The sequence below is a fragment of the Acomys russatus genome, chromosome 4, assembly GCF_903995435.1.
Source record: "Acomys russatus chromosome 4, mAcoRus1.1, whole genome shotgun sequence".
Taxonomy (NCBI): Eukaryota; Metazoa; Chordata; class Mammalia; order Rodentia; family Muridae; genus Acomys; species Acomys russatus.
In genome coordinates, this window is record NC_067140.1 from 79,655,906 (window position 1) to 79,726,690 (window position 70,785).

At 45.9% G+C, this 70,785-nt stretch overlaps 2 protein-coding genes across 2 annotated transcripts; both read left to right on the top strand.

Annotated features, from left to right (window-relative positions):
- The first annotated feature begins 7,011 nt into the window (after window positions 1–7,011).
- On the top strand, window positions 7,012–15,707 carry LOC127188653 (protein PET117 homolog, mitochondrial). Its single transcript, XM_051145069.1, has 2 exons — window positions 7,012–7,179; window positions 15,493–15,707. The coding sequence occupies exons 1-2, from the start codon at window positions 7,084–7,086 to the stop codon at window positions 15,637–15,639; spliced, it is 243 nt and encodes an 80-aa protein (XP_051001026.1). The 5' UTR covers window positions 7,012–7,083; the 3' UTR covers window positions 15,640–15,707.
- Window positions 15,708–15,767: 60 nt separating this feature from the next.
- On the top strand, window positions 15,768–53,475 carry Kat14 (lysine acetyltransferase 14). Its single transcript, XM_051144769.1, has 10 exons — window positions 15,768–16,168; window positions 18,693–18,811; window positions 22,083–22,204; window positions 35,450–35,631; window positions 39,705–40,121; window positions 40,214–40,779; window positions 46,860–46,996; window positions 48,958–49,133; window positions 50,493–50,683; window positions 53,059–53,475. Exons 1-10 carry the CDS (start codon window positions 15,910–15,912, stop codon window positions 53,230–53,232), a joined length of 2,343 nt encoding a protein of 780 aa, XP_051000726.1. The 5' UTR covers window positions 15,768–15,909; the 3' UTR covers window positions 53,233–53,475.
- The last annotated feature ends 17,310 nt before the right edge of the window (window positions 53,476–70,785 follow it).

Here is a 70,785-nt window from a genome sequence, read left to right on the forward strand (position 1 = left end):
AACGGATCTAAAAGGCAAGTCTTTTTGAAGTCCACTTTAAATTGATGTGCATGGGCTGTTCATGGTGCTGGCGTTGGACAGAAAATGTCTGTAAAGTGTGCCATGTCCTTTGGCCATATACGCCTTCCTTTGTCTGTTTGTAAGTTTTATTCTTTTGGTTCAATTGCTATCTGGGAAGCTCTGGGCCTCTCATTCCCTTTTTCCCCCAATCTCTTTTTTGTTAAAAAAAAAAAATATTTATTATGCGTACAGTGTTCCGCCTGCATGTACACCTGCACACCAGAAGAATGCACTGATCTCATTATAGTTGTGAGCCACCATGTGATTGCTGGGAATTGAAGGCAGGACCTTTAGAAGAGCAGACAGTGCTCTTATCCTCTGAGCCATCTCTTCAGTCCCCAGTCTTTTTAATTTATTTATTTTCATTTTATGTGCATTGTATGTCTACAGATGTCAGATTTTGGAGTTACAGACAGTTGTGAGCTGCCATGTGGGTGCTGGGAATTGAACCCAGGTCCTCTGGAAGAACAGTCAGTGCTCCCAACCGCTGAGCCATCTCTCCAGCCCCCAGTCTCCTTTCTTTAGTGCCATATATTTTGTTCAGTATTATAGCCTCAAACCCTATCAGTTGGGCTGGAGAGATGGCTCAGTGGTTAAGAGCACCATCTGCTCTTCCAGAGGTTCTGAGTTCAATTCCCAGCAACCACATGGTGGCTCACAACCATCTATAATGAGATCTGGTGCCCTCTTCTGGCCGGCAGACGCATATGCAGGCCCATCACTGTATGTAATAAATAAATCAATCTTTAAAAAATATCTCTCTCTCTCTCTCTCTCTCTCTCTCTCTCTCTCTCTCTCTCTCTCTCTCTCTCTCTCTCTCTCTCTCTCTCTCTGTGTGTGTGTGTGTGTGTGTGTAAAAAGCCATATTTATTTTTGGCACATATTGTGGGGACAAGGCTGTGGTTCATTTGGGAGTGTGCTTGGGTGTCATGCAGGAAGCCTTGACTTTGATCCCCATCAAGCGGGGCATACATTGGGCCTGCTACGACACCTCCTGTATTTCCAGTATTACGACGGTGGAAGCAGGAGAATATATACATATATCTGTATATTCCATTTTCTTTTTTACTTTCTTTTTTGTACTGTTTTTGTTTTTTGAGACTACATTTCCCTATGTAACCCTGACTGTCCTGGAACTTCTCTGTAGACCAGGATGGCCTTGAACTCACAGATCTGCTTGTCTATGCCTCCCTGAGTGCTGAGAGATTACAGGCTGTTACCATATTTCTAAATCCTTAGTCTTTTTTAAAAATGCATTTATTTGTGGCCAGGTGGTGGTGGCGCATGCCTTTAATCCCAGCACTTGGGAGGCAAAGGCAGTCAGATCTCTGTGAGTTCGAGGCCAGCCTGGTCTATAAAAAGAGTCCAGGACAGCCAGGGGTCTGTTACATAGAGAAACCCTGTCTTGAAAAAAACAAAAAAAAAAAAAAAAAAAAAAATCATTTGGTTTTTTTAAGGTACATTGGTGTTTGGCTGCATCTATGCCTGTGTGAGGGTGTTGGATCCCCTGGAACAGGAGTTACAGCTAGTTGTGAGTTGCCATGTGGGTGCTGGGAATTGAACCCCAGTCTTCTGGAAGAGGATCAAGAGCTCTTAACCACTGAGCCGCATTGCTCCCCCACCCATTCTTAAGTCTTATTCCTTGCATTCCGTTCCTGGAGCCCTTTTTGAAAGTCTTTGCCAATGCCTCTATCTTTCCTCCTGTTTCACTGTTTGGAAGTTTCATGTAATGCACTCTGATCACATTCATGTTACTGTTTCAGTTATTAGCCATCCTCAGCCAAACCGATACAATTTACTGTAGCACATTCACTTCCCAGTCTTCCTACCCCTACCTTTACCCTCCCCTAAGAAAAGAAGAAAGTTAACAAAGAAAAGTACCCACCAAATCCAATTAAAAAAAAAAAAAGATTTATTTATTATGTATACAGTGCTTCTGCTTGCATGTATACCTGCAGGCCAGAAGAGGGCATCAGATCACATTGTCGATTGTTCTGAGCCACCATGTGGTTGCTGGGAATTGAACTATGACCTCTGGAAGAGCAGTCAGTGGCCTTAACCTCTGAGCCATCTTTCCAGCCCTCAAAGTCCAATTTGTATTGCCCATATACTCACAGAAGCATTGTTAAACTCCTAGCAGACAGCTCCTTAAAGAAAATTGAGGGTACTGGGCCTAGTGGCACATGCCTTAGTTAGAGGCCATCATGGTCTACAAAAAGTCCAGGACAGGCAGGGCTTTGTGTAACAGAGAAACCATGTCTTGAGAAATGAAAGAAAGAAAGAAAGAAAGAAAGAAAGAAAGAAAGAAAGAAAGAAAGAAAGAAAGAAAGAAAAACCTGAAGGCTGGAGAGATGGCTCAGTGGTTAAGAGTACCCAGCTACTCTTCCAGAAGTCCTGAGTTCAATTCCCAGGAACCTTATGGTGGCTCACACCCATCTATAATGAAATCTGATGCTCTCTTCTGACATGCAGGTGTACATGCAAATATAGCATTCTCTTTTTTTCCCCTGAAGACAAGGTTTCTCTGTGTAGCCTTGGTTGTCCTACACTCACTCTGTAGACCAGGCTGGTCTTGAACTCACAGAGATCTGCCTGCCTCTGCCTCCCAAGTGCTGGGATTAAAGACGTGCACCACCATGCCTGGCTAGATATTGTAGGCTCAATTTTCTTATCAATTACATTTTATTATGAACTTATTAAATGAGCCTTCCTCCCTTACAACCAACTAGCCTATATAATAGGAAAAGGAGAGTAAAGAGCACAATAATGATGCCTTAAGGAGATCAGTTCTGAGAAATGATTCTCCTGGCGTAGTCAGCAGGATCTCAGCAGACCAGCAATTCCACCCAAGTTGCTGCTGGAACTTGGAGCAATTGGAACCTGAAGCCTCAACTAAACTCCAAAGCCTTGAAGCTTTCACTGGAGCAGTTCTCTCTAAGAGCAGCTCGAAGTGCAGGGTTGAACAGCCAAAATCCAAGTCCCAGCAAAAAACTCTGCCTCGTGGGTTTGGGCTCATATATATATATATATATCCTCTCGCTCTGTTCAAGGATGTTTTTCAGCTGGCAACAACCAAGTCTCCCACATAGTGGTTCCACTTCTAAGTGGAAAAACATCCTGCTCTGTCACATCTAAGCCTTGGCTGTCCTAGACTCGCTTTGTAGAACAGGCTGGCCTTGAACTCACAGTGATCCACCTGCCTCTGTCTCCCGAGTGCTGGGATTAAAGGTGTGTGCCACCACAGCTGGCTGAGAGCCCTGATGATGTTTGGGTAGTCTTGTCCTTCTTCCTGTTGACTACAGTTGGTAAAAAGAAAGCTCACTCAACTGTTGCCTGTAGCTTTCCCTCCTCTGAGGGATGTGGTCCCTGTGGTGGTATGTTATGGGGAGCTTACTAGAGATGACCACTCAGACACAATGTATAGGCAATTTAAAGTCTTTATTCCACGCTAGGTGTGGTGGCACACCCCTTTAATCCCAGCACTAGGGAGGCAGAGGGGGGCCGATCTCTGTGAGTTCGAGGCCAGCCTGGCTTACAAAGCGAGTCCAGAACAGCCAAGGCTCCAGAGAGAAACTCTGTCTCAAAAAACCAAATAAAAGTTTGGAAAGATGGCTCAGAGGTTAAGAGCAATGACTGCTCTTCCAGAAGCCCTGAGTTCAATTCCCAGCAACCACATGGTGACTCACAACCATCTATAATGTGATGTGGTGCCCTCTTCTGGCTTCCAGATGTACATGCAGGCAGAGCACTGTATACATAATAATTAATGAATACATCTTTTAAAGGTTTATTTATTTATTATTATTATGTATACAGTGCTCTGCCTGCACACCTGCAGGCTAGAAGAGGGCATCAGATCACATTATAGATGGTTGTGAGCTACCATGTGGTTGCTGGAACTTGAACTCAGGACCTCTAGAAGCGCAGTCAGTGATCTTAACCTCTGAGCCATCTCTCCAGCCCATAAATAAATCTTAAAAAAGAAAGAAAGAAAGGAAGGAAGGAAGGAAGGAAGGAAGGAAGAAAGTCTTTATTCTAGCCAGCTGGAACCGTATTTAGGGTACTTGGGACCCAATTTAGGGTAAGGGGTTTTTAAAGGCACAAATCACATTCTGGGGGGCTGGAGAGGTGGCTCAGAGGTTGAGAGTGCTGACTGCTCTTCCAGAGGACCTGGGTTCAATTCCCAGCACCCACATGACAGCTCACAACTGTCTGTGATTCCAAGATCTGACACCTTCAGACATATATGCAGGCAAAACACCAATGCACATAAAATAAAAATAAATAAATTATATTAAAAAAAAACAAATCACATTCTGATATCTGCAGGGGGAGGTTTTGTGCAAGCAAGCAGTTTAATAGAAGGTAAAAAAGTTAGTTGGGGCATCTTGACCCCAGGATCCTAGATTAAACTTGGGTAACTTTTACATAGGATTCTCCACTAAGGAGATCCAAATTTAGTTAACCTTAAACGGCCTCAGCAAGAATACAAGATGGCGGAGCCTCTGCACTGTCTTGCCCTGTCTCAAGCCCTCCTAGCACTTCCGATGTTCCTCAAACAGGAGGTAAATGAACATGGTAAATAATATGTGTTCATTGGTGATGTTTTCTCTGAAAGATATTGGTGTAAAAGAGAGAAAACAAGACAAATTATTTAGCAGAAGCTTCAAATATCCCAGTAAACTATTTTCTTCAATCACAATGCCCGACCACCCCCATCCCCCCACCCCACCTTTTTTTTTTTCTGAGACAAGGTTTCTCTGGTTGTTCTAGAACTTGCTCTGTAGACCAGGCTGGCCTCCAACTTATAGATAACTGCCTGCCTCTTCATCCCAAGTGCTGGAATGAACGGTGTGTTCCAAGCCGGCTGGTGCTGGCCCATGCCTATGATCCCAGCACTCGGGAGGCAGAGGCAGGTAGATCACTGTGAGTTCTAGGCCAGCCTGGTCTACAATGTGAGTCCAGGACAGCCAAGGCTACACAGAAAAACCATCTCAAAAAAACCATAAGAAAAAAGAAAAAAGAAAAGTGTTCTACTACCTAGGGGCTACAGTGCCAACTCCTAAAAGCACATTTAAACTATATGTTTTTTTGTTTTGTTTTTTTCCAGACAGGATTTCTCTGTATAGTCCTGGCTGTCCTGGAGCTCACTCTGTAGACCAGGCTGGCTTAGAATTCACAAAGATCCAACTATCTCTGCCTCCGGAGTGCTGGGATTAAAGGCATGCGTCACTACCACCCGGCTTAACCTAGATGTTTTAGCAACTATTTTAAAGTAAATACGTTGATTTCAGGGTCTAATGGCATGCAGTCACTCATCTACTAAGTTAAGTAATCATTATACAGAACATCTTGCTTTGGTTTCTCAGCCTCTTGAGTGCTAGCATTAAAGGCATGCATGCTGGTGGTGGTGGCACACACCTTTAATCCCAGCACTTGGGAGGCAGAGGCAGGCGGAGTTCGAGGCCAGCCTGGTCTAAAAGGGGAGTCCAGGACAGCCAAGGCTACACAGAGAGACCCTGTCTCGAAAAAACAAAACAAAACAAAACAAAACAAAAAATAAAGGCATGCAACAGTACTGCTTGACATAAAATATTTTAAAAAACAGAATACAGCTGGGCATTGGTGGCACATGCCTTTAATCCCAGTACTTGGGAGGCAGAGTCAGGCAAATCTCTCTGAGTTCTAGGTCAGCCTGGTCTATAGAGTTCCAGGACAGCCAGCTACACAAAGAAACCTTGTCTTGAAAAAGAAAGAAAGAAAGATCGATCTGGGGTAGCCAAATAAAAAAGTATTATAGTTTACTTTCATTTCTTTAGAGAAATATGCAAAACATCCTGAATTTCTTTTCATTTTAAAGTCACTAGGCCCAAAACTCTATTTTCACACCCAAAGATAAACCTTTGTAGGATGCTAAAATGCTGTGGTCAGTCAGATTGACATTTGCAAAAAGGTATCTTTCATATATTTTATTATGGCTCATGAAAGTAGCATTTTCTTCATGCCACAGAGGTGCACTTAACCCGAAGCTAATGGAGACGCCCTAGGAAAAGTTGGTCAAGGACCGTGTTAGCCCCGTCAACGTTGTCTGCTGCACTTTTCTTTCTTTCTTTCCTTCTTTCTTTCTTTCTTTTTTTCAAGACAGGGTTTCTCTGTATAACAGCCCTGGTTGTCCTAAATTCACTTCGTAGTCCAGGGTGGCCTTCAACACAACAATCTACCTGCCTCTGCCTCCGGAGTGCTGGGATTAAAGGGGTGCACTACCATGCCCAGCTTGTTGTTTTCATCACAAGCTTAGAGTGTGTATTTTCATGGGTACGAGTGATTTAGTGACATATTAGTCTTCATTGGTAGCTCAGTAGAATACTTAATCTGGGAAGCCAAGTCTCTTTTTCGTTTAAGGGGTAAGTGTAAATGACATCTTCCGTAGCCTCTTGTAAACTACTGTATTCTCTCGTTTTCCTGGTTAGCATATGACATAAGAATCTTGCATTCCTGGCGGGCTCCAAAGTCATCTCTTAACGATTATACGGGCTGCACACTTCCGGAGCCTTGCCTGACCCAGCCCATTTCCCAGCCGGAGTAGTGAGAGGGCAACATGGCATAGCTGAGGCTGAGGCAGAAGGATTGCGAGTTTGAGGCCAGTGTGAGCAGCATAGCAAGACCTTGTCAAAAACCCAGCTTTTAGATGCTAAGGAAATCTAGAGTCTGATCAGTGTGGTGTCCACCGTACCTACACACATACATCACAAGTATTCCCCAGCACGATCCCCTGCACCTCCAAAGCCGCCCACAAAGCGACTTCCTGGTGGAGGCGGTCCCCAAACGGGGAACCCCGCTACCCGGGGGACCTCCAGCCCCAATGCGAAGCCGGGCAGGGGCTATGCTCGGCGCTCGATTGCTCGAGCCTGGCGACGGTAGCACTTGAAGCTGCTCTGCGCTCGAGGGGTCGAGCCTGGCCCGTTGCGGGCGGCCGAGGCGGCGGGGGCGTGCGCGGGAGCGAGTCTGCGGCCCGGAGCGGGAATGTCGAGGAGTTCGAAGGCGGTGCTGGGCCTCTCGGTGCTGCTGACGGCGGCCACGGTGGCCGGCGTGCATCTGAAGCAGCGGCAGGACCGGCAGGTCGGTGTCACGTGACGGCGTCTTCCGGAGCGCGGAGCCCGCTGCGGTCCTGGCGCGCGTGGCGGGCCGGGCCGGCTTCTAGGGCGCGTACAAGTTTCCGAGTCCTCTCTCCCTAGCCTCGAGGCCTAAAGCTGGGGCGGGAGCCTCCGGGCAGGCGTGTAGCCCCGAGTTTGAGCGCTGGTAGGGTGAGCAGGAGGCCCTGGGGTCACCACAGTTCAGGACGCTACACCCAGTAGTGCTTAAGTCCCGAGATAACCTAGCTCACACCCAGCACACCCCTAGTGCCTTTGGCCAGGGTAACTTGAGATTTTTGTAATTTTTTTTGTGTGTGTAAGTGAAAAGCCCGTGCTATGGGACGTAGGTTCTGGAAACCTTAAAAGGTAGCGCCCTCCACGTTTTCTTTTTGGGGACTATCTGGCTCATCAATCAGCGACCGACCGGCTCTTAATGGTCTCTTTCGAGTCTGCAATGGTTAGCGCGCTAGGCATGTTGAGAACGCATAGTTAATAGTAACCTCTCCACAGTGTTCTTTCTACGACCGTGCCACATTCTGCAGGCCAGTTGCCTGATGTGCAGGCCAGTTGGCCTTCCAGGCAACACCGTTACAGGAATTTGGCTTGAACCCGATTTGCCAAGAGCAGAAGTAATGAAAAGTAACCGAAAGCGACAAGAGTAAACTGCTCCATTGGCCCTGATCTTCACAATCTAGAAGCCGGAGATGAGTCTTGCACTGTCATAGGAGTTTTGAGGAGCAGGGTGGGATAAACAGTGATTTAGAGCTACACAAGCGATTAGAGACTTGGGATTAAACTATGGTTCCATAGGGATATCTTTCGGAGTAGAAGCAAGAAACGTCCTACTTAGGAGGAAAAGAAAGAGAAGTTGGTTCTGTTTTATATTGGAAGGTGGGGTAGATGTCTGTATTGACCTGATGTGTTTTGGAGAGAGAAGCATGGATAGAGAATGGAAGTGTGGAAGAACACAAAGATCTAGTTATTTCCTGGAAGTTAGTGCTAAAAGAAATATTGACCAAAATAACCTGTCCTGTAGATTTTTTTTTTCCCCCGAGACGGTTGCTCTCTGTAGCCTTGACTGCCCTGGACTCGCTTTGTAGACTAGAGTGGTCTCGAACTCACAGAGATTCCCCCTGCCTCTGCTTCTGCCTCCTGAGTGCTGGGATTAAAGGCATGCGCCACCACTGGGCTTGTCCTGTAGATCTTAATTAGTCACTCATTGTAACATTGATGAGGGCAGGATTGGAACAGAGGGTGTGTTGAAAATTTCAAGGCAGCTTTGTTTTCTGTCCCACATGAGGGTGGTGTTTTTTCACTTTCTTTTTTTTTTTTTTTTTTTTTTTTAATATTTTACTTAATTTTAATTTATGTGCATTGGTGTGCCAGTGTCAGATCTTGGAGTTACAGACAGTTGTGAGCTGCCATGTGGTTGCTGGCAATTGAACCCCGGGTCCTTGGGAAGAGCAGGCAGAGCTCTTAACCACTGAGCCATGTCTCCAGCTGTTTTCTCACTGTCTATACATGATCTTTAACTCTCAGTAGAAGCCAAGGTCCCTAACTTATAAATGGTTCTGCTTGGTTTTGACTGTGATGATAAGAAAGCCATATGGAATTTTTGGGGGGCTGTTTTGGTCTTTTCCCTGGCTGAGGATCAGTGGTAGGAGCCTTTGGAGATATGCTGTGCCCCTGAACAAGGCACAGACCCTAGCGAGCCCAGGACGTTGCCGTCTGTGCTCTAGTGCGTTGCTGAGCCCTGGCATTCACCAGTTTAGGCGGACTTGGAACACCTTTGTTGCTTTCAGGTTTTTATGAGTTTTTCAGATTATTGTCATATGGTAAGTTGAGGAGTGTTGATGATTCCACAGGAATCACAGCTCTAGATGTTAGAATTAGTAACGAGCTGCGTTAATTAGGGTCTCTATTACTGTGACAAAACACCATGACCGAAAGCAACTTGGGGACGATAGGGTTTACTTCAGCTTACAGTCCATATTACAGTTCATTGTAGGGAGAAGTTGAGGCAGGAGCCTGGATGTGGGGACTGGTGTGGGAGGCATGAAGGAAGCTGCACGCTGGCTGTTTGCCCCTGGCTGACATCAGGGCCGCGCACTGGACCACCTGCCCAGAAGTGGTGCCGCTCACAGGCCTTGCTATAGCAATCATTAATCAAGACACTACCTCATTCATTTACCCCTAGGCCAGTCTTGGGCATTTTCTTGGTTAAGATTTCCTCTTTCAGGGGCTGGAGAGGCGGCTTAGCAGTGAGGAGCACTTGCTGTTCTCCAAGGACCTAGAAAGCACCTATGTCTAGTGACTTACAACTTTCTGTAATTCCAGCTCCAGGGCATTCACTGCCCTCTTCTGGCTTTTGAATGAGAGAGGGGTGTGGGAGAGAGGAGGGGAGAGAAATAAGAGGTAAACTAAATTCTTTTTTTTTAAAAAAGCTTTTATTTATTATTAAGTATACAGTGCTCTGTCTGCATGTATGACTGCATGCCAGAAAAGGGCATTGGATCCTGATGTTCATGGTTGTGAGCTACCATGTGGCTGCTGGGATTTTAACTCAGGACCTCTGGAAGAGCAGATAGTACTCTTTAACTGATGAGCCATCTCTCCAGCCCCCTAAAATAAATCTTTAAAAAATTCTTTCCAGATATGCCTAGGTTTGTGTCAAGTTGATAAAACCAATCAGCACAACTGACCCCTTGTTACTTGACACAAACAGATCACTGAGTAAGTTATGATCTTTCCTTTTTGTTCATCCCCAAGGTCTCCTATTAGTATCAATATCACAATATAAAACATATTCCTAATTTTATTTGTTTTTCGAGACAGGGTTTCTCTGTGTATCCTTGGCTATCCTGGTCTCACTCTGTAGACCAGGCTGGCCTGGAACTTATAGCGATTCGCCTGCCTCTGCCTCATAAGAGCTAGGATTAAAGACGTGCCACCACGCCCAGCAAAAGTCCCAGTCTTTAAGAGTTCAGCTGCACTCTCCTGTCTTTTGTAAGACAACGTCTCTAAATCAGTGCTTCTCAGCCTTCCTAATGCTGTCACCCTTTAACACAGTTCCTCATGCTGTAGTGACCCCCAACCAAAAAACTTTTTGTTGTGAGGCAGCGGCAGGCTGATCGGTGTGAGTTCGAGGTCAGTCTGGTCTACAAAGCGAGTCCAGGATAGTCAAGGCTACACAGAGAAACTCTGTCTTGAAAAAAACAAAAACAAAAACAAAACAAACAAAAACCCCTATTTTTGTTGCTATTTTCATAACTAGTTTTGCTGCTGTTGCAAGTCATAATGTAAATATCTGTGCTTTCTGATGGTCTTAAGCCACCCCTGTGAAATGGTCATTTCACCCCCAAGGGGGTTCCGACCCATGGGTTGAGAACCACTCCTCCTGGTCTTTGCTGTCCTGGAATTCATTTTGTAGACTAGGCTGGCTGTACAAACTCACAGAGACCTGCCTGACTCTGCCTTCTGAGTGCTGGGATTAAAATCATGTGCCATCATTTCTGGCCTAGGCTCAGACTCTTTAAAACTTAAAAGATCTCCTTCAGAGTTCAAACCCTCTCTAAAATAGCCAAAGTATCTTAATTGTGGGCTCCTGTAAAATAAAAAATAAGTCTTTTCTTACTCCAGTAGGGAAGAACCAGGACACAATACATTTTTTTTTTTTTTTTTTTAAGACAGTGTTTCTCTGTGTAGCTTTGGCAGTCCTGGACTCACAGTTACATTTTGAACAAAGCAAAAACCAGAAACAGAGGGTAAAAAGTTGAGTGTTTGACAAAGAGGACCCAGTCACTGTTCTCTGGGCTCCAAGGGGCCTTGGAGTGGCATGTCTCCAGCTCTGCCGTCCATAGCACATGAAACTTTCCTGCACTCAGTCTCTCTCCAGTCCTTAGCAGCTGCTGTTCCTGGTGGCCGTCCCATGGTTCTGGCATCTTCAGAATATTGGAGTCCTCATTGCAAATGGGCTAGATTTATTTATTTATTATTACGTATACAGTGCTCTGCCTGCATGTACATCTGCAGGCCAGAGGAGGAAATCAGATCACGTTATATAGATGGTTGTGAGCCACCATGTGGTTGCTGGGAATTGAACTCCTAGCCTCTGGAAGAGCAGCCAGTGCTGTTAACTACTGAGCCATCTCTCCAGCCCAACTGGGCTGTTCCTTTACCAATAGCCTCTTCTGGGCTCTTGTTAGGGACAGTGAACCTGCCATGTGGTGTCCAGCATCAGCTTCTCTCCATGATCCCTGGAGCTTCTGTTTCAACTAAGGCGGCACCAGTGGCCCTCTCACAGTGCCAAGCCTCGGCTGTTCTCCACGGCCCTGCCATGTCTTCAGAACCAGTACCACCTGGAGACTTACACGTCACCACGTTTGGCTATCAGCACAAGGCACACAGTCTTGGCCTCTGGGCTACAGCTTCTGTGTGATGACCCTGAGGAAATGACATTCCAGAAGATCTCATCTGATGCTGGTCTTTTAGCTGATGTCTCTGCTCTCTTCAACCACTGTCTGTTGTGTCAGTGTAGGTCTTACCCAAGGGGTGCTGGTCTCTTCTTAATCACAGCTGATGCTTAAACCCTAGCTGACTAGAGGCGTATGTTCTCAATTCAAAATATCATATGAACAGCCCTCATAGAATCTTTAAAGGACTCTCAAAACTTTTCTTTTTAGCTGGGTATGGTGGCACACACCTTTAATCCCAGCACTAGGAGGCAGAGGCAGGTGGATCTCTGTGAGTTTGAGGCCAGCCTGGTCTACAGAGCCAGCTCCAGGACAGCCAGCGCTACACAGAGAAACCCTGTCTCAAAAAGACAAAAAGGAAAAGGATGAAATTATGATGCTAGCTACAAAACTGATAGAATTTGAAAAGCCGAAAAGGAAGAACAACAGCAGCAAACCCTAATCTAGTTTCACCAGCTGCCTCCGCTGTTTGCATTTCTCTCAGCCTCTTCCTAGATTTGGAGAACAGCCCACTGCAGTCTGGGCTCGCCGCGGTGGTTACAGCCCTGTCCCGTGCAGCAGTGTCCTGTGATACAACACTGTGACCAAAAGCAACATGGGGAGAAAAAAGTTGACTTCAGTTTCCAGTTCTGTCTCACAGTTGATCACTTGAAGTCAGGGCAAGGACTCAGGAGCCTGGGGGTGGGAGCTGACAGGAAGCTGGTGGGGGATGGGGGGGCGTGCTGCTCACTAGCTTCCTCTGGCCTTCTTGAGTTTGCTGTCTTACACACCCAGGGCCACCTGCCTAAGGCTGACACCACCCGCAGTGGGCTGGGCCCTCCTACATCAGCCACTTGGTGTGTGGGCATTTTTAAAATTGAGGTTCCCTCTTTCCAGATAACACTTGCTTGCGTCAGGCAGACGTACATCTGATCTTGACAAGAGGTCTTAGGTTAGTGTGGCAGGTGGAAGCCGGGTGTGTGAAGAGGTAGAAAAGGGAGGAGATGAAGATCTAAGCACTTGCTGCTGTTCTACAAGAGGGCTGGAGCTGGCCAAGCTCCTTGTGTGATAAGGGAACACTGACAAGAAGACCTGGGATACCAGGGCAGTGGGTTTAAGACAGTTGAACCAGTGCTTGGGGCGCCTAGGGCAGGAGGCTCTTGACTTCATGGCTAGCCTGCGGCTGCATTACAAGAACCTGTCACAAACAAAACAAGACTTGAATTTCAGTTAAGTTGCTATCTAGGTCCTTTTTTAGGTTTTATTTTATTTTGAGACAAATTCTTCCTGTGTAGCTTTGACTGGTATGAGCTCAGAGATCATCCGCCTGGTGCTGGAACCAAAGGTGTGAGCCACTGTGCTGTACCTGAGCCCCTCTATCTTTTTTGGGTGGGTGGGGGTTTGAGACAGGGTTTCTCTGTGTAACAGCTCTAGCTGTCTAGCTGCCCTGGAACTCGCTCTGTAGACCAGGCTGGCCTTGAACTCACAGTGATCCACCTGCCTCTGCCTCCCAAGCGCTGGGATTAAAGGTGTGCGCCACCACTGCCCAGCTGAGCCCGTCACTCTTGAATTTTCCAACTCCACTGGGTGGTGGTGGCCTTTAATCCCAGCACATAGGAGACAGAGGCAGGCAGATCACTGTGAGTTCGAGGTCGGCCTGGTCTACGAAGCTAGTCCAGGACCACCAAGGCTACACAGAGAAACCCTGTCTCGGAAAAATAAAAATTTCCAAACTCCCTTGGTATAGCAAATGGAGCTGTAGGCCTGGAAGAGATTCAGTAAGTATTAGTCAATTCTCTTTTTTTATTTTTTAAATTAACTTTACTTCAAAAGTAACGACACCACCACCAACAACAAAAAACCCTTTGCAAATAAATAAAAACATCACACACCAAATGAGACTCAAAGACTATACAACTCAGTGGACTTCTATACAGTTAGCTTTTACATTTTCTTTAATAGTTTATTTTATTGTTTTATACTTATGAGGGTTTGCATGTATGTATGGGCACTACATCATGCCTGGTGCCCGTGAAGGTCAGAGGAGGGCATTGAAGCCCTTTAGACTGGACTTGCAGACACTTACCAGCTGCCATAGGAGTTGAATCCAGGTCATTGCAAAAGCAAGAGCACTTCGCCCCTGCACCATCGCCCTGCCTTCTATATGGTTGGAGTAGGTATTCAGAACAGAAGCCTAACCATCAGTACCGAACCATCACCAAACCCAAAAATTCCATGACAGAGTCAGGCTGGAAAAACAATTAGCTTTTGTTCTCTTCCAGAACTTGTGTCCATTCTCCTTCAGTCCTTCCTCATCCCCTGATGTAGCCTTTCCGGTCTCTGTCCCTCCTGTTACACTGCACCTACATGTGCGTTTGTTTGTATATATACAAATATTCTGCATTTGTGAGAGAACATGGGGTACCTTTCATTCTCAGGTTGTATGACCTTGCTCAGTATTATACATTCTAAGCCTAGTCATTTTCCTATATTTTTTTAACTTTATTTTTTCTTTAGGGCGGCTTAGTATTCTATCATATATATGAGATATATATCATATATATATATAAATGTGTGTTTGTTTATTTGTTTATGTGTGTCCATTCACCTGTTGGTGGACAATTAGGTTGATTCCAATTCTTTGTTAGGCCAGTTTTCAAAAGTAGAGATAGGTGGGAGGCTGAGGCAGGCGGGTCTCTGTAAGCTTGAGACTAGCCTGCTTTACATAGGGAGTCCCAGTATAGTCAGGACTACGTAGAAAGACACTGTCTTAAAAAAAAAAAAAAAAAAAAAAAAAAAATATATATATATATATATATATATATATATATATATAAATATAAAATAGTGACTGGAGAGAGGATCAGTTGTTATGAGCACTAGTTGCTCTTGTAGAGGAACTGGGTTCAGCTGGCTGATCGGTAACTCCAGCTCCAGGGTCTCGGTAGTCCTCTTCTGACCTCTCCAGGCCCTGTATACACATGACTTGTAGATAGAACACCCATACACATAAAATAGAGTTACAGATTTTAAGGTGAGCTGGATGGTGGTGGTGCACACCTTTAATCCCAGCACTGGGGAGGCAGAAGCAGGCGGATCTCTATGAATTTGAGGCCAGCCTAGTCTACAAAGCGTTTCTAGGACAGCCAGGGCTACAGAGAGAAACCCTGTCTCGATAAAACAACCAAACAAAAACAAAACAAAATATTTAAAGTGAAAAAATAAAAATAGCCCCGCGAAGTGGAGCCACACCTTTAATCCCAGCACTTGGGGAGGCAGAGGCAGGCAGATCTCTATGAATTTGAGGCCAGCCTGGTCTACAAAGCGAGTCCAGGGCAGCCAAGGCTATACAGAGAAACCCTGTCTTGAAGCTCTCCCAAAATGTACTCTGGGGGGTAGGGCTCAAGATGGGGTTTCTGGCCACTGCCCGCCCGGCTAGCCCTGGCCATCTTAAACTGGTTCTGCTTGTTTTATTGTCTTGATGTTTGTTGTTTGTCTTAGGCAGCCACCACTTAGAGTTCACAGTTTTGCTAATTCATCATGTTTTAAAGGTACCATTTATCAATTAAATTTATAAAATTCAACATAGTGCTGGTTTTGAATTTTTTATTCTTTAAGTTTTCTGTGTTCAGGGATTTCTAAAATGTGGTAAGAAGTTAATATAACACATCACCAGATTTACTTGGTGGTTTCTTTATTTACATTGTACAGAAGTTAAAATAGTAATTGGGTATTTAGAATTGGAACATTTTGAGTGTATTTTGGTGGCGCTGTTATTTAGATTTGAAGGCACAGGAAGGGAGCCACCTGTTCAGGGGTAACTAAAAATCTGCTTCTTATGTTTTTAGAGGCTTCGTGATGGAGTGATCAGAGACATTGAGAGGCAGAATCAGAAAAAAGAAAACATTCGTCTTTTGGGAGAACAGATTATTTTGACCAAGCAACTTGAAGCAGAAAGAAAGAAGATGTTGGAGAAAGGATCTCAAAACACTTGACTTGAAAAATGGATGGCAGTGCTGAGTTCCTGTATATAAACGTGGACATAGTGTGTGACAGAACAGCTAGTGAGGCCTGCCCCTCCCCTTAAAGCCACTGTCCATCTAAACTTCCTAAGAGAAGGGCAGTGGACCCTGCCTTCTACACTGCTTCTTTTAAGAATCTGTTCTGTCTGGATAGGGTACTTGTTGGCACGTGCTCTCCTGAAGTTCTGTCTGCAGGGTTCCTGCAGCCGCCTGTCAGCCTGGGAGTGCCTGGGAGCAGGAGACATGGATAGCAGCGTCCACCTGAGTGGTCTGCTGAGTCGGCACGATGACGAAGCCACACGGACGTCCACTTCGGAGGGGCTGGAGGAAGGTGAGGTGGAGGGAGAGACTCTCCTGATTGTGGAGTCAGAGGACCAGGCATCAGTGGACTTATCTCACGACCAGAGCGGCGATTCCCTCAACAGTGATGAAGGAGATGTGTCGTGGATGGAGGACCAGCTGTCTTACTTCTGTGACAAGTGCCAAAAATGGATCCCAGCTAGTAAGGAGCTTCTCGATTCCTTTGATTGGTTGATCCTCGTGTGATGGTTTCTTTTCCAGTCTGTGGAAAACACTAATAAAGTAGACTTGAATAAAAATAAAATTATTATATTATTATTAATCTAGTTTACCAAATATAAATTTATATAAAAACACTTTTTTTTTAAGGGTTTTTTTGTTTTGTTTTAGTTTTTGGTTTTTGTTTTTCCAGACAGGGTTTCTCTGTGTAGCCTTGGCTATCCTGGACCCCCTTTGTAGACCAGGCTGGTCTGGAACTTACAGAGATCTGCCTGTCTCTGCCTCCGCCTCCCTAGTGCTGGGATTAAAGGCATGTGCCCCCACGCCCGGCTGTTTCTAGTTTTTAAACCATTTATTTTATATGTATGTGTGTATGTACATGCATTAGCTGCAGAGGTCAGAAGAGACATCAGATCCCTTGGAACTGGAGTTGCATGTGCTTGTGAGCCCTGTGGGTGCTGGGAACTGAACCCACACTCTCTGCAAGGGCAGTAAGTGCTCCTAATTGCTGAGCTATCTCTCCAGTCCCACAAAACACATTTGTATTAATAAAAAATGTCAGCCACTGTTCCATTGTTAAATTAACATTCTAGGAGGTAGCTCAAGAAAAGTTAGGAATCCTGTTGATTTACGGATTAACATTCTGGATGGTAGCCATATTTGTCTAGCAGATCATGCTGTGGGTTGTGGGGGATACATTCTATTGCCAGGATCGAGTTCAAGTTCTTGAATTATTTGATGTTGTGGAACACTGCTGTTGTCTCCTGAAGGGAGATTAGAATTGGGAATCCAATGGTGCCAGGTTCCTGCCTATAGGCTGCCTATAGGCTGGGCTTATTTTCCACTGAGGAACTCTTCCCTCCCCCCTCACAGTGATTCGCCTGCTTCTGCTTCCAGAGTGCTGGGATTAAAGGCATGCGCCACTATGCCCAGCCCTTGTTTTTTTGTTTTGTTTTGTTTTTTTTGCCATCATTGATTCTTACCCAAACAGCATTTTCCATTCGGCAAGAGACTAGAAAAGGCAAGTATACTTCAGAAACTCTTTGTGTAAGAGTTCAAAGCTAGTGAAATGGAGCTGTAACACACTTAGTGGAGTTAGTCGTTTTCTGGGATGTAGAAGCTCTTGTTAAAACAAAGACAAAGCTGACCATGGTGGCGCACGCCTTTAATTCCAGCACGAGGGAGGCAGAGGCAGTTGAATCGCTATGAGTTTGAGGCCAGCCTGGTCTACAAAGCGAGTCCAGGACAGCCAAGGCTACACAGAGAAACCTTGTCTCGAAAAAAACAAAGTTGAAAGCCAGGCATGGTGGCACACGCCATTAATTCCACCACTCGGGAGGCAGAGGCAGGTGTACCGCTGTGAGTTCAAGGCCAGCCAGGTCTACAAAATAGTCTAGGACAGCCAAGGCTACACAGAGAAACCCTGTCTCGGAAAAACCAAAAAAATTAAATAAAAAGTCAATTGTTCAAGTTAACAGCTACTATAAATAGGTTGGTAGTAACAGTTCTTAGAAAACTAACCTAAGAATTGACTGTTTAGCTGGTGTTTGCTTCTAAGCTGTCTAGCAAAATCTCTGGCTCTCCCATTGTCCTCGCAGGGTAGATTTGAAGGCAACCTTCATGGTTTGGCCCTGGCAACGTCTCTAGGGAGGTAGGGTGAGCTTTTCATTCTGTCTAGATAGTTCTCTGAGTCCTAGGACCTTGGACGTTTTGCTTTGTTTCTGGACTGTGCACCTGGACGGCTTCCCTGCCCTCCTTTCCCACAGGGAGCCCATTTTCAGCTACTTGCCCTTCTCCCTGGGCCCAGAAGCCCTCATTCCCTCCCTAAAGGGTTGGCTATCCCTTTGCTATGTCCTTGCACTGCCACATGGTGCACATTACATTGTGTTCTGGAAGTTTTCATGTTGCACAGTGCATCACCATCACTTTAGTGCAGAGCCGAGGCCAGATTGCGGTGAGGGAAGCATTTCATTTGGGGGCAGACATGGCCGTGGTAAAGAAATAAAGCCCAGCCCCCGGGGTGGCTCTGCTGCTCCAGAGACCCAGAACCAGTGCAGCTGTGTTTGCCTGGGTGAGAGCAGCTGCAGGTCATATCTGCCTTAGACATTGCATATCCAGTTCCTAGCCCGGTGCCTGGCTGGCGGTGCAAGCTCAGGTATTCCCTGAAAGAATGTCAGAACTGAGTCCTGCCTGGAGCAGTGTGGAATGTGACTTCTGGGAAATCCAGTCAGAGCAACCATACCTGCTTTTCCAGGACCTCTCTTAAAAGCTAAGGAGCCGCAGGTTCTAGGCGGGACACGCACCTGGCATTAGAAGGAGAAACAGCATTCTCTCTCTCTCTCTCTCTCTCTCTCTCTCTCTCTCTCTCTCTCTCTCTCTCACTCTCTCTCGCTCTCTCTCCTGCTGTTCTGAGCTGGCTGCAGAAATCTAAACTGCTGATTGACCAGGTGTGATGTTGCCACTGCGGGAGATAAACCGGTGATGTGACTATGTGTTTCTTCTCACAGGCCAGCTGCGGGAACAGCTCAGTTACCTTAAGGGAGATAACTTTTTCAGGTTTACTTGTTCCGATTGCTCTGTGGATGGCAAGGAGCAGTCCGAGAGGCTGAAGCTGACATGGCAGCAGGTGAGCACCGAACTTTTCTCCAGACACCTCAGACTGTGCTCTGAGCCCTTGGAGTGACTATCCAGAGTGAGGACTGGAGTGGTTTGGGGGTGGGGCGCTTTACATTTCACAGTGAAAATGCGCTCCGGATGTGTGGAAAGAGTACTTCTGGCTTAAAAAAAATACTGCTAATTTAGTGAGTTCTTGAGAGTCTTTTGTTTGTTTCATGACAGGGTTTCTCTGTGTAGCCTTGCCTGTCCTGGACTCACTTTGTAGACTTGGTTGGCCTGGAACTCAGAGATCCACCTGTCTCTGCCTCCATGAGTGCTGGAATCGCAGGTGTGCACCACCACGCTCAGCTCAAAATCTTGAGAATCTTAATTTCATTTATGTCATACCAAGTTTAGATTTAACTGAAAACCAGGCCCACATTTTTCTGGCAGTCATTTCTAGCTTAGTAAAACCAGAGGTGGCTACACTGGAAGTAAATTTGGCAGAAACAATTTGACTTGGTAACAAAGACAATGTAACCAATTTGTTCAGCCTTCCTGCATCTAAATTTGGAGACACGTCTTTGTTGATGGATTACTTTTAGCTGTCTCAAATACCAGCCTCTAGAGAGTAACATTTTACTGATCTTTAGGTTATAGTAAATTGTTTGGTTTTTGGTGTTTTGAGACAGGGTTTTTCTGTGTAGCCTTGGCTGTCCTGGACTCACTATGTAGACCAGGCTAGCCTCGAACTCACAGCAATCTGCCTGCCTCTGCCTCTGCCTCCCAAGTGCTGGGATCACCACCACGCCTGGCTGTAAATTGTTTGGTTTTAATATGCAGATGTCTAACAAGATGACAAGATATATCCAATCCTTTAGTTAAAAATACAGACTTTTAGTTCATCACTGTTTTTGTTGATGTTTGTAACGTTAGGGCCTGGCTTCCTCCATTAAGCGCTGGCCTGTGAGCTGTGCACCAGCCCCTCCCTGGGGCCTCGCTGCTTACTTGACGCTCACTTGAGAACACTGAACCCGGCTGAGTCCAGGAGACTGCTGTGCTGGATGAGCCAACTGAGGTCTCCACCCCTAGGCCTTGGGGGCTATTGACATTCCACACACAGATCAGCGTGATAATTGCCCTAGCAATTGAAGAAAATAAATAGTAAGGGGAAGATTTTAGATGTGTTGTGTTGTCTCTTGAGGTGTTTCTTGTAAATTGTAGTTGCCATAATGTGAAAGGTTGTGTTTGTCATCACTGCTTTCTTAGGTCACCCAGCGGACCTGTCTATTAACTTGGGAGGCTGCTTTGATCTGCCAAAATACTTAGGTAGAAAATGAAGGCGGTCTGAATTGAGTGTATAGTCTCGTGGGGGGTCACAGCTGTGGCCCCCGTAGATGGCATCCGATGTGTAGGCCAAGGGTGTTACTATGAAGACAATTGCAAGTGCAAAGCTGGACCTGTAGTTAGCCCACAAGTAGCCGCATAAAAACCATAAAATGAAGGAAAGCAAATAAAAGTGGTCATTTTCAAGTGTTAGTTTTCTATAGAGATATCTTCTGTAAATGTTTTTTAAAAGAAAAGTTAGTTCTTGGTTATATTCCTTAGAATATGTACTATTGGCTGTTTAAATACTTAATCAAGTTGCACTGACTGAGAATACTTTACTTCTAAAAGATACATTGGTTGTGGATAATACCTAGCAAGGAAGAACTGATAACTAAATCTTACACCTTAGATATATATGCAAGTTACATGTATATTCTCATAAGCTACTAACCAGTTTCTGGCAGCAACTGGAAAAGTCTGTCTTTTACCAGAAACCTAAAAGAACCAGCTGGTTGGTCCTCAGTGACTTAAGTATTGTAATTTGTGTTTTCAGCTTTTTTATTTTTTTGGTTTGGCTTTTAGAGACAGGGCTTTTCTCTGTAACAGTTGTCCTGAACTCACTTTTTGACCAGACTGGCCTTGAACTCATAGAGATCTGCCTGCCTCTGCCACCTGGGATTAGTGTCTTCAGCTTTTGAAATCTCAAACTTTGTTGACTTAAGTAAGAAGAGGTGCTTGTAACACAGCATTTTCTTTGCATTACAAAATGCTATGGAGCCAGGTAGTGGTGGCACACGCCTTTAATCTCAGCACCCAGGAGGCAGAGGCAGGCGGATCGTTGTGAGTTCGATGCCAGCCTGGTCTACAAAGGGAGTCCAGGACAGCCAAGGCTACACAGAGAAACCCTGTCTTGAAAAACCAAAACCAAACCAAAAAAACAAAATGCTATGGTAAAGATCTGCTCTCTGGACCAAAGACCCCTTCCCTCCGCTGTCCTCTGTGTCTTCTCTCCTTCCTGGTGACTCTTGACTTGCAGCGGAGGAGACGCTTTGCGAAATCCCTTGTGGGTATTCTTGGCCTGGAGCTTCATTCTTCTGACTGTGGTGAAGCATTCCTTTTCCTAGGTCCTGCAGCAGGCAGCGGCTGAGTGTCTGTTCAGCAGCCCTGGGGACAGTGTGGTCCAGAAGACCAGCTTCCTTATGGTGTGGTGTTGTGAGGAGAAAACTGATCTGATCACATTCTGGAAGAGGAGGAACAATAAATGGGTCCTTTCAGATTAGTATATAGTGTGTTCATCAAGTACCAACTGATAACAGAAGAGCCATCTTCAAGTAAATAACTTGTAACATGAAGTATCTTAGCATACTGGAAATGAACAGCAGGCAGGCATCGATGCTTGAGGTTGGCAGTAAATACATGTTTCTGAGGAGGAGTCTGAGAATGGAAAAGCTTATTCCACAACTGAGGTGTCTGTTGAATAAGTTCTCTTTCTGTGTGGTGAGAGACAGAGAATGTAAGATGTGCCCTCTTCACTCTTCACATGTAGCCGTCCCCAAAGCTTATCTTCTGAAACGGAAATGTCATGTCCGTTAAGTGACTCTCCAGCAGCTTTTTGTTTGTGGTTTTTTCTTTTCTTTTCTTTTTTTTTTTTTTTTTTTTTTTTTTGGTTTTTCAAGACAGGGTTTCTCTGTGTAGCCTTGGCTGTCCTAGACTCGCTTTGTAGACCAGGCTAGCCTCGAACTCACAGTGATCCACCTTCCTCTGCCTCCCCAGTGCTGGAATTAAAGGTGTGCGCCATCACGCTGGGGACTGTTTAAAGGAGAAACCCAGTCTCTAAAAAAACAAAACAACAACAACAACAACAAAAAAAAAAAGAATTCTTTTCCAGACTCTGTTCTCTTTTCAGTTTTGTTTATTCAGTATAAGTTACGATGTTTTTGGTTTTTTTTTTCCCTTTTCCATTTGTGTTTCAGGTGGTGATGCTGGCAATGTACAACTTGTCTCTGGAAGGAAGTGGACGTCAAGGCTATTTCCGGTGGAAAGAAGATATCTGTGCTTTTATTGAGAAACATTGGACCTTTTTACTAGGAAACAGGTAACATGAGTTTTAAAACATCTTATCCTTGCAGAAAGATGTAAAAAAGCTACACATAAGCTGAGAACCTAGTGTAGCCCTGACAGGGATTCACAGTGTAGCTCAGACAGGAACTGCACACCAGAAACTGAGGGCTAACATTGTTTTCTTATTCTGCTTCCAGAGGAGAGCGTAGGTTAACTGAACAGGATGCATATGCAGAGAGTCTTAGGGTCTTAAAAATGAGTTTCAGAAACTAGAGGAAAGAGGGCTGTGGTGTCCTTTTCGAGTGGGGCTGTTAGAGGTCAGCAGAGAAACAAAGGGGAGGGATATCCGCACCCACTCAGGCTGCTCTTAACTGCGTCCTATAGTATTGTCCCTTGTTAACTCCAGAGAGTCACCGCACTCCTCACCCACAGTGCTTAGCGAAGTTTGCCATATGAACAGGCACATGCTCGTTTGCTAAGTGCTCTTTCTGTAAACTGTGGTTGAGTGTTGCTGGTGCCTTCATGCTGGCTGCCTGCCTTGCTGGAGTTCGGGCTAAGCCTCAGGGTGAGGCTGCACAGCCACACTCTAGCGGAAGGCCAGGTCAGTCTACAGAGCTGTGAGACTGCGGAGGAGGGTGCTGCACTGTGAACTTTAGAATCACGGTTCCTGTTTGCCCTGAGGCCCTCAGTGCGATGCATAAACACTGTGAACTGGGTCAGTGTGGAGATGGCAGCTGTGCTGGGTGACTGCAGCCAGCATCGCTGGAGCACGTCCTAGGCTCTGGCAGCCTGTTCCCTCTGGGCTGAGGAGTCAGCTTTGCTCCGGTTTCCTCTACGCCTGAAACTGCTGAGGGCGGGGGTACTCCACTCAGCAGCTACAAAGGGCTGTTGTAGTTCTTGAGTTGTTTTGGTACTACTGAGAAAAGAATGGACACTGTGACCAGTGCTTCTCATAAGAAAAGGAAGTCTGCTGTTTGGATCTCATGTCCCAGCACTTTTTTTTTTTCGAGACAGGGTTTCTCTGTGTACTCTTGGCTGTCCTTGACTCACTTGTAGGCCAGGCTGGCCTTGAACTCACAAAGATCCTCCTGCCTCTGCCTCCCAATGCTGGGATTAAAGACATGTGCCACCACGCCTGGCTGCCCCAGCACTATTTATGGAATGTAATATGCCCTGTTTATAAAGGACAGGAAATAGGGGAAATGGTAAAATTAGATCTTGGAATGTTTCCTATCTCTGGGTGCTCTCTGTTCAGTGAATTATCTTCTGGAAGAAAGGGAATATAAGTGACCTGTTTTTAAGACATTGCTTATGTGAATAGGAGTTGCTTGTGCTTACGTGAGTAGGAGTTGCTTATGCTCATGTGAGTAAGAGTTGCTTGTGGTGTTCCGGAGCACTGCTCTGAGAGGAACTGGTTTTGACAGGCCAGGGAGAAACACTTGTTGGTTACTCTGCAGTTCCTGTGTAGTTCAGCCATTACACCAGTAGTTTGGGTCTATTATTGGCATAGCACCTGAATTATTTACTTAATCTTCCTACTTAATAAAGCTGTTTTTAAAAGAACATCACAATGTCAGTGGAAAGCATGTATGATTTGCCATAAATACTGTTAACTCTGAAATCAGTACATATAAAGATAGCCCATCAGGATGAGACTGTGGCTAGATCTTGTGCTGTAAGGCCTTTTGGTTTTGGGCAGAAAAGCCCCAAGTATAGTGAGAGTTCACAGCTGTGACCTTTCTGCAGTCTAGCCAGACGATCGGCGGACAATTAGACATCACTTGAGTCCATTTCCAAGTCTCTAGCCAGCCACATTGCTGTCCCTACCTGGGCACCTGCTTTAAACAGCAGTGACTGGAGAAGTCCCCAGAAACTGCTCTTCCCAAGTGGTTACCAAAAGCCCACATGGCTCTCTGAGCTGACAGGACATTGTGCAAAATAGTGTTAAATTGTTTTCACAGTGTTAGAAACCTATATGCTTTTAAAATTCTTTTGGTTTTTTGAGACAGGGCTTCTCTCTGTAATCCTGGCTGTCCTGGAACTCACTCTGTAGATCAGGCTGGCCTCAAACTCACAGAGATCTGCCTGCCTCTGCCTCCTAAGTGCTGGGATTAGAGGCGTGTGCCACCACGCCCGGCTCTATATGCATTTTTGTTTTGTTTGGGGTTTATTTGTTTGTTTGTTTTTTTGAGACAGGGTTTCTCTGTTATCTTGGCTGTCCTGGACTCGCTTTGTAGACCAGGCTGGCCTCGAACTCACAGTGATATGCCTGCCTCTGCCTTCCGAGTGCTGGGATTAAAGGCATGTGCCACCATGCCTGGCTCTCTGTATGCATTTTTAAATTAAGTTTTTTGAGAATTATTTTAATTCTGTTCTCTACAGGACAGTCATTTTATTTTTATTTTTGAGATAAGGTCTCATGTAGCCCAAGCATGCCTCAAACTGAAGATTGCTTAGACTTCTGCCTCTGCCTGTGGAGTTCTGAGATCACAGGCTCATACCACCATGTCCTGTTTTATGTGGTGATGGGTGTAAAACTTAGATTCTCTTGTATGTTAAGTAAATATTTTACCAAATGACCTACATTCCAGATCCAGTCCCTAAAATTGTAAATATGATCTGTCCTTCTCGTTTGTCACAGAATCTAAGAGAACAATACATTATCGAATGAACTTTTAAATTTAAGTCATCACTGATGTTCGTTTTATGCCTTTAGTGTTTTATAGCTTAAACACATGAAAGTTTATTTAAGAATAACCTAAATTTTTAATGTACCATTATAGAAACAAGTTAAAGAACATGTGAAAAATTAATTGCTACAGATTTTTTGGTTTGGTTTTTGTTGTTTTTGAGACAGGGTCTCAACTGTGTAGTCCTGGCTGTCCTAGAGCTCAGTCTGTAGATCTGCACATGCACTGCAGGTCCTGCCTCTGCCTCCCAAGTGCTGAGATTAAAGGCATGCAGCTTAGTCATGCCCGGCTTAGTCATTGGTTTTTAAAACAGAAAGTTTTAAAGAATTTCACTTTCTGAAAGTTGGGTATATCTTATAATTAATAGTATGTCATGGTTTGTGTGTGTGTGTGTGTGTGTGTGAGAGAGAGAGAGAGAGAGACAAACAGACAGACAGACAGAGACAAAGACAGTCAGAAGCTGTAGCTCAGTGGTTAAGAATGCTTCTTGCAGCCGGATGGTGCTTCTTGCTTTTCCAGAGGACTTGAGTTTGGTGCTCAACCTGAGGTGGCTCACAGCTGTCTATAACCCCAGCTTCAGCACGCGCTCGCATGGGGCATATACTACACACACACATACACGTACAAGTAAAAAGATTTTTTTTTCAAAATAGGCTTTTCTGTGTAGCCCTGGCTGTCAGGGAACATGCTTTGTTGACCAGGCAGGCCTGGAAATCACAGAGATCCGCCTGCTTCTGCCTCCTGAGTGCTGGGATTAAAGGCGTGTGCCACCACCCAGCTCTTTAAAAAATATTTTTCAGTGGGGCGTGGTGGTGCATGCCTGTTATCCCAGCACTCACGGAGGCAGAGACAGGTAGATCTCTGAGTTCTAGGATAGCCAAGGCTTCACAGAGAAACCCTATCTCAAAAGAACCTCCCAATTAAAAAAAAATTAACGATATATTTATTTATATTTCCAAGTGTGTGAGTATGAATTTAGGTATACTATATGCCTTCAGGTACCCACACAGGCTGGAGGGTGTTGGTCATTTGGAACTGGAGTAACAGATGGTTGTGAGCCACCTGATACGGGTGTTGGAAACTGAACCTGTGTCCACTGCAAGAGCAGTAAGTGCTTTTAACTACTGATCCATCTCTGCAGTCCCAATAAAATAGTGTATCATTTTATTTGACAATTTGTTACAGTTTATTGGTAGCTAGCTTATTCTTCTCTTTAGTTGCACATAAATGTTATATCTTAGTGGGTTTTAGAGTTGATGGAGCATGATAAAACATAGTTGTAGTAGTTACATTTTAAAAAACTATTTGAAAACTAAGTGTAGCGGCCTGCCACTTTAATCCCAGCACTTAACTGGCGGAATCAGGAGGATATGTGTCAGTTTGCGGCTACCCCATTCTACATTAGCAAATTCCAGGCCAGTCAAGATCACCAGAGATAAACCATCTCTCAAAAACAAAACAAAGAGCCGGGTGGTGGTGGCCCATACCTTTAATCCCACCACTCAGGAGGCAGAGGCTGATCTCAATGAGTTCAAGGCCAGCCTGGTCTACAGACCAAGTTCCAGCACAGCCATGCCTATACAAGAAACACTGTCTCCAAAACAAAACAAGAAACTCTACTATTTAAAGTTGATCTGGCTAATACTGTTCCACCTATTACAGTTTTGCTTATAGAAGTAGTTTAAGAAAACTGTTGGAATGCCGGAGTTTAATAAAGGCTTGTATCTTCTAGGAAATGGGTAGTAGATTGTGGTCAATTTCAGCTCTTAGCACCACAGCAGGTTACCAGTACTCATCACCTACCTCCAGCCCAAGGCAGGGACCTGTATGCACCTGATCTGTGGCTGCCTGCAAATAGACTACAGAAGCCATGGCAGCCAGAAGAACTTTGTACAAATACTGTTTTTGTGTTCTGGACTCTGGTTGCTGCTCTCATCACAGCAGTGGAGAGAGACAGCAGCCACTGTCATGCATCTCCCCTCGCTGCAAGTGTGGACAGTGAAGTTACAAAATGGTGAAGAGGCACGTAAAAGATGCTCCAACTCACTAACCCTCGAAAAGGGCAAACCGAGTGCAGTGAGACACCACCTTCACCCTAAGGGCAGCCGCCCTACAGGAGCACGAGTCAGGAGGACCATGGGTTTGAAACTAGACAGCGGCTGTATAGAAGTTTGCCCAGATATTGAAAGCCTTCTCAGTCAGTCCATCAGCGACTAACAACTTACTAGCACACCATGCACCAGGTGGGAATGTAGGATTATCATATCTAGGAGTTCTGCTCTGGTTCTCACAATAACTAAATGAAGACGCAGTACTTGTCTATCGGCACATAAATGTATAAGCATAGTGTGTACATATAGTGGGGTATTCAGTCTTAGAAAGGAAGAACATTCCGCCATGTGGTACAGCGTGCATACATCTGGAGAACACTATGCTACATGAACTCAATCATAGTTGTACTGTATGATTCCACTGACAGGAGGTAGTTATAGTAGAGAGAATACACAGGTCCAGGAGGTAGAGTGATGGTTGTCATCATCTGAGAGCAGGGCAGACTTTGAGAGTTATTTATTTAATGAGTGTAGACTTTGTTTTGTACAATAAAATGAAGGTGGGTGTTGGGTGATGGTGATGGGTGATAGGTGATGGGTAATAGGTGATAGGTGATGGGTGATGGTGATTGGTGATGGGTAATAGGTGATAGGTGATGGTTAATGGGTGATAGGTGATGGGTGATGGTGATGGGTGATAGGTGATGATGCTGGGTAATGGTGATGGGTGATAGGTGATGGGTGATGATGATGGGTGATAGGTGATGGGTGATGGTGATTGGTGATGGGTGATAGGTGATGGGTGATGGTGATGGGTGATGGGTGATGATGGTAGGTGATGGTGATGGGTGATAGGTGATGGGTGATGATGGGTAATGGTGATGTGTGATGGTAATGGGTAATGGTGATGGGTGATGGTGATGGGTGATGGTGATGTATGCTGGTGATGGGTGATGGTGATGGGTGATGATGGGTAATGGTGATGTGTGATGGTAATGGGTAATGGTGATGGGTAATGGTGATGGGTGATGGTGATGGGTGATGGTGATAGGTGATGGTGATGGGTGATGGTGATGGGTGATAGGTGATTGGTGATGGGTGATAGTGATGGGTGATGGGTGATGGGTGATAGGTGATGGGTGATGGTGATGGGTGATAGGTGATGATGCTGGGTAATGGTGATGGGTGATAGGTGATGGGTGATGATGATGGGTGATAGGTGATGGGTGATGGTGATTGGTGATGGGTGATAGGTGATGGGTGATGGTGATGGGTGATGATGATAGGTGATGGTGATGGGTGATAGGTGATGGGTGATGATGGGTAATGGTGATCTGTGATGGTAATGGGTAATGGTGATGGGTGATGGTGATGGGTGATGGTGATGTATGCTGGTGATGGGTGATGGTGATGGGTGATGATGGGTAATGGTGATGTGTGATGGTAATGGGTAATGGTGATGGGTTGGTGATGGGTGATAGGTGTGATGGTGATGGGTGATGGTGATGGGTGATAGGTGATTGGTGATGGGTGATAGTGATGGGTGATGGGTGATGGGTGATGGTGATGGGTGATGGTGATGGTTTAGAATGTGAATGTACTCAGTGGCCACTGAACTGTGCACTTAAAAATGGAGCTGTGGAGCTAGAGAGATGGTTCAGCGATTAAGAGTACTGTCTGAGCTGAGTGTGGTGGTGCACGCCTTTAATCCCTACACTCAGGAGGCAGAGGCAGGCAGATCTCCGTAAGTTCGAGGGCAGCCTGGTCTACAAAGTGAGTCTAGGACAGCAAAGGCTGCACAGAGAAAACCTGTCTCAAAAAAACAAAACAAAGCAAAAAAAAGGAGCACTGTCTGGTCTTCCAGAGGTCCTGAGTTCAATTCCTGGCAACCACATGGTGACTCACAACCATCTATAATGTGTTACAATGCCCTCTTCTTTTTCTTTTTTCTTTTCTTTTCTTTCTTTTCTTTCTTTCTTTCTTCTTTTTTTTTCCGAGACAATGGCCTCTTCTGGCATGCAGGCATACATGTAAGTAGAGCACTTACATACAATAAATAAATAAAATCTTTTTTGTTTTGTTTTGTTTTTTTGTTTTGTTTTTTTTTTCCGAGACAGGGTTTCTCTGTGTAGCCTTGGCCATCCTGGACTCACTTTGTAGACCAGGCTGGCCTTGAACTCACAGCGATCCGCCTGCCTCTGCCTCCCGAGTGCTGGGATTAAAGGCGTGCGCCACCACGCCCAGCTAATAAAATCTTTTTAAAAACTGGTGAAGATGTACATAGTTTGCCTATTTTACCACAGTAAAAATTTGGTTCAGAGCCAGGGGGTGGTGGCGTACACCTTTAATCGCAGCACTCGGGAGGCAGAGGCAGAGGCAGGTGGATTGCTGTGAGTTCAAGGCCAACCTGGTCTACAAAGTGAGTCCAGGACAGCCAAGGCTACACAGAGAAACCCTGTCTTGAAAAACAAAACAAAACAAAAAAAAAAAATTTTTTTTTTTCTTTTTTTTTTGGTTCAGAGAGAAGTGGATAGGTGAAACACATTTGCACATAGGTGTTGGTGCTCCACTGTAAAAGTAACTTTTATTCTCCTGGCTCGATTGTTGTCTGGGAGGCTTCCTGTTCTGTCTGCTAACCTGGGTAGGCCTAGTCCTGGATGCTTCTGGTCCCTGTGCAGTCTAACCTAGGCTACAATGTTTCAGCCTCTGAGACTTACTGCTTACTGCTCCTTACTAGTTCTGAGCTCTGGCCTGGCTGGTTCAACTCAGCTGTTCTGGCTCAAACTCTTCTCCCAGCTGACGTATTTTATCTGGCTTCTCTCTTGACCCAGAATTGCTCTGCTTGGCCTCAAACTAACTCAGCCATTTGTTTTAGTCTTCTGGCTTCTTATTTTCTGGCTTGTTCTGTCTTTACCTGAGTTCTGTCTCTACAGCCCATCTCTGTTCCTGGCCGGGTAAAAACTGATTGTTCTCTCTGTAAAACTGCCTCTTAAGTAGCTTCCCTTTCTTTCTCTTCTCCTGGTAGTTGGGCATATCCTGTTCTGTCAGATCTTCTCTGATTTGTCATATTTTCTACCACTCAATTAGATACTTTTTTTTTCTTTTCTTTTCTTTCTTTTTTTTTTTTTAATTTCTTGAGACAGAATTTCTCTGTTATCTTGGCCATCCTGGACTTGCTTTGTAGAACTCACAGTGATCTGCCTGCCTCTGCCTCCCCAGTGCTGGGATTAAACGCATGCGCCACCATGCCCGGCAACATCATTTTCAAACATGGGTGTTTCCTTCTACAAACTAACTTTCCTTTCCTTTGGGATTAAAGGCATGTATCACCACACCTGGATAGAAAGTTTTCTTGACACTTGCTCTATACCAGGCTGGCCTTGAACTCAGATCTGCTTGCCTCTGCCTCCTGGATTAAAGGTGGGTGTGTATTCCAGCCTGATCACACAGACCTAGAAGGTCTTTGGATGTGAAGTCTTGCCAGAGCAGCCATGTTCTGAATTAACATTCCTCCACATACTGCAGCAAAGAGATGCCATTCCACACAGGTGATGCTTTTCATAGGCTGTGTTCATTTGTGGATGGTACTGTTGGCATACTTTTTCATCTATTTTTATGGGGTTCTTAGACCTCTACCTCCTTTCTAAACCTTAATCACCCTAATACCTTCCAACCCTCCAACAAAAGGTAGGAGAGAAAGGTTAGAGAGGGAAGGGGAGGTAGAACTCTTTTTTTTTTTTTTTTGAGACAAGGTTTCTCTGTGTAGCCTTGGCTGTCCTGGACCAGGCTGGCCTTGAACTTACAGCGATCTGCCTGCCTCTGCCTCCCGAGTGCTGGGATTAAGGGCATGCGCCACCACTGCCTGGCAAACTCTTTAGACTTAGTTCCTTGGGGCAAGTCCAGTCTTTGTAGTCAGGTATCCAGCAGGCCAGCAACCAGCAAATGCAGCAGCAGGATGAACCAGCTGCAGCAGTGGGCGCTGCCGTCTTCCTTGAGTGACCACATCCTTCTCTGGGTTCCGACATTTATACCCTTGCAGAGTCCTCAGAATTAAACTGTCTGCAGCTGACAAAGATCATGGCCCTCTCAGAGCAAGAGACAGTCATAGTTAACAGCTGTGGACAAAGTAAAGCAACCCCTGGGATTAAAACAAAAACATGTTTGCATAACATAACTGAGATTTTGGTTTTCGTTGGTTTTTTTTTTTTTTTTTTTTTTTTTTCCAAAATCTTTTTCAAGAAAGGGATTCTCTGTGGGGTAGCCTTGGCTGTCCTGAACTCACTTTGTAGATCAGGCTGACCTTGAACTCACAGAGATCTGCCTGTCTCTGTCTCCCAAGTGCTAGGATTAAAGGCATGAGCTGCCGCCACCACTTGACCATAACTGAGTTTTAAAAGAAACCCAGACTTCCATTACATGGTACCCTAATTAAGGTCCACATGTGGATGTGTTAGCAGTAGAAGTCCAGGAGGCAGCAGGTGACATCAAGGTGTTGGTGCAGTGTCTCTTAATGAAGTTGCGGGATTCAGAGTGTTAGCTCCTCTCCCAGCTGCTCTTAGCGTCATGTGGTCCCTGGATGGTAAATGCCCTTTTTCCTCTGTCTTTACATAGTTTTCCTGTGCAAACACCTGTCTCTGGGGCTCAGCCTTGCATAATAACAGTAATGGGAGCTGTTGATGGCTCAGCCCGTAAAGGCACTTGCTGCTAAGCCTGACAACCTGGTTCTGTGGCCAGGGCCCACATGGTGGAAGGCAAGACCTGATCCTTAAAGTTATCCTCTGCGTCCACGCAGGCACGCTCAGCCTAATGACATTATCTTAAGTTGAACTCCCTGAAGAAAATCTGTAGGCTTCTTGTCACCTCCCGGGGTGAGGGGTGGAGTACTCTTTATGGGGTGAGGGGTGGAGCACTCTTTATGGGGTGAGGGGTGGAGCACTCTTTATGGGCGGGGCACAGCTCAGCCATTGCCACTAGACATCAATTTTATGAACATTTACCTTTCTTCCCGTTTTCTTTTGCTTGAATCAGCCTTGTAAACAATATTCTTGTGTATGTTCCTTTCTGTCTTTGATTTTTGGGTTCCAAGGATGCACACATGAAACACATTCTCAGAGTAACCTCCAGAAAGCATACATGCTTAGATTTGTACTAGCAGTGTGTGAGTGCTCACTTCTCATATTCTTGTAAACAATATAGTAGTTTGTTTCGTTCAAATATATTTACCATTGTTTCACCTGTATGTATTTTTGACTTTGTATCATATGCATGCATGTTGGCTACAGAGGTCAGAAGAAAGTGTTTGGGGCCTCATAAACTGGAATTAGGAGTGGTTGTGAGCCACCGTGTGCGTGCTGGGAAGTGAACCCACAGCACTGCAAGAGCAACATGTACTCTTAACTGTTGACCTGTCTCTCCATGTATGTCTGTGTATCACATGTGTATATGGTGTGGCTTCTGATGTTAGAGTATTGGGCCCCCTAGGACTGGAATTAGAGTTGTGAGACCCCATGTGCGTGCTGGGAAGTGAACCCAGATCCTTGGAGAGAACACATGCTTTTAACTGCCGAGCCATCTTTCCAGATGCCCAGACTTAAACATCTTTTTTGGGGGGGAGGGCGTTTGAGGCAGGGTTTCTCTGTGTAGCCTTGGCTGTCTTGTACTCGCGTTTGTAGACCAGGCTGGCCTTGAACTCACAGCGATCTGCCTGCCTCTGCCTCCCAAGTTACCATTCAGTAGTATTAATAATATTCACGCTGCCATGCACAGATCTTGGGAGCTCTCTGATCAGCAGGTCTGAAGTGTCGCACACTTGGACAACTCTCTGTTCTCTCTTTCTTCCAGCCCCACAAACACCTCCTCTGCTTTTGATCATCCCAGCACAGTGTCCTATAGGTTTATTTTTGGCAGGATTTCCTTTTCTTATTTTTAATTCTTTATTTATTTATTTTATTTTTTTAACTTTTAAATTTGGAGATAGGGTTTCTCTGTGTAACAACTCTGGCTGTCCTGGAGCCCAGCTCTGTAGACCAGGCTGGCCTTGAGCTCACAGAGATCCACCTACCTCTGTCTCCTAAGTGCTGGGAGTAAAGGCTTGCGCTGCCGCTGCCCAGCTTGTCTATCTTTTTGAGAAGATGAAAAACATTGCTGCTTTCAACCTTTCCTAGCTAGTCCCGCTCTTGAAACTGCCAGACTCATTGACAAAATGAGGTCCAGGGCCTCCTGGCTCTTGGAGGGCCTCCCCGACTCTCCTGGCACATGTTTGATGAGGTAGGTATGGCGGCGCACTGCTTTAATAGCAGCACTTGGAAATGAGGCGGGTTGGTTCTGAGAGCTCACGGCCAGCTGCTCAAGGGTTTCGTGGGGCTGGAGAGAGATGGTTAAGAGCACGGATTTTTCAGCCGGGTGTGGTTTACAAGCCTTTAATCCCAGCACTCAGGGAAGCAGAGGCCAGCCTGGTCTACAAAGCAAGTCCAGGACAGACAAGGCTACACAGAGAAACTCTGTTTGCGGGTGGGTGGTGGGGAGAAAGAAAGAAAAAAGGTGTTTTATAAAACAAAACGAAAGTAGCATTATTTTCTGTTTGCAAATCTCAATATTGTCTGGCTTTTAGCAGTTTGGTTCTAGTCTTGCACATTTCATATGTTGACTGTCAAATGTCATAGTCGCTGGAAACTACTGAACACTTGCGAAAGTGAACAGGAAAAGACAAGCACCTTAACAGTCTAAAAAAAACTTCTATCTCACTTGCCCTGGGAGGCTTGAGCCTCAGGGATGCGGGAACTTTAAGAGCTGCTGGTCTCTGGGTCGAGAGTAACGGCACTGGCTTGGTTCTACAAGACCCAGGTTCGATTCCCAGCGCTAGCATTTCAGCTCACAAACCGCCTTTGTCTCAGCTCCCAGGCATCTGATCTCCTTTTTGGTTTCCAAGGACACCTGCACACACATGTACACCATAGACATAAACTTCAGAGGATCGCCAGGGCAGGCACGCTTTGAGGAACATCAGTTGTTTGGGGGGCATGATATTGCACATTTTTCTTGTTTTTTAGGTCCTAATGGACATTTAAAAACTTCCTTGGTAAAATGATTGTCAGTGGATGGGTGAAGATGAGAAAGCAAAAGAGACAGTTTCTCCCAGGGTCTTAGCCCTTAGGTAATGGGGGTGGAGGGGTGGAGGTGATGGGGGGAGTGGGTTGGAAAGGTTAAAAAAGTGTGCTTGGTGCCGAAAGATGGAATGGAAGCCAGATAGTATTTGTGCATGCTCTGTCAGCTTTCTGTCACTGTAATGGCCTCCCCTACACAGGCTACTTAGGAAGTAAAGAGGATTTTTTTTTTCCTCATAGATGTAGAAGTTCAGCCCTAAGTTAGACGACATCTCGGTGTATGTGTCAAAACAAGCCGTTATATCTGGAGCTAGGAAGAGAGAGAGAGAGAGGGAAGGACTGACCGAGAGCCTAGAGGTGTTCCCCGTTTACCTGAGGGCCCCTCATAAGACCTCACTTCTTAAAAGCCATCAGTTCCAGCAGCGCCACCCTGAGAGCAAGCCTCGCATATGACCTGGGGACTACACCCAAGCTGCAGCCTTGTTGAAGGCTTCCCCTTTGTTGGTCCTTCTCTTTTGAAGCAGGTTTTCTGGCTGTTAGATTGTTCTCCTTTTGTGAAAGTTAATTTTTGAGAAATTCTGGTAATTGACTTATGCTTGCAAGGTGACGATCATGGCCATTAAAGTAACTTTGAGTAGATGAATAGTTGGCCCTCAGCATGTGTCTTCGGTGTTTTGTATCTGCTGTTTGGGAAGCATGCCTCAGAACCACTGTGAGAGTTCAGGGCACGCCAAGGCACACACAGACGATGTGTTCTGTGGGTAGAACAGCTATTCTCTTGGACTAATGATTAGATCAACTGTATCACCGACGCCCAGGCCCATAGGATCTTTATTTCTCCTGTGATGATTGATAAGTGCTTGGTTTGTTTTTGTTTTTGTCTATTTGTTGTTGTTTTTGTTTTGTTTTTCCAGACAGGATCTCTCTGTGTAGCCTTGGCTGTCCTGGACTCACTTTGTAGACCAGGCTGGCCTTGAACTCACAGAGATCTGCCTGCCTCTGCCTCCCAATTGTTGGGATTAAAAGGCGTGCGCCACCACACCCAGCCTATTTGTTGTTTTTTGAGACAGAGTCTCTTCTGTAGTCCTAGAACTGATATATAGACTAGGCTGACATCAAACTCACTGAGACACTTCCGCCTTGGTGTAAAGATTAAAGGTGTGTGCCATTACCCCTAGCTGTGAAAAGTGTTTTGTGTTTGAATTACTTCATTTGATCCTCTTAGCCACCCTGTAAAGTAGTTCTGGTATCCTGATGTCGGAAGGTGACAGAGCAAGGACTTGAGGCCAGGCAGACCCCAGACCCTTGCCCTGGGCTGCAGTGGAGGCTGCATAGCATCTGGCAGCCAGGAGTCAGCGAGAGTTTATGTAGAACGTACTCTCTGTGCTGTGATCAAATTGAAGCATTAATAGCTTTTAAATTCTCTGCGCTTTAGGAAAAAGACTTCGACGTGGTGGAGCACAGTAGCAGGTTGCCTCAGCGTTGGAAGTCCTGTTTATTTCCGTTCAGGTGCTCAGGAATTTGGAGAACCTGGGTGGTGGAAACTTGTTCATAACAGGCCCCCAACAATGAGACCTGAGGGAGAGAAGCTGTCTGCCTCCACTTTGAAAGTGAAAGGTAAAGTGTGAGAGCTGCCGAGGGCCCAGGCTGGGGACTACCCAGCCTTCCAGCTGCCTCTAGAGCTGTGAGGCGGGACAGTTTCACAGTCTCAGGAGGGTGTGTGTGTGTGTGTGTGTGTGTGTGTGTGTGTGTGTGTGTGTGTGTGGTGGGAGGGTGTTTACTGTATGTAACTACTATAGAAAACATTTTATCATTTCCTAATCAAGTTAGTAGTTTTGTCATTTTCCTTGGTGACTTCCGCCACTCCCGTTCTTTCTGTCAGCCTGTCTTCGCAAGGCCTCTCTATTCAAAGCTGCCCTGAATCGCACTCTGTAGCACATACTAGCTGTGGAGAGTCCTCCTGCCTCTGCCTCCCAAGTGTCAGGATTACAGGCATGAACCACTGCACCAAACAACATTTTTTTCAATCTTTTTTCCTTTTAGCTTTCTATTATGGAAAATTAAACCCACCTGAAGGGGAAGGGAACAGAGCGGTGGGCCCAGGGTCCCTCTCTCACAGCAGCCGAAGCCGTCCCCAGCTTTGCCTTCTACCCAGTTCTCCGGCACCGCCTCCGCCCTGCCACCCACCTATACCCTTGACTTACTTTTAATCAAATCTCAAGTGTCAACATTTTATCTTTTAATATTTCAGTCGTGTCTCTCTAGTATGTTCTTCCTTTTTTTGTAGGGTGACTATAATGTCCTTTGTGCTTAAAAGGCATTTTAGGGGCTGGAGAGATGGCTCAGTAGTCAAGAGCACTCATTGGCTGCTCTTCCAAAGGACCTGAGTTCAATTCCCAACACCTATATGGCAGTTTACAACTGTCTGTAACTCCAGTTCCAGGGTACCCAGCCCTCTCACACAGATAAATATGTAAGCAAAACACCAATGCATATAAAATAAATATTTTTTTAAAGATAAAAAGTATTTTAACTCCTTATCACATGTTGATATAATATATATTAAATATTTTTCCATTTAATCTAAAAAACTTTTTTTGTCTGTTTTTTGAGATAAAGTATCTTTATATAAGCTGGCCTTCAGTCTGCCTGCCTCTGCCTCTCAAGTGCTGGGATTGCCACCACCACCTGATGAAACCTTTTTTTTTTTTGAGACAGGATCTCTCTGTGTAGCCTTGGCTGTCCTGGAGTAGCTTTGTAGACCAGGCTGGCCTCAAACTCAGCGATCCGCCTGCCTCTGCCTTGGAGTGCTAGGATTAAAGGCGTGCACTACCATGTCCAGCTTTTTTGGGCTTTTCAAGACAGGCTTTCTCTGTGTAGCTTTGGCTGTCCTTGACTTACTTTGTAGACCAGGCTGTCCTTGAACTCAACAGGGATCCGCCTGCCTCTGCCTCCCTGAGTGAGCCGGGCCTAGTAGCTCACTCCTTTAATCTCAGCACCTGGAGAGGCAGAGGAAGGCGGATCTGTGAGTTCGAAGCCAGTCTGGTCTACAAAGTGAGTCTAGGACAGCCAAGGCTACACAGAGAAACCATATCTCAAAAAACCAAACCAACCAACCAACGCATAACAACAGGTATGTGTATGCCTTTAATCCCAGTACTCTGGAGGTAGAGGCAGGCAGATCTCTGTAGGTTCAAGACCATCCTGGTCTACATAGTGAGTTCTGGACAGCCAGGCTTATCCAGTGAGATACAGACGCACACACGCAGCATAACTAGGTTTCTCGGCACGCACTAGTAACCCAACACTCAGGAGGGGCTTGAGACTTACTGATTACGAGTTCCAGGCCAGTCTGAGTTACATTACAGCAAGACTCTTATCTCAAAATAAAATGGGTAAAAAGCAGAAATATACTGTAATATTAATCCTTCACATTTTCCCTTAATACACCTTGGACTTCTTTCAATTGCAATGCATGTAGATGTACCCTATTTTTCTTTTAATTTCATTGGCTCCAATATCTGACCATTTATGATAACATCAAAACCGTCCTCTGTTGTCTTAATTTGGGTTACTACTGCTGTGATAAAATACCATGGCCAAAAATAACTTGGGGAGGATAGGGTTTATTCAGTTTATCCTTCCAGCACTGTTCATCATCAAAGGAAGTCAGGACAGGAACTCAAACAGGGCAGGAACCTGGAGACCGGAGCTGATGCAGAGGCCATGGAGGGGTGCTGCTTTTTGGCTTGCTCTCATGGCTTGCTTAGCCTGTTTTCTTTATTTCTTTTTTTTTAAAGATATTTTTCATTTTTATTTATATTTATATGTGTATATGTGTGCTTGTGTGAGTTTGTGTTCCATGCGTGTACAGGTACCCTCAAAAGCTAGAGGACATCTGATTCCCTGGAGCTGCAGTCAGAGATGGTTGTGAGCCACTGTGTGGTTGCTGGGAATTGAACTCGGGACCATGCTATCCTTCCAGCCTTTGCCTGCTTTCTTAAAGAACTCTGGACCATCTGCCTGGGGGTGGCCCAAGCCACAATGGGCTGAGCCTTTGCACATCAATTGCTAATTAAGAAAATGCCCTCCAGGCTCTCCTATAGCCTGATCATTGAGGCTCCCTCCTCTCCGGTGACTCTAGCTTGTGTCAAGTTCACATAAAACTAGGCAGCACACTGTTGTGAACCTGTTGGTTGTCTCTTCCTTTGTTGTTGTTACTGTGTGGTGGGTGGTTGGAGACAGAGGTCATGTAGCCACGCCTTGCCTTGAACGCCTCCTGACCCTCCTGCCTCCTCTTGAGTTCTGGGCTTACAGTTTTGCCACCACGCTTGAGCTTTAGGTCTCTAAATTATTTGTTTAAAGCGTGGTGGTGCATGCCTTTAATCCCAGCACTCGGGAGGCAGAGGCAGGCGGATCACTGTGAGTTCGAGGCCAGCCTGGTCTACAAAGTGAGTCCAGGACGGCCAAGGCTACACAGAGAAACCCTGTCTCAAAAAACCAAAAAAAAAAAAAAAAAAAAAAAAAATTTATTTGTGTGTATGGAGGTGTGGAAGCCACATACACTTGTGGAGGTCGGAGGGCAACTTGTGGGAGTCTACTTTTCTTCCCTGTGGGTCCCAGGATGGAGCTCAGGTGGTCAGCCTTCACAGGTCCCTGGGCTCTTTGAGGCATTTTCTGCTGCTGAGTCCTGAATTGTAGCCCCAACTCCCAAGGCAGTCTCAGGGAGCCTAGGCTGGCCTTGAACTCTCGTCTTCCTGCCTTTACCTTCAGAGTACTAAAACTGTAGTCACGAGCCACTCTTGCTCAGCTTTTGCTCTTTTTTGTTGTCATTTTACATGTGCTACAATTTTTCAAATTGTGGCATATGTACAAATTATGATAAATTATTGAAAACAGTGTTGCCGGATCCTCCACAATGCTAGTAAAATTTATTTAAAAAAAAAATAGGAAGGTACATATTCTTGATGATCATTGTGAAATTTTACCAGTTCTAGTATGTGAAAGAGAATTGATAGTATTAATTGTTTAACTGTACGTGGCAGCTTTTGTTTAAGAAGGTCTTGCTAGTCTGGGTTGGCATTAACTCCCTGCTTACCTCTGGCTTTGAACTTAAGAGCCTCAGCCTCCTCATAGGTGTGTACCATCACACATGACTAAAACTTTGTTTTGAAAGAGAGGCAGGTTTTTGTTTGGTTGAACATTTTTTGTGTATTGAACATGATGCCAAAAGTACATTATGAAAGAAGTAGTTAACATTTTTAAAAAATTAGTTAAGGGCCTGGAGAGATGGCTCTGCCATTAGGAGCGCTTGAGGCTTTGCGGAAGCCTGAGCTCATTCCCACTGCTCACGTCTAGGTGGCTCACAGCCGCCTGCATCCAGCTGCAGGGACTCTGGTACCTTCTCTCACCTGTACATAAATGCCCAGAAACACATACACACACACAAGAATAAAATTATTATTGTTGTTATTATTTGTTTTTGTTTTTTCAAGACAGGGTTTCTCTGTGTAACAGCTCTGGCTGTCCTGGAACTCACTCTGTAGACCAGGCTGGCCTCAAACTCATGGAGATCCGCCTGCCTGTGCCTCCCAAGTGCTGGGATTAAAGGCGTGCGCCACCATGCCCGGCCTCTAAAATGTATTTTTAAAGAACAGTTAACATAGAAATTATTCATTCTTTTCTGATAGCTTCAAAGCCAACACTGGATCCCATCATTACTGTTGAGGGACTCAGGAAAAGGGCAAGCCGCAATCCTGTGGAGTCCGCCATGGAACTAAAAGAGAAACGGTCTCGAACACAGGAAGCTAAAGACATCAGAAGAGCGCAGAAGGAAGCAGCCGGCCTCCTTGACAGGAGCACCTCTTCCACCCCCGTCAAGTTCATAAGCAGAGGCCGGAGGCCAGATATGCTTCTCGAGAAAGGAGAAGTGATTGACTTTTCTTCCCTGAGCTCCTCAGACCGCACCCCCCTCACAAGCCCATCTCCTTCTCCCTCTCTGGATTTCTCTGCCCCCGGGACACCGGCCTCGCATTCGGCCACACCTAGCTTGCTTTCTGAAGCAGACCTCATCCCAGATGTGATGCCACCCCAAGCCTTGTTTCATGGTAAGACTTGCTTGTTTCCCCTGGGTGTGAGCCTTGCGCTCTGCCTTCCCGCTTTGCTGTGTCTTGACGACAGTATTTTCTACTTTGCGCAGATGATGATGAGCTGGAAGGAGATGGAGTTATAGACCCAGGCATGGAGTACATCCCACCCCCAGCTGGGTCAGCAGCTTCCGGGCTGGCTGGGAGCAGAAAGAAGGTCAGAGCTCCTGAGCAGATAAAACAGGAGGTGGACAGCGAGGAGGAGAAGCCAGACAGGATGGATGGGGACAGCGAAGACACAGACTCAAACACATCTCTGCACACTAGGGCTCGAGAGAAGAGGAAGCCACCTCTGGAGAAGGACATGAAGCCCAAGGGGCCCAGGTACACGCCTGTGAGCATCTACGAGGAGAAGCTGCTTCTCAAGAGGCTGGCGGCCTGCCCCGGTGCTGTGGCCATGACGCCAGAAGCCCGGAGGCTGAAGCGGAAACTGATTGTCAGGCAAGCCAAGAGGGATCGAGGCTTACCTCTGTTTGACTTGGACGAGGTTGTGAACGCTGCGCTTCTGTTAGTCGACGGGATTTATGGAGCCAAAGATGGAGGAGCTTCCCGGCTTCCAGCTGGACAAGCCACATACCGCACCACCTGCCAGGACTTTAGGATCCTTGACCGGTACCAGGTGATGTGGGGCGAAGCGGGGATGGGGCAGCACCAGGCAGGGCCACTGTTACTGGGTGACTTTGATTTCACGAGTAATTTGGGGAGAAGAAAGCAAACAAAACTTGCTGGGCTCCTCTTCCAAAATTGTTCATCATTTAATGCCCCTTCATATATCTGAGTTTCTTTCAAGGACTAGCCTAGCCTTTTTTAAATTTTTATTTATTTATTTATTTATTTATTTTGGTCTCTCTCCCGTGAGGGTAGCTATATGTGGTCAGTTTCATAGCTTTGATTGACAGATTTGTTGAGGACATGTAGTAGCCTAGACCTTGCCTAGCTGGAGCTGTGGGTGTGTAAACATCTACGTACTTAGGGCTCAACATGAGGAAATGCGGGGTCAGGACTGCTGGACTAGACTGCACCACCAGTAGCAGTGATCTAGTTTTGCCAGCACTTGACCTTCGTCTGCTGACTTTTACCAATCCAACGGCCATGAACTGTAATTTATCACATATGTGCATCTCTTTGATTACGGGTGAGGTTGAACATTCTGTGTTTCCTGTTTGCTTCTCTGTAAACTGCTTGTTTAAGAGAGTCTTTGACAATTTCCTCTTGTCCTCTCTGGGCTCTTATGTGGTTGTCAGTGGCCACACTGCCAGGCACCAGGCCTATTGCTCTGGTGGGTGTGCTTGGCTTGTGTGAATGCCCTGGCATTTGATGGTCTCCTTTCTGGAGCTCTCCCCATTTCCTGCTCTAGTTCCTCTCTTCTGTCTCTCAGGGTTCTCTGTCGTGTTGAGTTGGCATGGCTTCTGTGTGAAGGGCCTGGTAGTAAGTACTGTAGCTCTGTATGGCACACCGTCTGGCTTGGAACTGAGACCTGCCTGTGAATGCAGCAGCCATGGTAGGAAATAACACCAGCTGGGCCCAGTGCCTCATTTACGGCCTGAGGGCTCATATCACCGAGACAGTGCTTCTAGGTCCTGACCTAGAGTGTAGTTCTCTGTATTGTTAAATGTTGTCTGTGATTGCCCCTCCCTCCGTGCCCTTTCTTGCCCTCCTTTCTTTTTCCTCTTGTGTTGCTCATTTAAACGATAGTGGACTCTGATTTTTCTCTCTATATTAATTTCTTGCTAGACTGCTTACTCTAGCAGTTCTTTACAGCATGGTCTCTTTGGTCATTTATTTATTTCCTTAGTGTGTGCATGTGCATGCCACGGCACTTATGTGGGGGGTCAGAGCACAGCTTTCTGCAGTTGGTTCTCTTTCACCATGTGGGTTTTAGGGTTGGACTCAGGTCTCAGGCTTGGTGCAAGTGCCTTTACCTAAGAGCTGTCTCACCACCCTAAATATCGTCTTTTTGGGGTATATCTTGGAAATCTGTGTGCCTAGGATATCTGCTTTACTCTTGGATCTAAACAATCACTTACAAAATTGCAGTTTTGTTTTCTCCTTTGACATTTTGAAGTTGTAACTTCACTACCATCTTTGTACTGTGTTGCCCCTGAATGTTCGAGACAGCCTCTCACTGTGTAGCACTGGCTGAAGTGGAGCTCAAGGATCTGCTGCCCTCTGCCTTCCGAGGGTTGGAACTAAAGGGCTGAGCCAGGCCTTGCCTTGAGAACCCCATTTTCAATGTTTTTATCTCTTTGTGGACTCCTTTTTAAAAGTCCTTCCTCCTGGAAGCTTCTAGATGTATTTTTCTGATTGTCAGTGTGTTTCCAGTGCCTTTTCTGTCGTTTATTGTACCTGACAACTCTCCTCTTGGGTTAGCAGTTGTGTGAACTTTGCCTGGGGTGAAACAGACATCTATTTGCCCCAGATCAGCCCCCAGCAATAGACCAAAACAACAGCTCCACTCAGGTCTGCGGTAAAAACACTGAGTTTAATTATGTCAGGGTTTTAGTTTCTTTACCTGTTACTGTGAGAAAACACCTGACAGAAGCAGTGTAAGGGAGAAAGAGTTTCTTTTGGTTAGTGATCTAAGTTCAGTCCATCATGGTGAGGAGGGTAGAGCAGAGAGAGCTCGGGAGCTGCTCAGCTGGGCTCTGTTATCAGTGGACTGTGATGCTCAGCTCCTTTTCCTATTCCCCAGGTGATGGCCCTACCCGCAGCGAGCAGCTCCTGCCATTTCAGTTAATGCCGTCCACAGAACCCCAGCAGGCATCCCGAGATGCCAGTCCCCAGCTGCTCCCAGATTGAGTCTGGTTGATGTTAACACTAAACATCATGGGTTCTGGCAGGAGTATAAAGGGTTACTCTAGGAGTGTGGGCAGCCGATGTTGGGCAGATCTCTGCACTAACTGTTCATAGGTCCTGGGCAGAGGAATGACCTCATGAGCACCCCACGTTAACCATCTGTTCTCTGTAAATCCTGGGGGAGGGGTGTGGTCTCGTGAGCCCTTTCCCACCCTCCACAGACAGTTAATGAGCCCAGGCTTGTTCAGGTCTCCTTCAGGTAGTCACGGCCACTGATGGGTTTGGAGGGCACCGGCCATGGTACGCCTGCCGGATGGCATTCTACAGCAGAGGTGCCTGGTGTGCCTTGAGCTTCCTTTATCTGTGGTTTGGTGTCTGACAGTGATTAGAGTTGTAACTGCTCCTCGCTTTCTGTTCCTTTCCTTCTGGAGGTGGTGTCATAGCTGTCATGTTCCCCACAACTCTTGGGCATTCTGTCTCACTCGTTTCTAGTCTCTCTTTCTCTGCCTTTCTGCGTGGGAAGGCGTTACCACAGATGTCCACACTTAGGAAGTGTCCTGAGCTCTGTCCAGGTCATTGATGAGTCCACTGCCAAAGGCATTCCTGATTCTCGAGCTGTGCTTGGCCTCGATGCATTAATTCAGCTCTTTCTTAGGACTTCCAGCTCTTTTGGAACTACCATCTGCTCTTTCGCACTTGCCCCTGAGAGCATGTGACACACCAGTTACCCCTGTTAAGTGTCTCTCCAGGAATTGCAGTGTCCCTGCACTGAGTGTGCTTCCGGAGCTTGCTCCATCTCCTCAAGGGAGGGAGCAGAGTTTGTCTAGCCCTCGTCTCTGTCCAGTAAAGTAAGAGGCCCTGTGCTATCACTCGCCATTTTCTCTTGTCCAGAGTCAAGCAGTCTTACCCCTCAGGAACCCTTGCTGCTGTTCTCTTCCTCTGCCATTCATACTGGGATGTGGAATGCTCAGTTCACCACAGTGGTGCCTTTCCTCTGTCTTGAAGATTCCAGCGGACAGTTGCCTGGCAAATTTGGTTGGCAGCCACCCTCTCAGAGCAGCCCCTGAGAGGGGTGTGACCAGGCTTTTCTGGCCCCTCTGGTTGGGGAACCCTGCTCTGTTCTCACTGTGGTACTAGTTTGTTTTTTTGTTTTTTTGTTTTTTTTGTTTTAAACCAAGACAGGGTTTCTCTGTGTAGCCTTGGCTGTCCTGGACTCACTTTGTAGACCAGGCTGACCTCGAACTCACAGAGATCCACCTGCCTCTGCCTCCCGATTGCTGGGATTAAAGGCATGTGCCACCATGCCTGGCTGTGTTACTAGTTTTAGCCACTTTTTCCTTCTAGGCTTTTCTGCAGCCTGTACTAATATCTGTGGCCTTTCCTGGGCTGGGTTTGCAAAGGGACCCAGCAGCACACCGAAAGACATTTAACCCTGTCACATATACTTGACTCTGAAACTGTTTTGTCCCTGAAACTTTGCAATTCAATAAGTGTAAACTGAGAGCCGGTCGTGGTGGCGCACACCTTTAATCCCAGCACTCAGGAGGCAGAGGCAGGCAGATTGTTGTGAGTTCGAGGCCAGCCTGGTCTACAAAGCGAGTCAGGACAGCCTAGGCTACACAGAGAAACCCTGTCTTGAAAAACAACAACAACAACAAAAAACCAAAATAAAAAAAAAGAAAGAAAGAAAAAGTAAATTGAATGATATTCGTCAGGAACTATTCCAACTGGGATACCATGGTGAATTAATGCTAGCTAGGTTTCTGCCCTCTGCAGCCGACATCCTCAAACAGGGAAATGACAGGGTCAGCTTCCTGAGCCTAGATCCACTGACTGAGTGACTGAGGTGTGTGTGTAACGGGCGATAGGGGAGGAGGCTGGTGCAGGAAGACCACTATATCCGGGAGTTGAGAGAGATAACCTTGCAAGAAGTGTGGACAAGGAATGCCAGGAGGAAAAAACTGGACTGAAGGCCAGACACAGGCCCTGAGGCACGAGAAGGACTGGTAGAATGGATAGAACATGGTGACAGGAGTATGGTCATGGAGATGAGGCCACAGTGTGACAGGACTGTGGTCCTGCAGATGAGGCCATTGTGTGATAGGAGTGTGGTCCTGCAGATGAGGCCACAGTGTGACAGGGCACAGATGAGGACTTTGAAATCTATTCAGGACATACAGTGGGAAACTACATAAGAGTTGTGAACCACGACCATGAGTTGATGTTTGCTTTTTAAATAAGGTCTCATTGTGGAGCCCTGACTAGCCTGGATCTCACTTTGTAGACCAGACTGGCCTTGAACTCACAGAGATCTGTCTCTGCCTCCCTAGTGCTAGGATTAAAGATGTGCACCACCATGCCCACCTAGTTAATTTTTAAAAGAAGTATCTTGGCTCTATGCAGAAACTGGACAGTGTGGGCCAAGAGGAGGCAGTGGTGGTCCAGGCGTGGGAAGGTGTTCTGGAGAAGAGTGGAAGCTGCGGAGATAGGGGAACTCTTTAATATCCCCGAGTCTGCACAATGCTTACCTGAGCCTGTTAGAGGGAAGAATTCTTTTGTGGAGCGATGATGGCTACAAATTTTCTTACACTGCATTGAAAGCCGCTCCCAAATTTGGTGGCTTGATGTAATAACTACTAAATATTTCTTGAACTTGTGCGGCAGCCTGGACTCAGCCTATTGGTTCTTTTACCCTGTGAAATGAATGGTTGGCCACTGGGGTCCTATCTGTGTCTTGGGGCCATTGCTCATTCACTGGCCTAGTTGGAGCCACCTGGCAGCCAGTGCATCGAGGTAGAAGAGGCTGCTGGTTGTCTTAAGACTTAGGTTTGAAGCTGCATGTGCTGCATCTGATGGGCTGATTGGCTGAAGCTCTTTACAGATGGCTGGTTGGGGGCAGACACAGGAACCATTATACTGGCAGGGGTGAGAGGAGGTGCTAGCGGTTGTGTTTGGAAACTGCATGCCACAGCTTTGAAGATTGCTTTGGAATTCACTTGCAGCCTTGGAAGAATTTCAAAGCTGGCTTTTGAGGAGTTTGGTGTCCAGGCTGGAAAAGTCTGCAGGTGAATTACAAAGAAACAAACCTTGCTCTTTCAACAAGTTATTTTCTAGGCTATGAACAAACTGACGCTAACAGACAACTTGGTTTCTAAGCTTCATCTTGGCACCCCCTTTGTAAAGGTCTTTTAATCATTGCTGGAGCTCTTTGCTGTTACAACCCTAATTGAGGTGTTCTGTTGCTACATGACCTAGGGCCCCAGGTTAGCAGTCCTCACTGGAGAGCAGCACACTCCAGTGTGGCCAGTACAGCAAGCATGTGAAACCACCCAATTCTGTCCCAGGTCCTGCCTAACTAAGGCCACATCTTTGCCTAGTCTCTGGTGTGGTCTCCTTGCTGTGGTGACAAGTTTTAGGACTAGTAAAAAATATCACCCCTGTGTTTGCCATATTTACTTGGTGAAAAAGAGGACACAGTTTTAAAAAAAAAAAAGAAAAGAAAAAGTCCATTGGCCCTGATAGCTCTTCAGATAAAAGCATGGAGCTGGCTGGTGGTAGCACATGCCTTTAATCCCAGAATTCAGGAGGCAGAGGCAGGCAGATCTCTGTGAGTTCGAGGCCAGCCTGGTCTACAAAGTGAGTCCAGGACAGCCAAGGCTTCACAGAGAATCCCTGTCTCAAAACAAAACAAAGATAAAAACATGGTTGTATAATAAATATAGATAGCTCATCCATGTTAGTTTTTTGTTTGTTTTTGCATCTGGTTTTTAGCAAAGTCTTGTGAAGGTTATATCAAAACTTCAGCAAAAAGACCTACTCCTGACACACAGAAAGATCATTAGACATGCGAGATAACCATTCTTGAGTAGTTTTATTTTCATATACATTGTTTCCTTCCCACAGACTGCCTTACCAACCAGGAAAGGGTTCCGGCACCAGACCACCAGGTTTTTGTACCGTTTGGTGGGATCAGAAGATCTGGCTGTGGACCAGAGTATTGTCAGCCCTTACACTTCTCGGATCCTGAAGCCTTATATCAGGTACCCATGGTGTCATGGGCGTCAGGAGGGGTGACGTTGGTGGCTTCTGTACCCAATCTGCAGGGGTAATAAATCTGGCCCAACACAGAGCAGGTTCAGGCAAGGACAGACAGGGTGGTCCTTTGAAAGAGGTATCAAGCAGGACTGAGTTAACATTGATTACTCACAGCGATCCACTGCCTCTACCTCCCTGAGTGCTGGGATTAAAGGTGTGTGATACCATGCCAGGCTTACTTTAGATTTTGGGGGGTGGGGTTTCAAGACAAGGTTTCTCTGTGTAGCCTTGGCTGTCCTGGAGTCACTTTGTAGACCAGGCTGGGCTCGAACTCATGGATATCCGCCTGCCTCTGCCTCCCTTAGATTTTTTTTTTTTTTTTTTTAAAAGATGGTCTCTACACAGCCCTGGCTGTCCTGGAACTATGTAGACCTTGCTCGTTTTGAACTTACAGAAATCCTCCTGCCTCTGCCTCCCTAGTGCTGGGATTCAAAAACAGGTACCACCATACCTGGCTCTTGTTCACTATCTTAATCATTTTTTAGTTTAAATATCACAATTGTGTATAGTTAGTAGTCTGTGACCTGAAAAGTAAAAAAAAGGAAAGCTGTCTCAGTTGAGCCAAAATCTGAGAATTGAATACTGGGATAGTTTCTGGTGTTTTGGGGGGTGGGGGGTGGAGAATGCATTCTGTGGGTGTATGTGCGTAAGTGCAGGTGCATTGATTTGTGCAGGGCTGTGGTTGACTTTGAGTATCTTGTTTTATTACTTAGAACCTTTTTTAAAAATTAAATTTAATACATTTTGAGACAGGGTCTCACTGTGTAACCTTGGCTGGCCTGGAGCTCATTGTGTAGATCAGGCTAGCCTTGAACTCACAGAAATCGGTCTGTCTCTGCCCTTTGAGTGCTGTGACTAAAGGCATGTGCCACCACACCTGGATTGTACCTTTGAAAAAAATAATTAATTAATTAGGGCCAGGCAGAGGCAGGTAGATCTTTGTGAGTTCAAGGCCATCCTAGTCTACAAAGAGAGTCCAGGACAGTCAAGGCTACACAAAGAAACTCTGTCTCGAAAAAACAAAACAAAAAAATAAATAAAATAAAATAATTAGTTTATTTATTTTTGTTTTTTCTGACAGCTTTTCTCTATGTAGCCTTGGCTGTCCTGAACTTGCTTTGTAGACCAGGCTGGCCTTGAACTCACAGTGATCCATCTGCCTCTGCTTCCCCAACTGCTTGGATTGCAGATGTGTGCCACCATGCCCAGCTGCACCTTATTTTTTGAGACTAGAGTCTTTCAGTCAACCTGGAGCTGACTAGTGGCTCACAAGCTCCAGGGATCTCCCTGTCTGTGCTGTGAGCACTGACACACCCACCTTTATGTGCCTATGCCTGACTCAGGTTGTCACGCTCACAGAGCAAGCACTTTACCTTCTCAGCCATCGCCAGCCTGTTCCTTTCTTATTGGACAGTACCTAATGAATACATAGTCCTAGCAGTGACTGGAAACTAAGCTTCCTAGAGTGGCCATGCTTTCCATGCAGCTCCTCCGTACCTGATCCGCCTAGCACTAGGTTTCTGGGCAAACCTGTAGAAAGGCCATTTGCAGGCCCGTTGCAGCCTTTCTCTCATGATCTCCTGCTGCCAGCAGAGTCGGCCAGCCCCTCCTCTGGCCTCTGCTCACGCTAGAGAAGCATTCCTGTGTCAGGCACTTCTGAGCGAATCTAAATGCTGCTTCTGTTTCTCACTTCACATCATGCAGTTCCTGGTGGGTACCAGACAGGTCTGGCTTAATCTGCAGTCAGATTCAGAAAGCATTACAGCTGTTAGTGGCTAGCTGGCATTTGGAGCTGCATGACTGACTGACAGTGTGATACTGCAAGCAGCTCAGAGTAGCTGTGAGTGGATAGCTAGCAGTAATGAGTGTTTTCTTGACTTTAATTTGTTTATTTTCTGTGCTGGAGGCGTGATTATGAGACAAAGCCACCCAAACTGCAGCTGCTGTCACAGATTCGTTCCCACCTGCACAAGAGTGACCCTCACTGGACACCTGAGCCTGATGCGCCTCTCGATTACTGCTATGTCCGACCAAATCACATCCCAACCATCAACTCCATGTGTCAGGAGTTTTTCTGGCCTGGTATGTTTCTACTTCCAAACCAGGCAGACTGATTTTTCTGTGTAAATTACCCAGATATGTTTTTAAATAGTGTCTGCCATGTGACTTTAAACTCTTCACTCTTAATTTCATTTAGTCTGTCATTCCTAAAGCATAAATGACTCTGCCTTTCCTAAGACCAAGAAGCAGCAATTAAAGTAATCAACAGTGTTTTTGTTTGTCTCTGCTTCCAGAAGCAAAGATTCATCCTGTTTTGCTTCTGCTGTGTTTAGATGCCGGGAAATGTCTCTCCAAGATACACAGACTCCCAGCTGAGCATGTAGACACTTTGGGTTTGGCCTAAGAGTTCTTTATGATTTGTTGTTTGGCTATTTCTTAGAGAGTGTTAGGACACCCAAAAGGTGTTTTTAAGAAGCCAGATGCCTCCTGACTTCAGAAGCCAGGATGACTTATTATTTCATCAGCCGAGACCTAGGCTGTCAATCAGCAATTTCATTGCTAATGTAAGCACACTCTCTGTGGGCCTTCTCTGACACCTGCGGGACACATCTGTCTTGCAGATGGCACAGATTTTATGCCCTGCTTATGGGCTGACACTGGTGCCATCTCTCTTGCAGAGGTGCTGAGCCTACAAGTCATGATCTGGGAGGAGTCATGTCTGCTTTAACCACACGTGATGCACGCCACCTTAACATTTCTATTTTATTGTGAAAACTTTCATAGACTGCATGCCAATGGTGTGTAAGTGGGAGAAAGCAAATAATATTATCAGGCTTGTGAGAGGCACAGCCATACAAACCTGCGTCCTGAATCCTTTCCTCAGATCTGCAGTGGAAGGAGAGGGCAGATCCCCAGTTGTCCTTGGACCTCCACCCACATAACATGGCCTGGTGTGCCTGTGCTCATACACACTCACACACAACAAGATAATAACATTTGAAGGAAGAAGAGAGAGCGAGAAAATGGTGTTGGCACTTTCAGGGCCCTCCACCCCTGCTCTGTCAGGGCTCAGCATGTACCTCGTCTTAACATGTTGCAGGAAATAAGACATTTTAAAGTGGGCCAAGTCACACACATGGTACACGAGGCTGAGTCAAAGCCAGGTGTGTCCCTCCTGGGCCTGGACAGCTCTCTGCTACCCAACCTGTCCTGTCTCTCTGCTTCTAACATATGTACTTAGAAAAGACTATGTTAATTTTGATATTTTCTAAAATGTATTTTTCTGGTCTGAATGTGTGGTATCTATGGTAATGTCTTTGCCTCCAATTTAGGGAGTTTTTTTAGCATGCAGGTGTGACGATAAGAACAGGCTGAGCAGCTTGTTGTTCATTAGTCCCGAAAGACACACGGTCTGAGTGTCCGGCTGGCCCTTTTCCACAGGCATCGACCTGTCTGAGTGTCTGCAGTACCCAGACTTCAGTGTTGTGGTCCTTTACAAGAAGGTTGTCGTTGCCTTCGGCTTCATGGTTCCGGACGTGAAATACAACGAAGCTTACATCTCGTTCCTGCTTGTTCACCCGGAGTGGAGGAGAGCGGGGATCGCCACCTTCATGATTTATCATCTCATTCAGGCAAGCGCCCTCTGCTCGGGACTTAACCTTAACCTAAGTGCTTACCTCTCACAGCTTCCTAGAAAAAAGTGGAGGAGGCACAGTGAGGCTGACTGGCTTGTCCAGCACAGCCACGCGAAAGGCAGCTGTTCTCAGCAGTCACGAGACCGTGGAGCACATGGATGAGTCCTCCAGCCCCTAAACTACACCTTATTCTGGGCCTCAGAGAAGCCCCTAGGTGAACATGTGTCAGAAGTGAAACACGTGCTGACGCTGTTGCTTAGAGTTGCTCATGGCTTTGAGGAGTGGCTATACTGTCTTTATGAGTGTTTTATCACAATTGAATTAATAGTAGGACATTATGAATGAATGAATGCGATGATTTTTTTTTTCCTCCTGCAAGCGAAAGATTGTTTTGTTCTTTAGGCAGGATGTTGATATGAAACCCTGTTGGCATGGGACTTAATTGTGTCACTATTAATCAGTGTTCTATTGCTGTGAAGAAACCGTGACCAGGGCACCTCTTATAAAAAGAAAGCACTTAGTTGGAGCTGGCTCACAGTTTCAGACACTGTTACTCCTTGATGACGAAGCATTCAAATCTGTGAGCCGCTGGGGCCATTCTTACTTAAACCACCGTAGTCACCCAGGCTAGCCTTTAGTTCATGGTAATCTTCCTGCTTCTGCCTTTTGAATGTTCATATTGTGGGCTTGAGCTACCGCCCAGCTAGTGTATTTTACTTGTTTGAGGCAGGACCTCACTGTGCAGCATTGGCTGGTTTAGAACTCAGAGGTCTCCCTGCCTCTGCCTCCCAGGTGCTGGGCCTAAAGGCTTATGCCACCACTTCTGGCCTAGCAATGAACCTTTTACTCATAAACATTTTTATTGGATGAGCTCTAAGGGCACCTTATTTGTCTCTTTGAACCTTAAACTTCTCAGGTACAGGGACACCAAGCAAGAGCATTTTTTCCCCTTAAGAATTCTTCTTGTAAATTATATTTAGAAACTATTTGGTATAGAAGATTATGCAATATTGATTTGGACAAAATTCTTTGTTTTATTTTGGGATAAGGTTTCCCTGTATAGCTTAGGCTGGCTTGCAACTTAGATCTTCCTGCCTCAAGAAAGGACAGAAGAGAGAAAGTGCTTTTCTAATGCTTAGTGGAGTTTGCCTTTCCAGTTATTAATGAAATTCACTTCATAATTCCTGGGTGTGGGCAGGAATCTTGATCTTTCTGTCTTTCTTTCTTTTTGTTTTTCAAGACAGGATTTCTCTGTAGCCGTGGCTGTCCTGGGGCTTGCTTTGTAGACCAGGCTGGCCTCGAACTCACAGAGATCTGCCTGCCTCTGCCTCCCAAGTGTTGGGATTAAAGGCGTGGACCATCGTGCCTGGCTTTTTTTTTTTTTTTTTTTTTTTTTGAGACAGGGTTTTTTCTATGTAGCCATGACTGTCCTGAACTCAATTTGCTGACCAGGCTGGCCTGGAACTCACAGCAATCTCCTGCCTTTGCCTCCCAGTGCTGGGATTACAGGCGTGCGCCACCACACCCGCCTGTGGGCAGGAATCTTGAAAAGCATCATCCTAGACGTCATCTGTAATGCAGAGGCTGCAGGACATTGCCTGGTGTTCACACATGTTGACTCCATGGAAATTGGCTCAGTTATTTTTCCACATCCCTTCCTGTGCTTCCTACTTCATACAGGGCGTCTCTCTACTGTTCCGTTCTCCTCATGCAGGATGCCTATGCAGCTCTCTGGCTCCCTTGTTACCAGCAGGGGCTCAGAAGGCATCCTTGGTGCTGAGGTTGAGGCCTAGCATGGAGACTGGCCCTTGCTAATCCCTTTTTTCCTTGTGGGCACTTTGTATCCCAATCAAACTGTAGCCCAGGGCCCAGATATGGTCTCAGTCTATAGTACTTGGTGATGGCTCTGATTAAATGTCTATATTGACTCCCTAAACTCTCTCTGAACCACTGCTATTACCCCTAGAACTGCTGTGTCTGCTCACACCATGCTATTGGTCTTGGTTTGGTAACTGTGCTCTCTTGTGTCAGATATGTTAGGAGACACAATGAAAAAATAGAGAAAGAAAGAAACTCTCAGCTGCCTTCTACTACGTCCTTGACAGCCAGAAATCACTGTTAACAACTGTCAACTGTAGCATTTTGCTGCCTTCCTCATTAAACAGGTTCATAGCTGTGTGGGCTGGAGTGCATCACTCTCTGTGGCTGATTAAAGAACCTAAAATGTGACTTCATGTTCATAGAAACACCTCTGTTCTTCCTCCCTAAATACAGAAGCCTCGATTCTGTAGAATCTGAAGAATGTTTTCCTTTGCTCTGTTTCCCTCGGCCCTGTGGGCTTCTTTACCTTGTGTTTCTCCACTCTTTGGCAGACGTGCATGGGCAAGGATGTGACACTTCACGTCTCAGCAAGCAACCCAGCCATGCTGTTGTACCAGAAGTTTGGCTTCAAGACTGAGGAGTATGTTCTGGATTTTTATGATAAGTATTACCCACTGGAGAGTACAGAGTGTAAACATGCATTCTTCCTGAGACTCCGACGCTGAGGGGAACCCAGTTCTTCCAGAGAATCGTGGATGCTGTCCTTCAGGAGCAGTGCAGGCTGTTATTCTAGAAGTGGGCCCTGCTCTCCTATGGGTAATAGCTTCCACATGGCCCAGCTGGGTGAGTGAAGCCATGTGCAGTGGTACAAGTGGGCAGCTCTTCATCCAGAAACCCTCCAGCGTGTCCTGAAGTGGCCTTCCAGCAGCATCCTGAACTCCACTATTAGCCAGAACCAAGTGATCTGCCATCTTCTTTCCACACAGTAGTGATTGAGCACAAAAGAAAGAGCTTCTAAACTGAAGCCTTCGGGAAAGGGCCTGCTTGTCCTGTGTTAGCGGGATTGAAGATTTGCAGTGCCCGTGTGGCCCTCTGCTGTCCTAGAATGAGACATAAGGTGTCAAGAATGACCCCAGCCTGTTCCCAGCCTGTGGTGTGCTGTCAGGGTCCCTCAGAGGACTCACGGGGCCCTGAAGTCCTTTTGTCTCTTGCTGACTTTGGTCCCAGTCAGGAAGAATATACTCAGTGTCTAGCTCCATGCTGCTGTACCTCATCTACCTGTTAGCATCTCCTGGCAGGGACACTGACCTGGTACTAGAGTTCACTCTTGGCGTGGCCTGGGAAATAGTTTGGGAGGAACAGTTGAGCTTGGTACATTAGATGCCTGCCCTGGTCCTTCTCCGGCTCAGGACAGTTGCATCATGGGAACAGAGGAATGGCGTGGTGCAGGCAGAACTGGATGTCCTGTCCCCAGGATAAAGCTGCTTCCTATGTTGAAAATGTTGGAAATGTACTACAGGTGTCTTGGGACCCAGTAAGTGCATTTCCAAAAGCATCAGATATTCTCAAATAAAAATCTTTACTATAAACAACTCACAGCCAGGGCTTCAGCCCTGTCATTTGCACTGTCTTTAATTAGGTGCGGTGGCTCCTTTCTTGATTTGTGGGCCCTGGGTTCATCTAAGATCCAGAGAGAGCTGAATGCTTTGTACTACACTGGCATGCATGTTTAAAACTTTACCCAGGGGCCGGGCGTGGTGGTGCACGCCTTTAATCCCAGCAGTTGGGAGGCAGAGGCAGGCGGATCTCTGTGAATTCAAGGCCAGCCTGGTCTACAAAGTAAGTCTAGGACAGCCAAGGCTACATGGAGAAACCCTGTCTTGAAAAACCGAAAGCAAAACAAAACAAAAAAACTACCCTGTGGAACACTGCTCAGATCTCTGCTCAGAGGCTCTAGTCTCCAGCTCACGTCCCTGCCTTGCTGGGAGCACAGTGCTGCGCTGTCACGTGGAGCAGCAGTCCAGGGTTTGGGTCTTTGAGAATTCAGAGCAGCACTATCTAGTGTCTTTGTGTTTTCTTTCCTCCTCCCAAGCACTTTCTACCTTTTAAAGGTTTCTGTTGATAATGGGTCATAAACCCTGTCTAGGTTACTTTTATGTTGCTCTGATAAGACACATGACCAAGGCAACTTATAGTTTATTTGGTGCTTACAGTTTAGAGTCCATAGCCATCATGGTAAGGAGCTTGACGGCAGGCAGCCAGGCACTGAAACAGTAGCTAAGAGTGCACATCTTGAGAAACAAGCATGAAGTAGAGAGACAGCTAACTGGGCTGGCATGGGCTTTTGACATCTCTCAAAGCCCACCCATAATAGCACACCTCCAGCAAGCCCACACCGTTGGGCCGTTGGGGACCACTCATAAGCTCCATGAAGTGAAATTGAGGAGGCCACATTTCCCAAACCTGGAAATTAGCTTGCAACTGTCTTAGTGAGTGTCAAGCACCGGTGTGCCAAAGAGTACCTCCAGGGGACTGTTTCCAGCCTCCTGGTGCTGAGGAAGGCTGTGATTGGTTCAGTTCTAGTCCACATGTCTTTTAAGGTCTTCACCTTTCTTTTTTATACAGTATAGCTTTATTTTTTCCCTATTTTACAAATTTTTAACGATTTATTTCTTTATGTGTATGAATGTTAAAAGTAAATGCCAGGTATTGTGTGGTTACACCATCCCCGCTTACTCAGGTAGGCATTTCTGACAATTACAGATAACTTCCTGTTACCTTACATTGATGCTTACCATCAGTCTGTATTAGGGTTCTCAGAAGGAACAGAATTGATAGGATGAACACACACAAGTATGACAGAAACATTTGTCAGTTACTATTACATACACAGACTTACATACATACATACATGTAATGTGTGGTGGCGGATTTATTAGACCGGCTTACAGAATGTAATCTACGTAGCCCAACAATGGCTATTTTGAAAGGCTGAGAATCTAGTAGTGACTTTGCAGTCCCTGTCTGATGCTGGAGGCCTAGAGGAGTCCTGGGGCGTTGCCAATTTGTATTGGCATCCTGAAGAGGTTGGATGTAACACTGGCCACAGCAACAGAATAGGTGAGCTTGCCAGCAAGCATGAAGGCAAGCAGGCAAAAAGCAAAGCTTCCTCCTTCCGTGTCCCGATATCTGGGCTGCCATTATATATAAGGTGTGATCCAGGTTTAGGGCGGGTCTTCCTTCTTCAGATAATCTGATTAAGAAAATCCCTCAAAATTGGGCAGCGGTGGTGCACACCTGTAATCCCAGCACTGGGGAGGCAGAGGCAGGCGGATTGCTGTGAGTTCGAGGCCAGCCTGGTCTACAAAGTGAGTCCAGGACAGCCAAGGCTACACAGAGAGACCCTGTCTCGAAAAACTAAAAAAAGAAAAAAGAAAATCCCACACAGGAAGTTGGACATGGTGGTACATGCCTTTAATCCTAGCAGAGTCAGGTGGATTGATGTGAGTTCAAGGCCAACCTGCTCTACAAAGCAAGTCCAGGACAGCTAAGGCTACACAGAGAAACCCTGTCTCAGAGAAAGAAAAAAATACAATTCCCACAGAGGAGCATCCAGTTCCCTCCAGGTATAGTCAGGGCGGGACGGTTGGCCGTCACATCCTGATGTAGCCACTTCTTATGTCGTGCTTAACTTAGAAATGAAGACACTAACCAGGGCATAATTCTGCCTGACAGGATACAACCGTCCCATGTACAGATGCAAACACATCACATATTTTAGAGTAGGTGGCAAAGTCCTTGGAGGAATGCTTAGTCTTTTAATTATAGATCTATACTTAGCCACTGATGTTATCTCACCTTTACATTACGTGATAGTAAAGAGCATAGTTGCCTGCTTAATATACATGTGTATGTGCACAAACATGTTCTTAATAAAATGAGACAATATACTTATCAATTACATTCTTTCCACAATGAGTTTAGCAGCCTTTGCTGGTATTAGCTAAGTGAATATCATATTTTAGCTGGCTCATCTGTGAAATGAGTTGATAATTCATACCTCAGAGATTTATAGCAATAGGCACAGGGTCAAGAAAATCTTAAATAGTTGGAATGTACAGCTCAGTGGAAGAGCATTTGGCTAGGGTGTCCAGAGATTGGGGTGCCTTCTTCAGCACTGCAAAACCAAACACCAAAGTTTTAGACTAATGTAAAACACAGCACTCTTGCTTGCTCTGCCTGCACCTGCGACTGCTGGCGTGAGCAGAGAGGCAGCGCTGTCCCAGGCACTGGGCCAGCCGAGAGCTCCACCTCTCGCTCTCTTCACTCTTCTTCCTGCCTAGAATATGTGTCCCATGTTGTTGCATTGTGCCCACCTCCTTGCCTGGAGAAGTGGAGGAGACTCCAGAATACCCAGCCTGGCCCAGATAGCAAGCTCCATGCCACATGACTGGGTGCAAGTCAGTGATTGTCAACCGTCTTAACTCTGAGGTTCCTTTTGTTTGACTTTATTTTTATTTAATTTGCATTGGTGTTTTGCCTGCATGTAAGTGAAGGAGAGATAAACCTTGTTTAGATCACAAGTGGGGCATGAGAAAAGACTTGTGAGAGAGCAGGTGATGTTTATTTCCTTAGACGTCAAACCACCGTGTGGGGGAGATGGGTTGTTAACCAGCTGAAAAACATCCTTGAACAAATGCTGAGAGGAGGTATAAATGTGAGCCAAAAACAGGAGGCGGGGCCTTTGGAGACTGGGGATAGTTTTGGCTGTTCATCAACTTTGAGAAGCTCCTAGAAAGAACCACTTGAGGGAAGGCTTCGGGGCTCTGGCTCCTGCTGAGGTTCTGGGTTGCTCCAGGTTCCAGCAAAAGAAATCCTGCTGATTATGCCAGGAGAATCGTTCCTTGGAACTGATATTCTTACGGTTTCAATATTGTATTCTTTAATCCTCTTTTCCTATTGTTTAGGTTAGTCGGGTTATAACTGAGGTACTCTTGGCTAATAAGTTTGTAATAAAATATATTTGTTAAGAAAATTGAGCCAGCTGGGCAGTGGTGGCGCACACCTTTAATCCTGGTACTTGGGAGGCAGAGGCAGGTGGATCACTGAGTTCAAGGCCAGCCTGGTCTACAAAGCAAGTCTAGGACAGCCAAGGCTATACAAAGAAACCCTGTCTCGACCCCCCCCCCAAAAAAAAAAGAAAAAAGAAAATTGAGCTTACAGCTCAGTGGTTAAAAGCACTGGCTGCCCCCGCAGAGGACCCACATTTGATTTCCTGAATTTACATGCTGATTCCAACCATCTGTAATTCCACTTCCAGTGGCTCTGTAGACACCACACACATGGTGGACTGACATTTGTGTAGGCAAAACACCCATACACATAAAAAAAAATGAATGTTTTAAAAAAATGTATCATAGAAAAATCACTATAGGGCAAAAGATAAGTTCAGTTTATTTTAAAATAGAATTGCAGAGTATTGTGGTTTCAACCAGGTCTTATTGGTGGACACTTTGGCAGCTTTCAGTTTTTACCACCACAAATAAGATACAAAAATAAAAATAAAAGCCCTTGTATATATTACCTGTTGTATTGGTGCAAAATCCATGAGTCATTTATCTAGTTGTTTGTTTGTTTTTAGGAAGGGTCTCGATGTGTAGCCCAGGCTGGCCTCCAGCTTGCTATTAGCTCAGGCTTGCCTTATGTCAGGTTCTTTTCTGCCTCACCCTTCCCAGTGCTGGCATTGCAGGCTGAACTGAGTTCAGTGAGAGCCAAGAAGCACAGCAAACCCTTGTGGATCCCTAGGGGCCAGTTACAGGGAAGCCCAGCATCCTCTAGACCTGAGCTGGAGCATCCTTCAGGAAGCTGGGCACACAGTTTCTCTTCAAAAAAGAAGTTGTACTCTGTTGTGGCAGGTTCCTATTTGGTAGGTGAGTCCAACATAACCCCGCTCATCTCTTACCTTCTTTATGAGGGTGCACACTGGTGATGAAACTTTAAAAGGTGTTTGTTGGAAATTCTCTGCAGGGCCTAGGTTTCTGTAGGGGGGCAGCATATGTTTGACGAGCAGCTGACTGGATGCTCAGGTGGAATCAAGTTTCCATGTGGTACACAGCGTCTCACACCTAAAATAATAGGCATGCGTGCAGTGTGGCCTTGTGCTAGGAAGTCAGTCAAGCAAAGCAGTTTCCCTTAGAACGTCTCATCTCTGTGAGGCAGAGGAGGGGCCTACCCTCCATCACCACAGTAGTTCTGCATAAAACCCTCCAAAAACTTAGTGGATTAGAAAAAAAAAAAACACTATTTGTTTATGGTTTATAACTAATTCAGGCTGAGCTAGTCCTGGCTTTAGCTCCTTTGTAGTCAGCTAGGCACCTCAGCCTCTGGAAGCTGCTGCCAGGCTGTGGGCCAGGGTGGTGGCGATGGCAGGCCGTGGGCCAGGGTGGTGGCGATGGGAGCCCGTGGGCCAGGGTGGTGGCGGTGGCAGGCTGTGGGCCAGAGTGGTGGCGGTGGCAGGCTGTGGGCCAGCATGGTGGCGATGGCAGGCCGTGGGCCAGGGTGGTGGTGATTTGTGATCCATGCAGTCTCTCCTCCAAGAGGCTTACTGACATGGTCAGAAGTAAGATAAAGCTTCAGAGTAGGAGATGGATGGAAAAGAGAGACAGTGACAGTGGCGGGGGGTGGGGGGGGGGATGTGTGCTTATGGCGGTCCACCTCAGAAGTGGCCTATCACTCTGCCACATATTGTGGACAAAGCAAGTCACAGGTCAATCCAGATTCGTTGGATTCGTGTGGCTGAAAAGTCACATTGCATAAAGCATGGTTCAAGAATAATCAGTGTAGCCTCGTGAGGTGGCACAGACCTTTAATTCCAGCACTTGGGAGGCAGAGGCTGAGCTCTGTGAGTCTGAGGCCAGCTGGTCTACATGAGTTCCAGGACAGCCAAGGCTACATAATAGCTGTCTCAAAAATACAAATAAATAAATAAAATAAAAGTAATTGGATTTTTATAGTTAGACTCATCTTTTTTTTTTTTTAAGCTAAGTTTTGACAACCCTTTTCTCATTTACTTGACCTGTTTTTTCAGCTCAAAAGAAGGAAGAAACAAAGCCAAAATTGGTAGGTTGGAGCAGACAAATCAGACAGTAGGGCCTAAGCATTTAGCTCCCCTCCCTTCTGTCTGGGTGTGTGATGGCTTCCTGACTACAGCAACACTCCATGAGCTCACCTTATGGTAAACCCTAGCACATAAGTAGACCTCAAGAAGAAAATCATCCTCAAAGAGCACTAGGTCCTTGAAGGATGGATGTGTGGCAGAAATGGAAGGTGGTGTACAGATGGCTTGTGGCTATACAAATAGGCAGGTGAGGGGATGGTTTTGGTAAGTGGGAGGGTAGTACAGCTATGTGGCTAGGAACTTGGGTGGGTAATGGGCTCATAGCGAGGCATATGGATGGGTAAAGGAGTGGCTGAGTACATGTGCAGTAGATAGTGAGGGACCAAGGAATAGCTCTACCATCTCTGCTTGCTTTTAACTGACATTTAGAGGCAGGAAATAAAGAAGTGTAGACCAGTGGGAGCCATCTCTTGGGCTGAGATTCTGAGAGCAGAGGCCCCCACACTGAAGGGAGACTGGCTTTGCAGTCAGATGTGACAGTGTGGGACCTGGGCTGGTAATGAGCACAGAGCTTTCCTTTCTTCAGGGAGAATGTGCAAAGCCAAACTTAAAAGGCTGTTCAGCACCAAAGCACAGGCTGATCAGTGTCCACACCACTCATGCGCCAGTCCTAAGCAATCTACCGCCGAGCTGCTCAACCTCCCTGTGCAAGGTGCACAGGGGCCCAAGAGGACTCAGCATAAAGGAGCTGACAGCCAGGCCTCCCCTTGCAGGGCTTCAGGTAAGATCCAAACTGGGTTCCTTTCTCGGTCAGTCTGGATGGGTGGCTCTGTTGTGGATCCATGTTCGTAACCAGATTTGTGCCGAGGACCCCAGACCTGCCCAAATTGGTTTATGGGCTGCCCACAGGTTGGTTCATTGTGCCGTTGTCCCAACTGTAGTGCTTCCCTGCCCAATAGAATTCTGAGGAGCTGGATGGGCCCCAGATGCTTTAGGGAGCTGCATTCGCTGCCCCATACCTACCAGCTCCCAACACCTGTGTGTTCCTCGTTTCTTGAAATCTTTCTGTTTTGTGCCTGAGTGCTGACTTCTTACCTGGGTATAGCAGATGTTTACCTAGAGGTCAGGACCCTTTCCGGTGCTGCAGAGGCTTCCGGTTCCTCTCCAGGATCCTCACTTTGCTGACCTTTATCCTCTCCAGTGACTTTTATCCATCTTGACCTTGCTGTAAATGGAATGAGCCCTGAGTCCCAGCTTGGCGTGTGTGTTGTCCATTTGCGTTAGCACTGCCCCTCAGGCCTGGAGCTCCTTGAGGTAAGCTGGGACTGAGCCTCATGGCTGCCTCGAGCCCAGGGCAGGGAGATGAGGGGAACAGTGGATGTTCATTCCCAGAAGGCACCTGTGCTCCACAGCAGGGGGTGAGGGAAGAGCATCACGCTTGCGTTTACCACTGTGTGGCTCCAGGCAGTGTTCCCAACCACAGAGTATGGCACAGGTTTATAGGGCCAGTGAGATGACTATATGCATTGCTGTGACGAGGCTCCTACAAACAGCTGGAAAATAGTGAAACAGGCACCGATCCCAGGCTGGAAGGCAGTCACCATGTTCCCTGGGTGTTGCCCCTTTGCAGTGAGTTACAGGAAAAAAGACAGTTTATTGAGGGAAAGATTCAGAGGAGTGTAAAACAGTGTGCTGCTTCTCACCTGTCATCAGGCAAGAGGGGAGAGAGCAGCGGAGGGAGGGTTACAGTGGTCCTCTATGGGTCATTAGCAGTGTCCACCTCTCCCAAGGTCTTAGAGCCTGGGCTTTTCTAGCTTGCTCCCATGCCTGAGGGAAACTCACATGGACTTAGGACTACAGTCTTCGGCTGCCTTTCCTGGTTAATCTCTGCAGCATCAACCTCCACAGTTTTCTCCTGCCTCGGTACCATGTAAATGTTTGTCAAATGAAGACATAAAAAATACTTTCTCTCACCGGGTGTGGTGGCGCACGCCTTTAGTCCCAGCACTTGGGAGGCAGAGGCAGGCAGATCACTGTGAGTTTGAGGCCAGCCTGGTCTACAGAGTGAGTCCAGGACAGCCAAGGCTACACAGAGAAACCCTGTCTTGAAAAACAAAAACAAACCAAAAAAAAAAAAAAAAAAAAAAGAAAGAAAAAGAAAAAAAAGAAAAGAAAGAAAGAAAAAGAAAAATATTTTCTCCACTCAAGTAGCTAAGAGAAGGTCTAGTGTTCACTCTCTTTTTAACTTCTGTGCTGGGGTCTGCCGACAGCAGCCTGAATGGCACTTGTTTTTGTAAATGGCATTTTATTGGTATAGGTACTGTCTGATCTTTCATGCACAAAACAGAATTGACACCATACAGAGCATCTGGTCCATAGAGGCTAAAATGTTTACTACAGGCTCCTTCAGAATAAGCCTGCTGGTTCCTGCCCTGCATTCTCCAAATCCTCCCCTAGCAAAGATATGCTGTGTCTTTGTCCATTTACCAAGACAACTGTCTTTACGCCTGGCCTTACGGGGTAGGGTAGGGATGGGATTGCCTCTGTGGCTTTAAATGTCTGCCTGTTCTTTTGAATCCCAGAGCTTCCATGGTTTTCATCATGGCCCCAAGAGACACTTGTAGGCCCTGCCTTTGGTGGTTGTTTGTTGGGGGAGGTGGGACAGGTGAGAGGAGAGCAGACAGGCTCTTTAGGGATCCAGAGCCACACATGGAGGCCGGCTGCCTCCCTCCTTGCCAGGCAGGGCACTAATAGCCTTGTTTGAAGTGAATTATTAAGCGCTAGCCTCAGGGCCAAGCTCGAGCAAGCCTACTATCTGATCTAGGTCTTTCTGTGGAGGCTGCTGTTGGGGGATTACTCTGGTAGGCCCCAGAGACATGAAAATAAGATCTAATTACTATGTAAATCTAAGCCTCTTAACAGCTTTGAGTTTACTGGGCTTTTTTTGGGGCCTTGATATTGTCATTCTTGGGAATAGACCAAAAGAACTAGAAATAACTGAGTTTGGTGTAAGGAAAAACAATGGAGGAAAGGAAAACTCAATCTTTCTTTCCTTTCTTTCTTCTTTTGTGTGTGCGTGCGTGTATGCGCAGGCGTGCTTGTGCTTATGCGTGTGTGCGCGTGTAGAGGCTACACTTTGGGTTTCATTCTTTAGAGACAGAGTCTCTTATTGGCCTGGAGCTTGCCAACAAGGCCATGGGGTCCCGGGGATCTGCCAGTCTTCAGTCCTGGGATTCTAAAGCAGAGCTCCAGCCTGGCTCGTTTACATGACTAGCTCCCAAGCCCCAAAAGGCTCAATCCTATTTGGAACCACCTACAAGACGTACTGAACCAAGAGGATAAGATTCAGAATAGTTTGCTACTATTTATATTGCAGGTGGGTGGCTGCAGGATGGCTCGCTAGGCAGAGATCCTCAGCACCCACACGAAAACTGAGTGTAGTGGCTCATGTCTGTTGCCCCAGCCCTGGGGTGGGCTAGGGTGGGCTAGGCTTCCTTGTCCCAGGCTAGCCAAAACAACAAACACCAGATTCAGAATGTGAGAGATTTTATCTAAAAAAATAAGGTTTAAAACTAGATGTGGTGACAATGCCTATAATCCAGTTCCTGAGAGCTAGAGGTGGGAAGATGAAAGGCTTAAGGTCATCGTTAGCTACACCAGTTCCAGGGCACCCTAGCCTTCAGAAGACCCTATCTCAAGGGGCCTGGGAGAATGGATCAGCAGTTATTCTTCCAAAGGACCCAGGTTCAATTCCCAGCACCCACATGGCAGCTTACAACTGTCTATAACTCCAAGATCTAATACCTTCACACAGACAATCACGCAGGAAAAACATCAATACACATAAAATAAAAAATTAATTTAAAAAAGACTTTCTCAAATGCGTCCTCAAATATATATGGTGGAAATCATGGAAGAAGATACCAATGTCTACCTCTGGCCTACACACACATACACACACACACACACACACACACACACACACACACACACACATATGACAATAAACCCCACTTTTTCTTTCTTTCTTTTTTTTTTTTTAAGGCTGGCAAGGGGTGCCAGAGGTAAAAATCACATTGTAAATGACATTATAAGTCAGACAGTGGTGGTGCATGCCTTTAAGCCCAACACTCGGGAGACAGAGGCAGGTGGATCTCTGAGTTCAAGGAGAGCCAGGGCTACACAGAGAAACCCTGTCTCGAAAAACCAACCAACCAACCAAATAAATAAATAAATGGGGCTGGGGAGATGGCTCAGAGGTGAAGAGCACAGACTGCGCTTCCAGAGGTCCTGAGTTCAAATCCCAGCAACCACATGGTGGCTCATAACCATCTATAATGAGATCTGGTGCCCTCTTCTGGCCTGCAGGTGTACATGCAGGCAGAACACTGTACACATAATAAGTGAACAAATCTTTTTTTTAAAAAAAATGCAAAGTAAGAAAATGACGTTATAGTGAAGCAGTGACTTGAGGTTCTAGACCTTTCCTTAGTGCGCATGTTTGTAACTGGGAAAGTACCTGGGACGTAGCTTCTGAGGCAGCCAGAAGCCCTAACTGCAGTGTCAAGGATGTGTAACAGCGAAGGGCATCCTAGCTGTTAGGAGGCTCAGCTACCAAGATACAGCTGAGGTCTCCCTCATCACCTCAAATCTAACTCCTTTTCTACAAGGTCTCAAGTCAGCTCCCAGAGGCTGTGCTGCAGAGATTGCCCTCAGGAAAGTCAGCTCCCAGAGGCTGTGCTGCAGAGATTGCCCTCAGGAAAGTCGGGGTGTGCTAAGGGAGGTTGTCCTTAAGTCGCCGTGATTCCTTGTTCTGAACAGTCATGGCTGTGTGCGCATTCACTAAGACTGCAGGAACTGAGGAAGGCAGTGATGTGACCACCATACAGAACCTGCTTGCAAAGGCCTACGACAAAAGTCCCCCAGTGCCCATGTTCAGCTGTGGCATCTCCAGTACTGAGACGTAGGGACTCTGTTGAGAAACTGCATTCCACCTTATGTCATATCAAAGTGGGTAAAGCATCTTTACGTGTGCCCTGGGGCACTTAGAGAGAACTTGTGGCAACTAACAAGCATGCTGACAAGAAGGTGAGGTCACAGAGGGTCAGGGGAACCCCTAGGACAGGGGTTCTCTGCTTCCTAATGCTGCGACCCTTTAATACAGTTCCTCACAGCGGGGCGTGGTGACCCCCCAACCATAAACTTATGTCATTGCTATCTCAAACTGTAATTTTGCTACTGTTACAAACCGTAGTATAAATATATGTTTTCCGATTGTGTCGGGTGACCCCTGCCAATGGTTGTTTGACTGCCTCCAAGGGGGTCACAACCCACAGGTTGAGAACCACGGTCCTGGAGTGGAGCATAGAAGCTAAAATGGGCCAGAGTCGTTGCTCAGTTTGAGCATGATATGTGTTTCTCAGTCTTTAATAGACACGTGCCTCAGTCGTCTTGTTCTGGTTCAGCAGGCATGGCGCAGGGTTGACCTCTGCCGTCCGGTGAGCCCCAGCAGAGGCACTGCTGCGAGGACTAGAAAATGCATGTGCTCTCTCCCTCCCTCTCTCCCTGTCTCTCCCCTCCCTCTGCCCCCCCCCCTTCTTTTTCTGTGTGGACAATATGTGTGTATGAGCCCACCTGTGCAGTCAGAGAACAACTTTGGGAGTCATTTCTTTCCTCCAGCCTTTATGTGAGTCCCAGGCTAGGGGTTCTTGATCTCTGCTGTGAGACTTGAGGACACCCACTGAGCAACCCCACAGGCCCCACCCTGAGCTTTTAAAAGAAAATCCAGTAGGCACTTGGTACAGTAATCTCAGCACGGAGGAGGCAGAGGCAGGATTATTGAGTTCAGGATCAGCCAGTACATAGAGACTGTTTCAAACAAAAATCTCTCATAGCTTCCTAATGCTACTGGACCAAGGGCATTTTTCCTGGTATTTGGCAGGCCCAGTGTTGTTAATAATAATAATAATAATAATAATAATAATAATAATAATAATAATAATATATGATAATAATAATATATGATAATAATAATAACAACAATGCTGAGTGAGTGCCCTTGGCTTTCCTTTTTAATATAGATTCATGTGCTTTCTTATTAGAGCATAAAAGTACAACTTAATGGTTGACCACAATATAGACTCAGCGATGTTAAGGCCTGGGAGACCAATAAATAGTCTGCTATGGGACTTGCTAAGCTAAAATCAAGTATGGGCCAGGAAGGTGCCTCCTAAGTCTCAGGAGGGCTGACTGCTGCCTTAGCTTGGCACAACAGACACCTTACTATTCCCCAGTTTATTAAAATACATTCTCTTTTAGCCGGGAGTGGTGGCCTTTAATCCCAGCACTCCCAGAGACAGCCAGATCTTGTGAGTTCCAGGCCAGTCTGGTCTACAAAGTGAATCTAGGACAGACAAGGCTACACAGAGAAACCCTGTCTCAAAAAAACAAACAAAAAGCATTTTTTATTAATTTATTTTTATTTAGTGTGCATTTATTTGTGTTTTGCCTGAATGTGTATCTGTGTGAAGGTTTCAAATCTTGAACTTAGAGACAGTTCTGAACTGCCAGGTGGGTGCTGGGAATTGAACCTGGGTCCTCTGGAATAGCAGGCAGGTATCTTAACCACTGATCCATTTCTCCAGCCCCTAAAACATTTTTTTTTTTTTTTGAGATAGGGTCTCACTATGTAATCGTGGCTAGCTTGGAATTCAATATATAGATCAAGCTGGCCTTGAACTCACAAAGATGCACCTGCCTCTACCTCCAGAGGATTAAAGCCAAGCACAAATAGCTGAAAGACTTTTTTTAATTACATGTGTGTACATGTGTGTGCATGTGTATATATATGTCCATGTGCGTGTGCACACAAATGTATGTGTGCATCTGTGAGGTCACAGTCTATAAGTCAGAGGATAACTTTCAGGAATTTCTTCTTTGCCTCCTGAGTGTTGGGATTAAAGGCGTGCGCCACCACGCCCGGCTCAGTCAATGAGGATAATTAGCATTAGCTCATTTCATTTCACTTGTAGCTTGTAAGATCCTCCTTTCTAGTTCTCCATCAAATATGCAGCAATATATGTTATGTATGCATTATATATCATAAGTCATATTCCCTTGAGTGTTCTCTCTTACTCTTACTCTGCCTGACTGCTTGGGGACCCATTACCCAGTGCTACACCACCATGCGCCCTTCTCAACTTCTGGCAACACTAGTTTTGAACATTTGGGTCCACTTTTTAATTTTCCCAAAGCCTTGTCATGTGAGAGAGGACATGGTATTTCTCTATCTGCGTCTGGATTATTTTGTAGCACGTTGGCCTCATGTTCGCACCCACTGTGCTATAATGATGTGATGTCATTCTTTGGATGGATGGGTGCTCTTCTGTGGTGCACATACATATTTTCTTTATCCATTTATCCATCAGTGACTGTGAGTCTGGTGTTGGTGGACTGTTGGTGAGTCCATATTCTGGCTATTGTGACCAATGCTGCAGGATACATGGGAGTGCAGGTGTCTCTGCAGCTTGCTAATGGCATGTCCTTTGGCCATGTGCTCAAAGTGGGACAGCTGGAGCATGTGCTGGAGTTGGTCAGGTTTTCATGGGACCTCCATAATGGTGCTACTTACAGAGCATGCAGGTGCATTTCCCGTCAGCCTTGATCTCTTTGTGAGGGCTGCATCACTGTCCTCAGCTTACATACATACACTCGTTTTCTGGGAACATAGCCAGGAACCAATAAATGTTAATTGCCTCCAGTTTTACTTGTCTTTTTTCCCACAATGACTCAATCAGCACATGCTTTAATCTCTTGCATGTGTAGTTTCTCTTTTAGATAGATCTTAAAAAAAAAAAAAAGATGATTTTACTTTATGTGATGAATGTTTTAGGTGCATGTATCTGCATACCTGTTGGATCCCCTGGAAGTGAGCTGGGGTTGTGGCTGGCTGTAAACCACCAAGTGGGTACTGGCAATTGAACCAGGGCACTCTGCAAGAGCAACAAGTGCTCTCAAGCACTGAGCTGTCTCCCCAGCTCCTGTGCATGGACTGTATCAGCATCGTCTCCACATAACAATGGCTTGAAAAGTTATCTGTTTAGAGAGTAACAATGCTTTATGCCAAGCCTGACCACCTGTGGTCCATTCCTGGGACCCACATGGAGGAAGAAGAGAACTAAGTTCTTGCAGGTTGTCTTCTGCCCCCCAAACTGCTCTCTCCCCACATAAACAAACAAACAAACAAAGAAACAAATGTTGAGGGGGTGTTACAAGGTTGGGGCAGGGAGCACACAGCCCTACAATGTGTAATTCCAAGACTTAGAAGGATCAAGAGTTTGTGGTTGTTGTGTGACACTTTTCCTGGATGACATGGCAAACATCAAGATGCAAAATCAATGACAGACCAAAGTAAGGATACTGCCAAAGTCGTTTTGGTGAACCAAAGAGTTTTACTTGGGTTACTTATGTGAGTAGACATAACTCAAAGACAGCTGCATAACCAAAGCCCATGCCATCATGAATGACTTCACAAAATCTGGAAGCTGGAGCGTGCTTTGTAACCTGCAGACCACTGAACAGGTAGGAAAGCATCCTTTCCAGGTGGATCAGTTGACCTGAACCTTTCCCAGACAGTTGAGCTTGTCTCTGAGCATTCCTTACTACTTAGGTATGCTTGAGAGTTTGGTCAGTTTCAGGGACTTCCTGAAGACATTGAGTTGTTTACTTCCTGAGACTAAGGAGCTTCCCAGACAGATGGAATGTTCTACCTCTCCTTAGAACATTCTGTTGTTCCACCTCCCTGTAGAAATCCTGTTGTTTCCCTTCTCCCTTTATAGCCTGTGTCTTAAGGAGCTTCTTTTCAAGATGGAAGGTTTTAATCTCAGAGGAAACTGCCATCCAAGAATTCTCATCCTCAGCTACTTGGCTGCTTCAAGGTCAGCCTGGGCTCCATGAGACATTGGCTCAAAAACCAAACCAAAACCCAACAACAATAGTAAAATCACTATTTGAGTCAACACCCAAATTACTTATGAAGATTTCAGTTAAATACGATTCAACCTGATCTTAACTTCATAATCATTGTCATGTGTAGTAGAGAAAACATGGTATAACAAAAATTAAGCTCACAAGGACTGGTGAGATGGCTCAGTGGGTACAAACACTTGCTGTTCTTCCAGAGGATACAGATTCTTCTCCCAGCACTCACGTGATGGCTCACAACATCTCTAGGTCCAGGAGACTCAACACATTGTAAGTGTTACAGCTCTGAGGGAAAAAAAATTCCCTATGTAAGTGTACAGCTTGGATGGAAATGGTATCCTAGCAGCTAGGAGGCAAGGAGTACCACAAAATCACAACCACACAACAAACTTCACATGAGACTTATTGGGAAAGATGCAAGAGGGTTGGTTCCTCTGCTCAAACGAGAAGCAGCAGGGGACAGAATTGGAGGCAGGTTTTGTTGTTGTTGTTTTTCTTTTTTTAAAGATTTATTTATTTATTTATTATGTATACAGTGCTTTGCCTACATGTACACCTGCAGGCCAGAAGAGGGCACCAGATCTCATTATAGATGGTTGTGAGCCACCATGTGGTTGCTGGGAACCGAACTCATGACCTCCTGAAGAGCAGTCAGTGCCTTTAATCTCTGAGCCATCTCTCCAGCCCTGTTTTTGTTTTTCAAGACAGAGTTTCTCTGTGTAGCCTTGACTATCCTGGATTCGCTTTGTAGACCAGGTTGGCCTCAAACTCACAGCAATCCGCCTGCCTCTACCTCCCAAGTGCTGGGATTAAAGATGTGCGCCACCACTGCCCAGCTTGGAGGCAGGTTTTATATAGAGTTTCTTGGGGGGCTGAGTTTTCCAGGATGGGGATTAGTGGGATTTCAAGTCCTGAGCTTGGAGTGAGCCCACAGACTTGTGGGTTTTCATTTCAGGAATTGGTGTGGTTTTGAATCCAGAAATGAGCTTTGACCTTTACCCTACAGACATAAAATGAACATAGTTTTTTTTTTTTTAATTAAGCTCAAAACCTAAAATTTAAAGCTTACTGACCTCAGCAATTATCTAGAAAATTCTGAGATTTTTTTTTTTAAATAAAAGGGAGGGTTGGAGAGATGGCTCAGTGATTAAGAGCATTGTCTGCTCTTCCAGAGGTTCTGAGTTCAATTCCCAGCAACCACATGGTGGCTCACAACCATCTATAATGAGATCTGGTGCCCTCTTCTGACCTGCAGGCATACATGAAGGCAGAACACTGTATACAGAAATAAATACATAAAATAAATCATATATATAGGATTGCTTCTCAGTCCACAGAGGCCAAAGGGATTCTGGAGTTAGAGATGGTGATATGGGTGCTGGGCTTAAAGTTAGTTAGTTCTTTTACAAGAAAAGTATGTTCTTAACTGCTGAGCCATCCTTCTAATCTCCCATACCACCACCAAATCGGAGATGTAGTCAGGATCTTTATTAAACCTAAAAATTAAAGAAAAAAAATAAATTGATTGTGAAAAGCCTGATGATACAAGTTAAAAACAGATAGAAAAACGTGACAATTTAAGTCCAGCTATATTAAATAAACTAAATACTTCAGCCTCAAGAAAGACATCATCAGACTACATATAAGACTCTAGTACAGCCTTTCCCTGGAGATGCAGTTTAGGTTTTACCAACCCCTCAGTTTAACAGTCTCACCTAGGCCGGGGGTGGGGGGGGTGGGGTGGGGGGGGTGGTGCACACCTTTAATCCCAGCACTCAGGAGGCAGAGGCAGGGGATCTGTGAGTTCCAGGCCAGCCTGGTCTACAAAGTGAGTCTAGGACAGCCAAGGCTACACAGAGAAACCCTGTCTCGAAAAAACAACAACAACATAACAAAAACAAAAAACCCAAAGCAGTCTCACCTAGCAAAGGAAGTCCTAGAGCATCCAGGGCTTGAATTTAGTGTCAAGTCATCAAACACTCAGCCAGTTTCTCTACAAAGAACTGGACTCTAGGGAAGGGACACAGACCTTTAATGGAAACAAGGACTTGTGGCCATTTACAACGCAAAGCTGGTGGACAGTGAGATGGCTCAGTGGGTAAATGCATTCCCCTGCCTCAAGCCTGAGCATGAGTTTGATCCCCAGAACCTGCATGGTGCAAGGAAAGAACCGACTTCC

What these genes read in the sequence shown, in the direction of transcription:
- LOC127188653 (XM_051145069.1), top strand. Translation starts at nt 7,084, where the DNA reads ATGTCGAGGAGTTCGAAGGCGGTGCTGGGCCTCTCGGTGCTGCTGACG. An exon ending in AGCAGCGGCAGGACCGGCAG is followed by an intron (nt 7,180 to 15,492) that starts GTCGGTGTCACG and finishes TTATGTTTTTAG; the next exon opens with AGGCTTCGTGATGGAGTGAT.
- Kat14 (XM_051144769.1), top strand. Translation starts at nt 15,910, where the DNA reads ATGGATAGCAGCGTCCACCTGAGTGGTCTGCTGAGTCGGCACGATGAC. An exon ending in ACCTTTTTACTAGGAAACAG is followed by an intron (nt 22,205 to 35,449) that starts GTAACATGAGTT and finishes TCTGCGCTTTAG; the next exon opens with GAAAAAGACTTCGACGTGGT. An exon ending in ATCCTGAAGCCTTATATCAG is followed by an intron (nt 46,997 to 48,957) that starts GTACCCATGGTG and finishes TCTGTGCTGGAG; the next exon opens with GCGTGATTATGAGACAAAGC.